We start from the raw sequence: 72,089 nt of genomic DNA on the forward strand, positions 1-72,089 counted from the left end.
ATCTGATGATGACCTTGAAGGCCGCCCAGAATCCTCAAAGACGACTGGTTCCCTCAGAGAAATTCTCACAGAATTCACCAATATGTCCGATCTCATGGTTCAATTTCACAAGTCTGCTCGCAAACTTGCTTATGAGAATGAATTGGCATGGAAGAAATGCCAAGAGAGGGTCAGTCTAATGTTGGAAAGTCTTGAAAAAGAAGCTGGCAGTGATGGCGCCAAGGAGGAACCTGATTTTAATCTCTTTGATGATTAACTCTCTGGCTACTATTTGATATTGGCACAATTTGGCTCAATTAGCTCTTTTGTTTTTTGTTAGGGTTGCAATTGACAATAGCTACCTAGGTGATACTTTGATGACACCGTTTGGTTATGTTTTGGACTGTTATATTGCATATTCTGTTTTCTATAACAATGTTTTGTGCAGGTGCCCCCATGATGACAAAAGGGGGAGGAATTTAAGGTTCCAAAATTGAAATTGGAACGAAAACAGGGGCTGAAAAACAGGGGAACAGGGGTTGAAATTTTCAAATTGAAAATTCATGATCACCCTTGTTCAAAGAATGCATGTTGATATTGCATTCGCTATGGTTGTTGCTTAACCTGCATTTGGTTTATCATGATTAGTTAATTCTCATTTGGCATTTATAATTATGTTTGATGTATTAAGATGCCTAGCTGTTAACATATCAGTGATAAACTTATTTTTGGCCGTTTTTAAATTGTGTAATGTATGAAAACTGCCCTGTTTTGATCATGTGAACTTCAAATTTTTTTTCATCACTTTGTTTAGCTCTGATATACTAACAGGAAAAGTTTGAAAAATAATTGGATAGCTTTTTGTTTGTATGAAAAAGGTTGAGCAGTAAATCAGTTTATGATATCAAATGAGTTTTGATTATCAAATAAAACTGCTCATAAATCAAGCATTTAGCATCATAAAATATGCTAAATAACATTGTTACTTGAAGCTTGATTTAAAAATGTTACAGGTTGGGTGCTTCTCTTGGTAACATAAGCATACATCAAGGGGGAGCAATGTGACATTTTGAAAGGGGGAGAAAATTCAATCTACAAAGGGAGTATTCTTTACTCAATCTTTTTCCCATTTCAATTTTAATAATGTTTGTCATCAAGGGGGAGATTGATGAGTTTGGAAAACTCTTAATTAATATTTGTGATGACTAAATATTATTTAAAATAATTAACTGCAAAAAATTAATAATCTGATTTGATTAAATAATTTTTTGTTGCAGGTTTTAATATTGGGCCGAAAAATGAGTTTCTGGCTTAAGCCCAATAACCAGCCTTGATACATGTTTTATACTAAGTGGCTGAAATTTTAAATTAATGGGCCAAGCTCAATGTTGATTACAACCAAGCCCATGGTTAATTTTTTATGAGAACCTTCTATTCCGAAACAAATCTCATCAAGAAAGCAAATGTTAACTAAATGGGCCAGTTTTAATCTCAATGTTACAAGCCCAAACCCTTGGTGATAAATGGTTCCTATCTTGATCTGAAATAAAAAAAAAAAGGAAAGCAAATTGCTTCCAACGGAACCAAGCCTTTAACCATGTGATGGATTTCAAAATCTATTACATTGTTAATTAATACATGGGGAATATGAGAGAGAAAAATTCAGCTGAGTTGATTGATGGCTATTATGACCAACACGCCACTCTAAGCAAGGGAAGTAAAAGCAAGCTACTCTCAAATTAATTTGTTTAACCACTTTGTATTGCTTTTCTTCAGATTTCTTTCTTTCTCTCATCTCTTTCTTCTTCTTCCTTCGGTCCTTGTCCAGGAAACTATGGACGCTATGCTCATCAACCAAGAAAAGGAAGAAGTTGCATGCATCAAGACCATCAAGCTAATGATGGCAAGAAAACATACTAAAATAAAAATGAGCTGTGGCTGAGATATTCACTATATTTGGTTAGATTTGGTGATGTATCTTGAGCCTCTCATGCTCAAAAATGGACGTTGAAGATTCGGCCAGCATGGAGGAGATTCTTGAAGCATGGCTTGTCTTTGATTCTGTTTAACCACCACAGGGAGTAGCTAGAGTGGCGAAGTGATGGTTGAGGCAGAAATTGAAGCAGATGAAGTCATTATCATCATGAAGCATCAAGGGCCAGAAATCCATCTTGGAGAGCAAGCCAAAAATGGAGAGCTCGGATTGATGAAGGGTGATGATCAAGAAAGGTCCAGAGGTAATTGCATGTTGGGTTTTACATGGTTATCTCTTCTCTCTCTATGTGGCCGAACCGGTTCTGTTTGTTGAAGGAGGAAGTAGTTGGTTCGGTTTTGGCTTCAATAAGTGGAGGCTCTCCTCTTCTATAATAAGGGTGGACAGCCACTGTTTAAAGCAAGGAGAAAATTTGAGAGTGCAAGGCACAGTGTTCTCAGAGCTACCTGAGCTAACAGTTTTCTCTTCTCCTTTAAAGTATTCTGTTTTGTAATTTTCTGTTTAATTTTGTCATGTCTTGAGTCTCATGGAAAAAGGCAAACAAGTGAGGTTTGTAATGAAAAAGCCATAGAGCGGAAAAAGGCAGAGAGTGCAAAATTAAAAGAAAAAGCCATAGATGTCTTAGAGTTCCTTTGTTCATCTATGTTGTGTTTCATGATTCTGTGGGAATCCCCTTGTAAGTTGGGTTAGCACTTTACAAGTTGTAATCAGATTGATTATAGTGAAATTCCATCATTGTTGTGATGGAGACTGGATGTAGGCTGCACTGCACTTAGCAGCTGAACCAGGATATATCTGGGTGTAATTTTTTCTCTTCTCTACTCCATTTCTGTTTTCTACTACACAAGAGCAAAAACCAGAATTATCTCGTGCCAAGTGACGAGACAAAAAGAAAAGTCTCGTGGCTAGGGACGAGACAAAACAAAAAGTCTCGTGTGCAGTGAAGAGATAAAAAGAGTACAATCCTCCAGAATTAGTCTGACAAGTCAGCAAGTGTTATCAAGCAAAAACGAGGACTTAAGATTCAACCCTCCTTCTCTTAAGCCACTGAAACCATCACTGTAGAACAAAGGAAAAGAAAACAGAATTTGATCCATTTTTTTGGCCAATTAAGTGAACTGCATCTTCTTCTATTATCATTGTTCTTATAGTTTGTTATTATCGCAATTGTGGAAACCTGTTGTGTTTATCAACACTTGTGTTTATCGCAATTGTTCTTATAGAGAAGGATTTATCCTATCTTTAATTCTTGAAGATGGAAGTGTTGGTTTTGGTGAGGTTGGTATCACTCTGAAATTATATCATCTTTCATATCCAGTTTTAAATGTTCAAATCTTAAGCACATAGAGAAATAGACATGGTATTAAGGTTACTTGTAAAGGGATTTTGTTTGAGGGTATGCTTAAGTAGTATTGGCATGAATAGTATTAGATTTCTGCATCGACTAGAGATAAGGTGTATAAGTGTTTTGGAAACCCCTTAAGCTAGCTTTTGGGTTTGAGTTAGTCTTTTTACTTATCAGCTATCAAATTTATATTTAAGAAGAACTACTTTATTGGCAATGAGGTTGCTGAGTTAAGAAATGATTATTGGTATAGATAATGACAAATATTTATTGGGTTAAAAGTCTAAATTAGTGCTAATAGATTTATTAGTGGTGCAGGTCCAATACTTCATCTCTCAGTCCAAATCTTGTTGTCTCAGCATAATAGCATACTTTCAATACACCAAATTAAGGCCTCAACCCAATGAAAGAGCCTAGCAGCGGAAACGACACAAATGTCCAACACAAAAACAATATGGAAGCACTCACAACACAATATGGCAGCAACTATAACAAGCAAATATAGCAAGTAAAGCAATAATAAGAACACACCGAGATTTTAACGTGGAAAACCCCCTCAAGGTAAGAGGTAAAAACCACGAGTCGTCCAGACCAATGAAATAGCTCCACTATAATCAAATGAGGTACAAGAGAGTCTCAAACAAAGCACAAAAATGTGCATATAACCAGCCAAAACATCAAAGCACCAAAGCTCACAAATGAAAAGCAAGAAGATGAAATATACCCAAAAAACAGAGCTGCTGTCGAAGCCAATTTCTCCCTCTGTAGACCTCCAATTAAAATCTCCACCGTCCAGAATGAAGAACAAGATGTGAAGAATCTACAGTTCAAATTTCACGTCGATCCAACGGTGAAAGAATGAGAAACTGCCGTTCCAAAATTGCTGCTCTGTGTAAAAACGGGAAACCTAATTTCTCTCTTGCGAAGCCAATTTCTCTCACTGCAAATCTCCAATCAACATCTCCACCGACCAGAATGAAGAACAAGATGATAATAACATGCAGTTTAAATTTCAAGCCGATCCAACGGTGAACAACTGAGAAACTGATATTTGAAATTTACTGCTTTGGGCAAAAACGGGAATTTTGTTTTTCCCCTTCTCTCTCACTTGGTGGCTACTCTCACTCACTCTCAATGACCCCAAAAATCTGAACTAGGGTTGTGGCACAATGGGTGCAAGAGACACCCTCAAAATGTTGGGCTTGGGCCTCACAAAGGAGAGAAAAACCCAACACCCAATACATATGAAGACAAATCATAACCAAAACATAAAGAAAGAAGTTTCTGCATTTGCTAAGAGAATGAAGAAAAAAGAATTGGGACATTTGACATCATTATAAAAGCTTCTTTTGAGTTTGTTTGAATTTTTGTATAAATTTTTATTTTTTATTTTTTATTTGTCTTATGCTTTTTTTTTCTGTTAGGATTTACTAAGTACCAAACTATAACCACCCATATGTTTGAAAAATTAAATAATGAGTTATTTATGATTTATTATAATTGTTGATAATTTTATTTAAAAAAAGTTATTTTCTAAAAATAATTAAATTAAATTTTATGATAGCTTGAGTTTAAACTCCATTAGCATTTATAAAATTTTTTAAATAATTAAGTATTTTTATATTAGAAATTTAAAATTTTAGTAATTAAAAATAATAAAAATTTTATACCATTTAAATTGAATAATTAAAAATTTTGATTAATATTATGAACTAAACAAATTTTATTTATTTATTTCTAATTTTAAATTAAAGTATTTAATTAAATTATAATTTTTAATTTAAAAAATAAATAATATTTTTAAAGTTAATTATATTAAATTTAATTTAATTTTAAAATTAATATTCTATTCAAACTCCAAATCCTCACTTTCAAATCCTAATTTCACTAACCCTCACCTAACACACACGGATACACACCCACACACTCACTTTCACACAGAAAAAAGAAAGAAAGGGAAGATCAGAGAGAGAAGAAAAGAAAAACAATACAAATTGGTATCTTTTAAATATTATTTTTTATTCAATTTTTAAAGAAAAGAGAATAAAAAACAAGTAATTTCTCTAATTTTTTTAAACAACTAATACGTAGAAGTGAATATTTAAATTAATTAAATAGATAATAAATCTTTAAAAATGTTGAATAAAGACTGAAAGTTAAAAGATAACTAACATTTTTTTTAATAATAAACTTTTAAAAAAGTTGAATAAAGACTAAAAGTTAAAGAAACAACTAGCATTTTTCATTAAAAAAAGATGAACAAAATTCAATATTCTCTTGTAGGATATATAGAGTACGATTTTATTTTCTGATCCACAGGTTTCATAAGCCATTTAAAGAACCTTAAACATGTTGCCTATTGGCATTTGGGACAGCCCATAGAAAGGGACCAACAATTATTCTTTTCGTGCTTCATTCCCAACCGAGTGATCAACCTATGTGCTTCCTTTCTTATTGTTTTGCTTTTGCTTCTCATAAGTGCGCTTGCAAGGTTGCAACTTTGGGTTTGGCATCTTACAGTCACAAGGATTGGATCACATCAATTTTAGAGATTATATTCCTCACTTTTACCTAATTATGATAACTAGCACAAATTATAATTGCTTAAATTGCATAAACATCATATTTTAAAGTAATGAATTTAATTTTAATACATTTTCAATGTAAAATAATAGTTATTTTATTTCTTTGGTGTTTATCATTTGTATATTAAATTTATCAAATTTATTAATTTCTATATTTTTAAATTAAATATTAACAATTTTTTGGCAAATTATACACCAAATTTTTATGCACTATAATAAACATATAAAATAATATGTACATTCAATTATTGTCTTCAAAGTATATAAGGTTGCGTTTGTTTACAGAGACAGGACACTGAGACAGGGATACTGAGACACAAAATCATGTTTGGCAGAGAAAACATAGACAGAGACAATGTGTCCAGAGACACTGAATTAGTGTATTTTGTGTCCATCCTAACAGGAAGTACACGGAGACACTAATAAGGAACACAACTTATTTTTTTCATTATTCTTGTTAATTTTTCATAATTATATTTTTTATTGTTATATTTTTCATCTCAAATTTTTTAATGGAAAAAAATGAGAATAAATTGAATTTTCATAATTTGTTCTAGTTTATCACCAAACAGAATACAAGGACACAAAATTTTATGTTTCTCTTCATCAATGTCTTGTCTTATCCTATTCTCAGTATGTTGTCCTGTCCTATTCTTAAAAACAAACGCAGCCTAAGAGTACATAGAAATAAGTTCTATTTTTATTGAAAAAATAATGATTTTTTAAATTTATAATAAAAAAATCCTTATTATGACTTATTTCCGTATATGATATATCTGTGTATTTCTGGAGATGATGATAATAATTGCCATTGCCGTTAACAATGTTGAAAAAGTCATAGTTGTTATCTGTATATTTTTGTGTACTCCTACGTATATTTTTGGAGACTATGACAATGGCTTAAAAATTTTAATTTCGTTAGTTTTAGAGAGAATTGGGGTGAAATTTGCCTAGAAATTTGACGAACTCTATAAAATTAATAAAGTTCTCCGGAGTCAGCAAACTCTATAAAAAATATTTAGCCGAGAGATTTGGCGAACTCACCCTAAATAAAAAAAATTGTATTTAAAAAATTAAACTTGAAAAATATAATTTTAAAAAATAATTATTTTTTTATTTTATTTAAAAAAAATCCGAATGTTGGCATCGACAAAGACAAAAGAGGTTAATTCAATTTATCTATTTATCTATAACAATATATAATGTTAAAAAAAGTTTTGGTGTCCAATTTTTTTTTTCAATTTTATCCTTTCTCATCTACCCCCAATATATATCAGTTATTTCAAGTTAAAAAACTACCACTATTTCATCTTTTTTTCTCATGACATACATACCACTCAAATTCTCTCTTATTTTATACATCTACATAACTATTATAATTATATATTTCTTTCTCTTCTTATTATATCTCACCTCACATTACGATTTTTGCATAATCAAAAAACATCCTTCGTTTTTTAAATATTTTTCATGCATCTTTCTCACTTCACCTAAATAATATTGTCCTAAATAATATTGTTATAATTATTATATTATTTTAATGTACTTTAAATTTATAACAATATGTAATGATAATACTAAAAATTTTGATGTCTAAATTTAAATTTCAATATTATTCTTAATGAGAGAGATTTATTGTTAAAAAGAATTTTTTGGTATAACGGTCAAGTTACTTTAAATAAAAAATTTTCATCTATTTTAAACAGCAATTCATTAAAAATTTTCTATTAAATATAAATCATTATTGAAATTTTTTAAACAATAAAAGTAAAATAGTTTAAATAGAATAATTTTTTTTAAATAAATGTACAAAGAATAATTTTTCTCTTTAAATTATTATTATTATTATATTATTTTAATATACTCTTGATATTTATACAATATTTGATAATAATTGGTGTCTAAATTTAAATTCTAATATTATTCCTAAAGAAATATTTATTATTAAAAAATTATTTCATCAATTATGTTAAATAAAAAATTTTCTATCATTTTTTCACAGCAATCTTATTAAGATTTTTTTATTAGATGTAAATTATTATTACAGATTTTTTTATTTAGATATATTTTTAAAGAATAGAAGTAAAATAGTTTAATAGGGTCAATTTTTTTAAAAATAAATTTATCCAAAATAATTTTTCTCTTCAAATTGTTATCGTACCCTTTTAATATACCTTAGGTACCTACATAATATATAATGTCAATTGAAGTCTAAACTTAAGCTGCAATATTACCTTTAACGAGAGAAGTTTATTATTAAAAAAAAAATTTGTCCATCAGTTACGTTGATTAAAAAGGTTCCACATATTTTTCACAGCAATTTTATTATGGGTTTTCTATTGAATGTAAATTATTCATGCGAATTTCTTTTTATATTTTGGATATACTTTTAAAAGAATAAAAGTAAAATAGTTTAATAGGACAATATTTCTTTTAAAAAAAATAAACAGAATGATTTTTTTACCAATATATCAGGATTCATTATTTTACATATAATATTCATTCATCTAAGTTCATTCATGAAGTACCTTATAAAAATTGTATTTAAGTATTTTTTTTAATCTTATAACCATTTTATATTTTAGGATTCAAAATTTTGTATATTTATTTTTATTCAAGATTTATTTTTATGTTTTATTTTAGTTCTATTAATAAAAAAATATTATCATTAGTTTTAATTTTTAATTTTTAGGATAAATAAAAAGATGAGTTTTTTTTATAAATTAGATGATTGAAAACTATTAATTATAGAAAAACTTAAGTCTATTTTTTACTATAAAAATATATATAATTCACTCTTAAATATAATTTAAATAAATATATATTTATTTAATTTTTAAAATTTTATATTAATTATTAAAATCATGATATAATGAATGTACTCTTATAAAAAATAAAAATGACTTCGTAACTATTTTTTTTTCTTAGAAGGAAACATGACTCAATAATTATAAAGTCTAATTTAAACATGTAGATAAGTAAAATAAGTAATAAAAAATAGACATAAAATTAAACTTTTTTGTTAAATTTAACATTATCCTTTTCTAGAGCCATCTATTCTTTTATCCTTATTTTTATGCTTTATTTTAATTTTATTAAACCAAAAAATATTAATGTCATTTAATTTTAATTTTCAACTTTTATCATAAATGACAATATGTGACTTTGTATGCATTAGATAATAAAAATACTCATAATAGAAAAAAAAATTATTTTTAAAGTAGTATTCACTTCTTGAGTGTAATAATTATGAACTAATACACGGAAATAACTAATTGCGATTGAAGAGAAGATAGAAAGAGAAAAAAAAATCTAGGAAGTGGAAGGAAGAGAGAACAAGCTAACATAAGAGTAGTGGTGAGGCATATGTAGATAGATAATGATAAAAAAATAATGATAAAAAAAAGAATAATGAAAAAAAAATTAAAAATTCTAAAAGAATAATAAAACTAAAGATAATTTAAAATGTTGAATATAAAATTATAAGAAATAAATTTTTTTAGCTATTAAAATTATGCGAAAGAAATAGTGATTTAAATATAAATTTTTACATCTATTTTAAATTAAATATAATTGAAAAATAAATAAATTTATAAATATTTATAAATTTTTATCTTCATTATTACACATAGTAACAATGTAATGATTTAGTATTATACTTAAATTAATTTAAATGTAATTATTCTATATATTAAAAAAATTAAATAAGTTATAAATTTTTTATTTTTATTTAATTATTCTATACAAAATCTTTTAATGCTTGGTATCTTAAATTTTGTCTTAAAATGATAAAATATAACTTAACAAGCAAGTATGAAAAATAAGTATTTATATAATAGTTATACATTTAGATATCTAAATCAAATAAGAAAATAATTCTTTTAATAAATTTTTAACAACTCAAAAGTTAATACAATGTATATGTATGGATCAAAGTGATAAACAAAAATGAGAGTTGCGATAATTGTACAGTGGTAATTGATTGATGTTGGGTTAATAGAAGAAAAAAATAAAGAAGAAGAATAAAAGAAGGCAACATAATTATAAGAAAAAATGATAAAATGTACAATAAAATTAATATGATGGGATGATATAATCAAAATAAAAATTAATCATTTTAAAATAATAATAAAATTTTAAAAATAATTAAAGATGTTCAATATAAATTTTTATCTATTAGAATTATGTATAAAGAAAAAAGCGTTTTGAATATAAATTTTTAAATTTACTTCAAATTAAATAAAAGTGATAAAATAAATAAATTTAATATATAAATAACTAATTTTAAATAATGTTAGTAAATCTTTATCTTAATTTTGTTATACATTCTAATAACATATTTTTTTATTTTTTAATTTAAATTTATTTATTTTATATTTTCTATATATATTAAATAATTTAAAATATTTTATTTTTTCATAATTTATTTTTTTAATTATTAATATTAAATTTATAATTTTAAAAATAAAAATATATAAATATTTTTTTAACTCAATACAAAAGCAACTGAACAGGCACGCCTGTTAAGCCGCTAGTTTATATAACTACAATATAAACCAATTTAAATCAACTTCCTTTTATTTTTAATTTTAAATTTTTAAAAATTAAAATAACAAAAAATTATTTTTTTTATAACAAACTTATTTTTTAATTAATTAACTTCACTTCACTACCTCCTGCTTAATTCTCTAGCAGAACTCATATATGTATATGCATGAACGTACTTTATCATAATTGTCAATTGTCACATATAGGGACCACAAATGAATTGACACTTCTACGCTCGCCACTGGTTTTGGACTAATTGTTAAATATATATGACAAAGATGTATCAATTTCTTGTGCAACGTTCAAGGCCTTTTCTTTCACAAAGATTTTTCTCTCAGTTTTCTTGGGCATCATCGTCATTATCACCACCTCTCACTAACAACATGTCCACCACTTCTGGTCTCGTCATTCCCTGCAAAGGTATCAAAATCATATAAACTATACTCCATGGTTTGATGATAGCACCGAGCAATTACTCAGTTTTCTTTGTTATTTCTTTCGTTCGTTTTAATTTTCCAGTTCCAAACATCAACTGTTGCTGACATTTGAATTTTTTAACAACGGTGATTAGAGTAACTGCTTTTTTTTTTCGGTTTTTAATTAACCTTTAGTATCAGTTCGATTCCCGCGTATGAAGCTACTGGTTGTAGGAGAGTTATCTCTCTTTTAAAATTTCTCTATTCTCGAATAGGATTGTTTCCAATAAAAAAAATACAGCATAAAAATAATAATATTGTTTTATTTATTTATTTATTTTGTTATATTTTTGGGGTGCATTTGTAGCTGCTGTTGCATGGGAAGCAGGGAAACCACTGGTGATAGAAAAAGTGGAGGTGGCTCCGCCACAGGCCATGGAAGTGAGGATCAAGGTTAAATATACCTCACTCTGCCATACTGATCTCTACTTCTGGGAGGCCAAGGTTTGCTTTTCATTTCTTGGCTCTTCAACTATTATCATGCTAGATTATTTGTTTATGTTCTATAATCACTTGCTCCAAACATAGTGATCTTGAATTAGGGTTGTGATTTCATTGTAATTACTACAATTGTGGGATATTGTTGGAAATTTTGGCTGATATAGCATTGAAATTACTGCAATTTGCCGAAAACTGTGAAAATTTGACTGATATAACTGCAATTCCATTGTTGTTAGTATGGAAACTTGTTGGAAAAATTGGTTGAGATGGCTGAAATTTCTGCATTGATGCGATTTCAGTGGTTATAGTAACAACAATTTTTATGTTGCATTCTTGATTGTGTCTACAAAATGTTGATTTTGGTACCATGTCTGTCTTCTATTTTACTAGTCGATGGAGTTCATTAGGGTTTGTGAATAGTTGAGTGAAGTTATACAGTTGTGTTTATCAATAGATGAAACATACAAAGTATTACTGAACAATTTGGAATTCAGTTCTGCATTTTGTCATTTCTTTTTATGCTTTGGTCTTTCAGGGACAAACTCCACTGTTTCCCCGAATTTTCGGCCACGAGGCTGCTGGGTATGTCATTTCGGTATATCTGTCTCTGTGTAGTTAATTTAGAAGTATGTTCTTTTTTGCATTTTTAGTTACATATGGTTGAAGAACAGGGATTTTGGTAACGATGTTGAAACTTGAAACAAAGAAATGGACCCCTGACTCATTAAGATGTCGAAAATTATCAGTTTAGATGTATAGGTTTAACAACCATTTTTTTCCATAGAACTAGAAGACAAATGATAATTATTTTCTTAAGGATTAGGCTAGAGTATAGCATTTGAATAACTGATAAAAAATAAATTGCTTTAGACTTATAAGTAATATATTTGTATCTTAAATATAAAATCCTTGATTTTCTTGCCTATAGTTTAGATGCTTGTATCCATAAAGGTATATGTATTTTGTTAAATCCAAAACCTGCACTTTAGAAGTTTCACTTATTTCACCAGAATTGTGGAGAGTGTTGGAGAAGGAGTCACAGACTTGCATGTTGGGGATCATGTGCTTCCAGTATTCACCGGTGAATGTGGTGAATGCGCTCATTGCAAATCCGAGGAAAGCAACATGTGTGACCTCCTGAGAATAGATACAGAGAGAGGAGTCATGCATAGTGATGGTAAAAGCAGGTTTTCCATTAATGGTACGCCAATAAACCACTTTGTTGGCACGTCCACATTTAGTGAATACACTGTGATACATTCTGGATGCTTGGCAAAGCTCAATCCACTGGCACCAATGGATAAAGTATGTGTCCTCAGTTGTGGTATCTCAACAGGTTTAATCCTATACTCTTATGTCAACTTTTCCATATTGATTTCAGGTTTAAGTCTTAGTAATGAATTTTGTCGAAAATTGATCGCAAAACACAGGATTGGGAGCAACTTTGAATGTAGCAAAACCAAAGAAGGGTTCTACAGTGGCAGTGTTTGGTCTTGGAGCTGTTGGACTTGCTGTATGTTTAAAAATTCACTCCAACTCTCATGTTGATTCTACCGCTTAGTTTCTTGTTACTCCATCGGTTTCAACATATTATCAAGTTTCAAGAAAAAGTGAAGTTTTAGAATAACTGTTCATTTCTAATATCAAAATAACATTATTAGCTTTTTTTTTCTTCTCCCAAAACACCCTTAATTTTATTGTGATTATTAAATAAAGTACATATGCTTACTTATTTAGAAGAAATTTCATCTAAAAAAAATTTATACATACCAAGATCTAGTTGTTACTTTTCTTATTATGTATTTTTTGCTTTGACAGTTGTACTGAAACAGAGGAAGTATTATACTTCAAAATTCTGCTCTATTTATTTGTGTATATTCTCTTATTTTATTAGGCTGCTGAGGGTGCCCGAATTGCTGGTGCATCTAGAATTATTGGAATTGATTTGAACCCAAACAGGTTTGAAGAAGGTAGCATCTAACATTTTCACCTCACTAAAATTCTATAATGATGTTACTAAGCTATAGTTAAGCGGCTCATTGTAAAATACACAACCTTAACTTTTGTGTTTGTTAAACTTTCTTGATGCTAGCAAAAAAATTTGGAATAACCGATTTTGTGAATCCACAGGACTATGATAGGCCAGTTCAACAGGTATATAATTCTTCATCTAATGTTTCAGTATATGCACTGTTCACATTATCTTGGTTTTCTGAAGTTATTGTTCTAAATACCAGGTGATTGCGGAAATGACCAATGGAGGAGTCGACCGAAGTATAGAGTGCACTGGAAACATTAACGCAATGATATCTGCTTTTGAATGTGTTCATGACGTAAGCCATTACTGACTAGCAATCTTACGAAAACTTGGTTAAATAGAAACACAAAAATATGGAACTTTGGATCTTATAGGCAGTGTTTGCCTCTTGTCTTAGGAAAGAAAGGACGCCGATAGTAGGATAAGACAGAGATCTCTTCTACATCCTTTCGTTTTTAAGATAAAGAACCTGAACCTGAACCTAAACAAAGCCTTTCCCTAGCTGGTGGGGATGCGACGAAGTTTTAGATTCACTGTCACAGGCCTAATACAACCTTTCATGGATCCAAAGATGTCACACAGTTTTACGCGGGCTATTGCAGTCCTAACACTTTTTTGTGCCTCTCTAGTTGGAAGTATAGAAATTCTCTTAAAAAATTTTGCAAAAATAGTGATAATATTTTGCCTTTATCCTTTTCTCCAAACATATTTTGGGTCCCAAACATCTCTTTCTCTTTAACCCCAAGACAATAACTAAACGCTATCCTAATAAAATTATGAGATAGGCAAAATTTTAAGTTCTTGTTTTCGTATCTACCTTCAAACATGTTTTGTTGACCTCTCTGTATCCTTTACCTCAGGACAATAACCAAATGTCACCTTAAACAAATTCATATCTTGTTCTGGCTACAAAAAATGTTATATTGAGTTGAGAAATCAACACATTAAAGAATATGTGTTGTAGAACAAGATTTTCCTTTTTTGTTTATTTGCGTCATACATGAAGTTTTTATTAAGAAGTGTAGAACTGCAATCTGAATGAGATTAAGTACCTAACCATATTTTGATGAACTATGTAGGGATGGGGTGTTGCTGTGCTTGTTGGAGTTCCAACTAAGGATGCAGTTTTCATGACCAAGCCCATTAATTTGCTCAACGAAAGAACACTAAAAGGAACTTTCTTTGGAAATTACAAGCCCAGAACTGATCTTCCATCTGTGGTCGATATGTATATGAACAAGGTGATTACATTTTATAACGGTTACAATAGCTGTGTTAGTTAAACACAGTCATCATAATTGTAATTAGAGCGAGCCGTCATATCACTCATTCACTGGTTAATCTGGGTCCATATCCTGTTCAATAGTAAATGGGTGGTATGTCGGCTCAAAATATGATTACGGCTATACTCAAAAACATTTCTTCTGTTAACCTCTTGATATAACATTTGGACTATTGGAAAGGACTCTAACGCCCTTTTGATCATTTTCCTTTGATTACTTTGCAGAAATTGGAATTGGACAAGTTTATAACCCACAGAGTTCCTTTCTCTGAAATCAACAAGGCATTTGATCTAATGTTGAGAGGGGAGGGACTAAGGTGTATCATTAGTATGGAAGACTAAAGAATTTTAAAGAAAAAAAAATGATAGATCCATATGAATAATGTTTCAGCTATGTGTAATTAATAAATGTTTCAATATCATTTTCACATTCAAAATCATTCCTACTATTTTCTAAATTTAACTTCAGAAAAATCTCGGACTAGTTCTTTTAAGGCAATGTAAAATGGATGAAATATACATTGTTTCATGTGGTATGTTGCATATTCCTACCATTGAGGAACATTAGAGAACAAGACAGAATTCATACTGTTAGAGTGGTGTTTCAGTACCTGGAGTCTTCAGTGTTTACTTTTTAGAAAGGTTGGTTAATATTAGTTAATAGTCTATGGTGATGTAATCTTTTGTTTTCCACTGAAGGCAAGTTTCCTTCTATTTCTTGAGCTTTTTCTTTTCTCTAAGTGAATAAGGAGCATTTTATTTATTTTAATTATCTTAAACTGAGATTCATGTGAATATGCACTAAGCACTATCCGAGCATTGAGTATACTGTATAGTATGTTGAATTCTCAGAAAAGGCAAAGAAGTCTTTCCACAAATAATTTTTTCATTTCCATGACTCAAATTTGAGATTACTAGTTGGGAAGACCAAGATATTTATACCTTGATCAATCCTACATTGTTATCTTTGATATTTCGTGCAACTTAGTTTTAGACTCTAGGTTTTTATTTTTCACTAGTAAATTAAATAATTATGTATCTATACATATTTTACATATTAATTGTCAAAATATAGTTCCTAAAAGCTTATGCTAGAATCAATTTAATCCTCAAAAGATTAGATGTTTTAAATTTATCCTGAAAAATACAATCATAAGTCAAATTAAATGTCATGTGACATCTAACATGTCATAAATTTATGTAGAGTCAAATTAGCTTTTAAAAATACACATGTGAATCTTTTTCATTTCTAAAATTTTAAAAAATAAGTCAAATTAGTTCTCAAGTAAATTTCTCTTATTTTTCTTTATAATATTTGTTTTTGAATATTTCTTAATCCTACTAATTTTAATTCTATTTATTACGCCTTACCAAGCAACATTCTCTCTACATAGAATAGTAGAAAATAATATATTATTAGTTTTATATATTTTATAATGTCTCTAACAACTATGAATATAATTAAAATTATTCATCAAAATAATAAAAGATTAAGTTAGTAGAAAAATATGATAAAAAATTTCTGTTAATTAATAAACTAAAATTAACATTAGTTTTATTCTATTATTAACTGAAATAAGTTTAATCTACGAATACTTCTATAATTCTTAAAGTTCCAAATGTCTAAAACTTTAAAACAACTACTATATTTATTATGTGAGATCTAAGAAAATTAATTTTTTAGTATATATCGATAATCATTTCATAAAAATGTTTAAATAAAAAAAATATTACAAAAAAATTAAAATATTAAAATCTAAGAATTTGAATGAGAAAGTAATTTTGTAATAATTTAATCATTGATTTTTTGTGAATAATTATAACTATATTTATAATTGTTGGAGACATAAAAGTATATAAAATTAATAATATATTATTTGGTAAGGTGTAATAAATGAGAATAAAATTAGTAGGATAAAAAATATTAAAAATTTAAGATTATGAAAAAAATAAGAGATATTTATTTGTCTAAGTACTAATTTACTCACTTTTTAAAGTTTTATGAGTGAAAATAACTCATGCGTATATTTTCAGAAATTAATTTGATTTTACATAAATTTATATGTCAAATGATATATTTACAGACATAACACATTATTTAATTATTTTATGACACATAGTATTAATATATCATGTCATCATTTCACATGGGAGTTAACATAATCCGTCATCATCTTATAATTGTATCTTTCACAAACTAATTTGAGATATCTGATTTCTTAAAGACTAATTGATCGTCGTGTGATATTTCAGAAATTATTTTTGACTATTAACTCCGTATTTTACTTTTCCTTTTTAATGTTGAAATATTATATTGTCTAATGTCTATCCCAAATGTATATGCAATTATGCATAGTGAGGTATATATTATGGGAATATTATATGTTTGCGGAAGAAAATTATCATAAAGGGTATCCAACGGCCCATCCTCATTTGGAAACAAATACTTGGGTTCCTAAAATAAAAAACAAAAATGTTTTCTCTAAATTAAAAAGTGTTTATAACCAAAGAGGATTATTCTTTATTGTTAAAAAAAATTGAGAGAATAAAATGTGATTTCTAATCTTTTATTATTCTCTCCTTTTATATTTGTTTTTAGTCCTACTGATAAAATTAATGATAAAAGATTACACTTTACTCTTTCAATTATTAAAAAAAAAAAATTCATTTTTTTGTCTGGCTAATCTCTCTCTCTATATATATAATTATTAAAAAATTCTTTTGATGGACATTATTTTTTATTTATGCCGAGCTATAGCTAGATGCTTACGAATGAATTCAAATGATCATGAAATTAAAACACTGGCTAGGGAATCTGCTTTGAATGGGAAACTTTGAAAACAAGTAGCAAAGTGCCAGAAAGCAAAGCAAAAAATAAAGAAGCTCGGTTATCAACACCATTACCTTACCAATATTGTATATAATTGTCACAGACACTATTAGTAGTTGTAGTAGTGACTAGTGTTGAGGAAAACAATGCAACAACACATGCTATCTGATAATTAGTGTCAAACAAGGTTTACAAATTTCAAAGCAACAGGCAAATAAAAAATAATTGGCCAAAAGAACAGAACCCCGAGGCGAGGTAAGTGGTGGTGATGGTGTTCTGACTCCAAAAATCTTATAAAAATCTTCATGTCTTTGTCTCCCTCCTATTCCTTTTGCTTCAATACAAAGAATGTAACTATCATGGAATTATAGAAATTTAAGTTTTCTGCACCGTCATTGGCTGCACTCTCAACAAGTTCGAGAAGAGTGAAGAGAAAAACGAATAGGAAAACTGATTTCCTCCTAATACTACATTTGTACTATTTAATAAATTAAATGTCTCCAAAAATTAATGAGATAGCACAGATCATCAGAGGAAATATATATTTAAACTATCTATTTCTATTCTTATATTTTGGTGGATAAAATAATCAAGCAAATTTTCTTAAAATAAAAATATTTTCCCTCATTTATATATTAAATAGAATAAGTCTAGAAAAAATATCAAAGAGAATGTAAAAATATTATTTTTAAATAAAAATATATTTTACATAATTTTTTTGTGTATTTTTTCTTATATTTTTGAATTTTTTAAGATTTTTTATTTTGATTTTGAAAAATAGTCCAATCATTTATCTGAATATTTAATTTCTTTTCTAGAATAAGTTTTGGCAGGTTACTGGCATAGTTTAGTTCATTAATTCAGAACTTAATTTAAAACGTTTTTGGGATGCCCTAGTAATAATCAACGAATGAGAAATGCTTTTTCTTGTGTAAATTTTATTTCAATAGGAACTTAATGAATAATAAATTTATCTACACATCTTACTTTTATAGTTAAATCAGAAGTAAGTGTTTTTTAGTAGCCATTAAATCGATAAAAAAAATTTTAATGAAAAAGATATTTTTTTTATTTTTTAGTGTGTTTGATAAATTTTTAATAGTAAAAATAAAAGTACTAAAAAAATTTAAAAAAATATTTTTTTAAAAAACTACAATTTACATCTTTTTTAAAAGATTTTTTTTAAAAAAATATATTTTTCACATAATAAATAAAAAAAAAAAGTATTTTTATCTTATTTTATCCAAACAGAATTGATAAATAAAAAGATCTTTTTATATGAGATATCCAAACATAAAATTACTTTTATTTTTATAAAAAATATTTTTTTAAAAGATATCATTAAATTTTTTTTTTTCGAAAATGACGCCCAAACAAATTCTAACTCTATGTATTATATAATATAAAAAAGAAAATGAGATTTATTTATATCTTTTGTTAAATCTTTTTTATAGCTCCATAAATAATTTGATAACCAATTATTATTTTTTCGTGTTTTAAAATACATTAACAAATATATTAACAAATTGATTACGATAAATTAAATCAAATGTTGCTATGTTTCTTCTCCAGCACCTCACTGTGAATTGAGTCAATTTTAAAATTGTGATAAAAAAAAATGATTAGAACTTTAGAAATACGATTAAAACTTACTAAATATGGATAAAAATAATATTTCACCCAAATAAATAGTCCATAAAATCCTACCATGGGAATGCTGTGTTAGTTCTTAAAATTGTTTCGCCCGAAGAATTAACTTTCATGAAAATAAAAATTGAAATTGAAAGCATGAGTGGCTTCAAGTTCCCTTTGGCATAAACGTCAAATATCACATTTTTGTAATCTATTTATAAGGTGCAGTTTATAACTGCCATGTTTATTAAGATGGTTATGGTCAGAGTAGTAATCGGTAAGGTAGGGTAGGATAGGATTCGGATTCAATCCTAACTCAATCCGATTTTTATATGAATTTAATCCTATTTTATTTATAGATTGAGAATATTTCAACCCTAATCCTATTCGTTCTCAATTCATGAATTACTAAAAAGATACAACATTATTATATAACTTGATGATAATTTTACTACTAATAATATAGATTATTTTTTAGGATTATATGTATCAAAAAAGAATTAAAATTCGTCAAAAAAAAATAAATTTTGACACTATTTTAACTATAAAAATATATTAATAAAATTTTGTCAAAAATAGTATTTTTAACATATAAGTAATTGTAAAAAAAAAGTTTAAATCTTATTTTGATAAATATTGGCCATCAAAAATAATTTGTTAGAAAAATTTGAGAATATATTTTCTGTGAAACTTATTAACTGTCAAAAATACTATTTATTTTGACACTTATTGACCATAAAAAATTCTCAACAAAAATTTTTAACAAAGAATGAGATGAGATCTTGAAACTAAAGAATAAACTGAGATTTTGAAGATGAAGAATGAGTAGTATGATAAAAAACCGAGAGCAGTGTGATGCCAAAATTGATGGAGCTCACCGAAAAAGAGGAATAGTAGAGTAAGCTGAAAGCAAATGAGTGTCAAAATTGAGGAGTAATTTTCTACAATCAAATTATTCATCAAGAAAACATAGAGAATTTGACATTTGTGATATTTGTTAAAAATATATATTAATTTTTACACTTAACTATGGCTGTTAAAAAAAAAGTGTTAAAATAGTTCTCTTTTCTTGTAGTGTTTAAAATATAACTTATTAATGTGTAAAAAAAATATGAAATTATCAATTAATAATCTTTTTTTAGTGACTAAGGATCTTTTGCATTTAATGAGAGTTCTTTGATTTAACATCTATTTAAAACATATTTTTATATAAGTATATAATATATACATATATATGGTGCAAGTTGGTCGGGTAGGGTTGTGACTCAAACCGATCCACATCCGACCCAACCCGCACGAAAATCCTACCCGCAGCAGTCGGGTTGACAACTCTATCCGACCGGGTTGAGTGCTTGCGAGTAGGGTGCATGTTGCCACCCCTAATTATGGTCGGTGGCGAAGTTTGAAAAAAATTTTTAAGGAGACAAAGAAAAAATTTTAACATAAAAATTATATAATGATATTCATATTAAAATAAAATTTATAAATAAAATTATTTTTTATTTTTGTTAGAAATATGACAAAAAAATAAATAATCTTACAAGTAAAAATAATTTAAAATAATACTTTTGGAATATTGAGTGACTTAAAATTTTTAATAATTAAATAAAATAAAAAAATTAGTAATTTACTAATTTTTTAATATAAATAGCCAAATTATCATTAAAAAATCATCTTTTAAATTAACTTCAAAATAATTAATTTATTATTGTTTTCTATGGTGGTCTTTAGTTTTTTAGAGTGTTATTGAGAATGTGTAAAGATTTTGTTAATCTTCAATTTATTAGTTATTATTATTTATTTGAAATAAAAAATATATTGCGTGTACGAAAAAACAATGACGTAATATAGGGAATAATAAAATATGAGATTGGTAGGAGATATAATAAAAATGAAAAAAAAATGAGAATTGAATTAAGAATATTTAAAAGTGCGTTTGGTTTGCGTTTTTATTTTTTATTTTTATTTTTAATATTTTTTATTTTTTGGATTTGGTAAAAAAAAGTAAAAATAGAAGATAAAAACAAAAAATAAAATTTTATTAGTTTTACTATTTTCACATTTTTTTATAAAATTTAAAAAATAAAAAATAAAAAATATTAAAAATAAAAATAAAAAATAAAAACGCAAATCAAATACTCTTAAATTTGTGAAAAAAAATCTCTAACCAATTGAAATATTATATCACAAAAACATCTAGTACTATTAGTTTTATAAAAAGGTTGGGGCATGCATGGCCCTCATTCCCCATTCAAAGATCTGCCCCTAATTACAGTGGCAACAAAAATATTTAGAAAGCAATTTTATGGGCAATTTACATAATTAAATTATTTGGGGTTTTAAAATTATCCATTTATAACTTTTTAAAATAGGATACGTATTTATATTTTTTCACATATCTATAGAAACCGCTACTATCAGTAGCGGTTTACAGTTACACATAATTTGCTACAGACAGCCGCAGATTACGTGAAGAAACGGCTACACAGAAATCGCTAGAGGCTGCAGCGGTTTCTGTTGAGGTGTGGTTGGGCATAAATCGCTATTGGCAGTAGCGGTTTATGTGTATGAAAATGCGTGTGTAAATCGCTGGAGGCAGTAGCGCTTTACGTTGAGTTTGGTTGTCTATATAATCCATGGTAGGCAGCCGCGAATTCCTCATTTGGAGTGGATGTTGGGCAAGTTAGAGAGAGAAAATTCTAGAGAGAGGTCAGAACATCTAGAGAGCGGGTCCGAGTTATCCGAGTGCGACCTCTAGTTGAATATCATGGCAGAAGAACGGAGCTTGTACCGACTGATATCGATGTGGCCATACACGTGTGCGGACCGTTGTACCTCCTAACTTCCCAAGTGCTCTTCCGTTTTCGCAGCGTGATATGAATCAACCACGTGCACCCGTTACCAAACTCCTTGCATCTCCCTTTGTATTTCAGATTGTTCGACTCCATAACTCTGTACTCAACTCCACACCGAATGATGTAATCTCTTACCCTCAACACAGCTTCCTTCTTACTCTGGAACGATTGGCCAATCTGAAATTTCATCAAAGCATTCGCATCATGCATACCCTAGCCTGCGAAGGTAGCCTCTACATTCTGGTGTTGGCCGACGGCTTCCAAGTTCAACGATGACAGGTGCGGAGGATACTGCTGTGTGCCAGAACCGGAACCTCCATGTGGTGTAGGTGTATCGCTCGGAATATCATCATCACTGTCCCCACCAATTGCAACCGGCTCGTCATCTGAATCATCGTCCCGTATCGCATTCTCAACTCGATCCGGTCCGGCCTCAAACTCAAAATCATGATCACCAGGAGGCACACCAGCATGAACAGCCGCAAAATGTTGAGGATCAGGAACCAGAACTGCTACTGCTACCACATGCATCGATGTCGAGGCACCACCCACCGTCGTCGACTGAGGATTCGGCGCCGATGCCCCGGAGCTGTCGACACCATCTTCCAACTTCGCAAGCAGCTCGGGTATTCTAACCTCTGGGAAACTCCGCCTGCAGTGAAACAAGACCTGCAGGTCCTCATCGAACCCTATCACAAAGCTCTCATATCTCACACCAGTTGACACAACGGCAATAAAAATCTTGTAAAATAACTTTTTTACCACTTCGAACCATACACACCGAGCTTCCGTAATATGTTGAGCTTAATCTCTGCCAACGTACTCGACGACCGGATAAAAATACTAAGCGGTTCTCTATCTGTAAATTTCACACCATACCTTTTGCTTTTTTGAATTTTTCCAGAGCAATGCACTAGAGTCACAAAACTTTTCTCACTCTCCATTTGTGAGAAACAACACTCTTCCTCCACCTTTGGCCTTTGAGGGGTTTATATAGGCAACCACACTCGCACACACTCAACGTAAACCACTACTGCCTCCAGCGGTTTACGCACGCATCCCCATACACATAAACTGCTACTGCCAGTAGCGGTTTATACCCAACCATACCTCAACAGAAACCGCGGTAGCCTCTAGTGATTTCTGTGTAGCCGTTTCTTCACGTAAATCCGCGGTTGCCTGTAGCGGATTATGTGTAACTGTAAACCGCTACTGCCTATAGATATGTGAAAAAATGTAAATACGTATCCTATTTTAAAAAGTTGTAAATGGGTAATTTTAAAATCCAAATAATTAATTATGTAAATTGCCCTAATTTTATCATAGTAAATTTTGTCTTATTGTTTTTGTCCTAGAACTGTTATTTTCAAATTTTCAGCCTAATTTTGTAAAACCCAAAAATATTATAAAAAATAGCTTCGAGTGTCAAAAAAATTTAAATTAAATTTATTCTGTTAAAATAATTTTTTAAATATCTTTATCAAAAATAACAAACTTATTTAAATAGGTCAAATAAAAAATATTTTGACCCTCTAAAATAACATTAGTTTGATAAAATACACTAAATATTATAAGACATGTAAGAGATTCTCCAAATAAGATTTAATTTTTAGGATGTTTTTTGTAAATTTAATTAAAAAAATGCTATTTTCTAAATTTAATAATTTTATCTTAAATGAATTGATTTTGGAAACTTCTTTTATGTGGAAAAAGATTCAAAAAAATTGAAATTTTTCAATGTATGTATCCTTTAGGTAATTTTTCAAATATTCCAACAAAAAATTGGATCAAATACGTAAATTGTTTGCAATTTATGAAAAATAGTACATCTTTTCTCAAATTAAAAGAATCTTTATAGGAAATTTTTTTTTTGCAATTTATGAAAAATAGTAATTTTTCTCAAATTAAAATAATCTTTATAGAAAAAAATATTATTTCTTTTTAAAAAAATTATTTTGTCAAAACTTAAATCTTTGTTTTAAAGAAATAATATTTTACTCCATTTTATTTTTTTTCCTTTTATTAATGGTTTTCAGCTTATCATCTAAAAGATATTCTAACAAAATTACTTCTCAAGTGCGAAATAATAATAATAATAATAATTCTCAAAAAGATATAAACCTATGACAACAACAAAATACACATTATTTATTAATTGAAATTGACTATATATAAAAAGAATTATTCTCCACATCCAAATAATTTTAACATCTAAGTTCATTCAAATGATTTAAATCACGCGCTTTTTTTTCGTTTTCATTTTCCCTCGCGCATCTTCTTCTTCTTGTTTCAAATTCACGCATGCTTTCTTCACCCCTGATGCGTACGTCTTCTTCTTCTTCTCCTCCTTTTTTTTATATTATTTTTCACTTTCGCTTCCGTCGTCACCAACACCTCCTCCTCCTCCTCCTCCTCCTCCTCCTCCTCCTCCTCCTCCTCCTCCTCCTCCTCCTCCTCCTCCTCCTCCTCCTTTTCTTATTGGAATTTATGCTCCTCCTTCCTTTTCATCCTTCTCCTCCATCATCATGATGATCATCATCGTTATCGTCATTGACGTCTTCTTCTTATACATATGGTCGTTATCGTTATCGTCATCGTCGTTATTATTATTGTTGAATTTTTGCTATGTTGATGATGTTGTCTGATCCAAAATTGATTTTAGATGTGTTTTTGTTCACGATTCAGTCTTGTTTGTCTGCTTATTTTCGATCTGAGTTTATGTGTCGCAATCATTGTGTAATTTCGGTTCATTTCTGAGTTAATTGTGTCGCAATTGTTATGTGCTTTTATTTCATTTCTGAGTTAATTATATCGCAATCCATTATATAATTTCGATTCATTTATGAGTTAATTGTGTCGCAATCATTAAATAATTTCGGTTCATTTCTGAGTGAATTAAGGTGCATTTGGACTCGTTATCCTACACAATTCAAAACTCTTTCTCCTCTTCCTCCTCATCTTCTACTGCTTCTTCTTCTTCTTCTTTTTCATCTTTTTCTTCTTCATCTTCTTCTTTTTTCATTTTCTTATAGTTTTTTTATTTCACTCTCTTAAGAGGAATAAAACCAAGAAAAAGAGAAGAAAATATCAAACAAAAAAGAAGAAAAAACATATTATTGACGTTGTCTGATCCAAAATTAATTTTAGATGTATTTTTGTTCATAATTCAGTCTTGTTTGTGTACTTGTTTTCGGACTGAGTTTATGTGTCGCAATCATTATATAATTTTGGTTCATTTCTGAGTTAATTGTGTCATAATTGTTATGTAATTTCGGTTCGTTTCTGAGTTAATTGTGTCACATTCCATTATGTAATTTCGGTTCATTTCTGAGTTAATTGTGTTGCAATCATTATATAATTCATTTCTGAGTGAATTAAGGTGCATTTTGATTCATTCTCCTGCACAATTCAAAACTCTTTTTCCTCATCTTCTACTACTACTACTTCTTCTTTTTCATCTTTTTCTTCTTCATCTTCACATTCTTATTTTATTTTCTCAAAATTCTTTTTTATTTACTCTCTTGAGAGTAATAAAACAAAAAAAAAAGAAGAAAATATCAAACAAAAAATAAGAAAAAATATATTAATGACGTTGTCTGGTCCAAAAGTGATTTTGGATGTGTTTTTATCAATGATTCAGTCTTGTTTGTGTGCTTATTTTTGAACTGAGTTTATGTGTCACAATCATTATGGTAAATTTTATTTTATTTTTGAGTTAATCGTGTCGCAATTGTTATGTAATTTCGATTCATTTCTGAGTTAATTGTATCGCAATCAATTATATGTAATTTTGGTTCATTTTTGAGTTAATTGTGTTGCAATCATTATATAATTTTAGTTCATTTCTGAGTGAATTAAGGTGCATTTGGGCTCGTTGTCCTGCCCAATTCAAAACTCTTTCTTCTCACCTTCTACTGTAATAACAGCAATAACAGCAGCAACAAAAGAATGACAATGAAGAAAAAACACACGAAGAAAAAAGAGAAGAAGAAGGAGGAGAAGGAGAAAGAGAAGGAAGAGGAGAAGGAAGATGAAGACGACGACGATGACAACGTAGCGCGTAAACGTAAATGACTTGGTTGGAAGAATTATGTGTCTGTGTAATCACACTCTTTTTAACTAGAGTGATTTTTATTGGTGTTGGATCTATTTAGTTAAATTTAAATGACAATATATTACCTGAATGTGTAACAAATCTGATATAGAAAATCACAAGGGACACAAAAATTAAGATGATACTATGTATCTCTGAGTTAAACCCCAAAATGGTCCCTGAGATTGGCATCGTGCACTAAAATCGTCCCTGAGATTCTAATTGCACTAATGACGTCCCTGAGATTGACAAAAATGCACCACGTTAGTCCTTGATCCATTTTCTGTTAACGGCGTGATGACATGGCTTGATGACGTGGCATGTTAGTGACACGTGTCACTCCATGATTTGGCCACGTGTAATTGTATGATGATGTGTTGACTAGTGACACGTGACATGCTGACGTGGATGGTTGCGCCATGTGTCACAATGCTATTTGGCCACGTGTCTATTTGTGTCACGTGTCGCAACAGTATTGGTCCACGTGTCATCCATTATGTCATGATTGTAGATGCACCAAATTAGTCTCTCACTTTGCCTTAAGTGACTCATTTTAGTCCCTAAAATTGAATGTCGTGCACCAAACTAGTCCCTTCACTAGTTTTTTCTCCTTTTTTTCTATAGATTCAAAATTATCAATATTTTTGAATCCATTAATTTCAATTCTATTTTTTCACATATTATTTAAATACAAGCACTTTTATAAAATATTTTTTCTCTTGTACCTTGAACCGCTGTTTTGGAGTTGATGTGAAGATATTTCAAGCACCCCCACATTTACACACAATGAAAACATGTATTCATAAGAATCGGAAAAAAATGTGTATTTTAGTTCCTGATTTCTTATTAAAAACACATTTTTTTATGAAAAAATGTGTCTAATCAATCGTATAATTCTTTTTTTATAATAACATACTTATATATTATAAAATTTATCAATGTTAAATTATTATAGAAAAAATATATAATTAAAAAAATAAAAATTTTTATAAAAGCACTTGTATTTAAACGATATGTGAAAAAATAGAATTGAAATTAATGCATCTAAAATATTGAAAATTTTAAATTTTTAAAAAAATGAGAAAAAACTGGTGAAGGGACTAATTTGGTGCCAGACATTCAATTTCAAGGACTAAAATGAGTCACTTAACACAGAGTGAGGGACTACTTAACACAAAGTGAGGGACTAATTTGGATGACATAATGGATGACACGTGGACGAATACTGTTGCAACACGTGGCTAAATAGCATTGTGACACGTGTCACAACCATCCATGCTAGCATGCCACGTGTCACTGGTCAATATATCATCATACCATTATACATGACCAAATCATGGAGTGACACGTGTCACTAACACGCCACGTCATCAAGGCATGTCATCACGTCGTTAATAAAAAATGGGTCAATAACTAACGTGATGCATTTTTGTCAATCTGACGTAAATAGTGCAATTAAAATATACACTTTATTTTATACACTTTATTTTATACTATTTTTATATACACCTTATTTTATACACTTTTTATACTAATTTTATATACACTTTATTTTATACTATTTTTATATACACTTTATTTTATAATTTTTTTAATTTTTGTATCAATCACTTTTTAAATTTTTATCAATCACTTTAAAATTAGATCAAGATTTTTTAAAGTAAAAAATTTGATAAAATAATAAAGTAAAAAATTAATCACTTTTAAATTAAGATAATAAAATATATATTTTATAAAAATTATAAAATTACTAATAATTAACTTTTTATTTTACTATTTTACCAAATTTTTTAATTTAAAAGATTCAAATTTTTTAAAATTATAGATTTATTTATCATATGTCCTAAAAATATAAATTAAGATTATAAATTAAAATTTTTTATTAAAAATATAAAAAATTTAAATTTTTAATACATTTATTTTATATATATTAAATAAAAAATTTAAAATCTTCTACTCATGTATCTTTAAAATACATGTTAGTTCATCCCTAAAACTATATATATATATTTCTTCGCTATAAAATATGTTTATAAGATATACACGAAAAAAGAGAGTGGTGTCCCAATAATTTCTCCAAAAAAGAGGTTTGAGGACAGAGCGAGCGATATACGCAGTATGCAAATACTAGAGACTTGCCATGGCTGGAGTTTTGAGGCAAATGTCAATGCCAATGCCAATGCCGAGGCAAGCCTTGAGCCACCACCACCAAATGCCGAGGCAATCTCTCAACCACCTTCTTCTTCTCCATCTCTTCTTACTCTTTCTCACACTAACAAACCTTCCTCTTTCTTCTTCCTCTTCAAACAATAATAATAATGAAGCTCTAGCTTTGCTTTCATGGCTCAAAAACGGTTCCTCCAAAACTCCTTCACCACTCTCAGACTGGAACCTTCTAGACCCTACACCATGCAACTGGTCCTGCGTCAAATGCTCCGTAGACAACCACGTCATAGAGATAAACATTCAAGCTATACAGTTAGCCCTTCCTTTTCCTTCAAACCTCTCTTCTTCCCTTCCCTTCCTTCGAAAACTCGTCATCTCCGGTGCCAATCTCACCGGACCAATCTCCCCGGATATCGGATACTTCGCTTCGCTTTCCGTTCTTGATCTCAGCTCAAATGCTCTTGTTGGTTCCATTCCTTCAACCATTGGAAACCTCAAGAACCTTCAAGACTTAACATTAAACTCAAACCAGCTCACAGGTCCAATCCCAAAGGAGATTGGTGACTGTGTTAGCCTCAAGAATCTCAATGTTTTCGATAATAGCCTCAGCGGCGAGCTTCCAGTTGAGCTTGGAAGCCTTTTGAATCTTGAAAAGATAAGAGCTGGAGGGAACAAGGACATTGTTGGGAAGATTCCTGAAGCTATTGGTAACTGCAATAATCTAACCATTTTAGGCCTTGCAGATACCAAGGTTTCGGGTTCGTTACCTTCTTCGTTGGGAAAACTATCCATGCTTCAAACTATCTCAATTTATAGTACTATGCTTTCCGGTGAGATTCCAGCTGAGATTGGAAACTGTTCTGAGCTTGTGAACTTGTTTCTTTATGAGAACGATCTCTCCGGTTCCATTCCGAAGGAGTTAGGGAAGCTCCAGAAGCTTGAAAAGATGCTGCTATGGCAGAACAGTTTCTTAGGCAGCATACCCGAAGAAATTGGAAGCTGCATAAGCTTGAAGATTCTTGATGTCTCCTTGAACTCTCTGTCAGGAACAATACCGCGAAGTTTGGGGAATCTTTCGAACCTCGAAGAGCTTATGCTGAGTAACAACAACATTTCAGGCTCAATTCCTGAAGTCCTTTCAAACTTGACGAACCTTGTTCAGTTGCAGTTAGATACAAATGAGATTTCCGGTTCAATTCCACCGGAGATCGGAAAACTAGAGATGCTTGAAGTTTTTTTTGCATGGCAGAACAAGCTCGAAGGAGCGATTCCTTTGGCGTTAGGCGGTTGTAGAAGCCTTCAAGCTTTGGATTTATCATACAATTCACTCACTGGTGGATTACCTCCAAGTTTGTTTCAGCTTCAGAACTTAACAAAGCTTCTCCTTATCTCGAACGAAATCTCCGGCCGAATTCCGGCGGAGATTGGTAACTGCAGCTCCCTTGTTCGCCTCCGGCTCGTTAAAAACAGAATCACAGGCCAGATTCCAAGTGAAATTGGATTCCTTAACAACCTCAGCTTCCTTGATCTCTCTGAAAATCATCTTACAGGGTTAGTACCAGAGAATATCGGTAACTGCAAGGAACTTCAAATGCTCAACCTTAGCAATAACTCGCTTTCCGGCGCTTTGCCGAGTTCTTTATCCTCTCTTACAAGGATTGAAGTCATGGATGTGTCGATGAACAATTTCTCCGGCGAGTTTTTGATGAACATTGGCGAACTGGCTTCTCTGCTTAGAATCATTGTTAGGCAAAATTCGTTCTCCGGATCGATTCCCTCTTCGATTGGACGGTGTTCTGGTCTTCAGCTTTTAGACCTTAGCAGCAACAAATTCTCAGGAAGCATACCAGAAGAACTATTCGAAATCGAAGCGCTAGACATTGCTCTTAACTTGAGTCACAATGCATTGTCTGGAATAGTTCCGCCTCAGATTTCGGCTTTGAATAAGTTGTCTATTTTGGACATTTCGCATAATTTGCTTGAAGGAGACTTGTTAGCATTTGCAGGGCTTCAAAATCTTGTTTCTATGAATATCTCATACAATAAATTCTCCGGTTATTTACCGGACAGCAAGCTATTCCGCCAGTTATTGCCGACCGATTTCGAAGGGAATCAAGGCTTGTGTCCCAACGGCCATGATTCTTGCTTCATCACTAATGCTGCAATGACAACAATGCTGCATAGTACTAATTCCAAGAGGTCACAGAGAATCAAACTCGCAATCGGACTTCTAAGCGCTTTGATTGTTGCATTGGCAATGTTTGGAATCGCGACAATCATTCGAGCGAGGAAAGTTGCTCAAGATGGCAATGATTCTGAGATTGGAGGAAACTCGTTGCCGTGGCACTTTACGCCGTTCCAAAAGCTAAATTTCTCGGTTGATCAAGTCTTGAAGTGTTTGGTAGAGTCCAACATAATTGGAAAGGGATGTTCAGGAGTTGTTTACAAAGCCGAAATGGAAAACGGCGATGTCATCGCTGTGAAGAAGCTCTGGCCAACAACAATGGCTTCAAGATATGACTGCCAAAGTGACAAGCCGGCGAGTAACTGTGGAGTTCGCGATTCCTTCTCGGCCGAGGTGAAGACACTCGGCTCGATTCGCCACAAGAACATAGTGAGGTTCTTGGGCTGCAGCTGGAACAGAAACACAAGATTGCTCATGTATGACTATATGCCTAATGGGAGTCTTGGAAATCTACTCCATGAAAGAAGTAACTGCCTGGAATGGGATATCAGATACCGGATTATACTCGGCGCGGCACAGGGCTTGGCTTACTTGCATCATGATTGTGTTCCTCCCATTGTTCATAGGGACATCAAGGCCAATAATATCCTCATAGGCCCTGAATTTGAACCATATATAGCTGATTTTGGACTCGCCAAGCTCGTGGATGATGGCGATTTCGCACGATCTTCTAGTACATTGGCTGGTTCCTATGGCTACATTGCTCCTGGTTAGTACTATAATCCAAATTTTTTGAACTTTTCATGTCATAGTTTGATTACTTTTGTTAGGAGAGTATGTCACAACTGTTGTTGAATGTATTTACACCTTGTAGGCTTAGATACATATATAGTAACAATCTATGGCTTACAAACTTGTGAGCATTACATATTTAGTTTAATAACACTTAAGCCATATAATTAGGAAGAGACTGTTACAATAACCAAGAAGCAAACAAGTAAATAGTTATATAATTGAAGAAATAATGTCACATATCCAATTGTATTTTAGATAGCTTTTCTTATTGCATTTTTTGCCTTAGAAACTAACAATATGTGTGTGTACGCTAGCTTTTCTTGGAGGTGTGAACTCATATTTCATGTCCTATTAGTGGACACAATTTAAGCATCAATGTTCTATTCAAGTAGTCGATGTGTAAATGGGCATAGTGTTCCACACATATGAACGAGTAAAATGCTAAAATTACCCACGAAAGATTATTTTACTAGCAAGAACTCTAAACTTTATGGCCATACAGCTCTAATATCATGTCATAAAACCACTCATCCCTATCCCTAAAATTTAACCTAATAGGAGAACATAACATTAATGATTCTATCTCTAACAACTCAAGGAAGACACTCTGATACAAAATAAAAGGGTATATATATATATATATATATCCTATATTCCCATGTATGGTATGAATCTATATGTGAGTATAGCCCTAAACTCAAATCCTATGAAAAACTACACATGAAAGATAATATCCTTGACAGAATTACTTACAATTTGGATAGATCTTTCAAAACAAATCAAGTGCTTTTGGTATACCAAGTGAATGTTTTGTTCTTTTCATGGATACTTTTGTTACCAACATAATTTTGTTGGTTATGATTTTGTTTCTTTAATCTGTTATGAAGATATAACATTTTCCTAGTAACAAATCATGGCTTACTTACATAAATCCTTGGTGGGACCTGCAGAGTATGGCTACATGATGAAAATAACAGAGAAAAGTGATGTCTACAGCTATGGTGTTGTTGTACTAGAAGTACTAACAGGGAAGCAACCAATTGATCCAACAATACCAGAAGGAGTCCACATTGTTGATTGGGTGAGACAAAAGAGAGGCGGAAAGGAAGTCCTCGACGAGAGCCTTCGTGTCCGGCCGGAATCCGAACTTGAGGAGATTCTGCAGACATTAGGTGTGGCTTTCTTGTGTGTTAATCCAAGCCCTGATGACAGGCCAACCATGAAAGATGTAGCAGCAATGCTTAAAGAAATTAGGCAAGAAAGAGGAGAGTATATGAAAGTTGACATGATTCTGAATGGATCTTCAGCAAATGATCAACAAGGAAGCAGTAATCATTCACACACATACCCAATTAGTAGCAGCAGCAACACAAATTTTTCTGCATCTATGTTTATTTCTCCATCATCATCCAATAGTAAAGTTACTTTCAAATAGTAATAGTTTCAATAATGTGATATTGTGATTATGCAAGTAAGGTTTCCTTAGCAAGAGTTGTTCCTATTTTATTTATTTTTATTATCATTTTTTTCTGCTTCAAATATCCATGGTTTCTTTGTGTATAAGTTTGAAGTCTTTTAATGTGAACCTAACTGTGAATTATGTTCATTATAAGTTTCTGATCCTTTTGTGTATATCTAGAGTTACATTTAAGTCATTTCATTATGCTTAAGCCATTTTGTACGGTAGAAGAAATTGAGTTAATGAGAAAGTTTAAGGAACATCATTTTTATTAAAATTTGGTCAGCACTTAATCAATAAAAAAAAAAGAGTAAACTCATATAATTAAATGTAATCTCACACTATTAAAAATATTAATGATAATTAATTAATGGTTATAAATCACAAAACCTACTAGCTCTCTAGCACTCTTCACTCATATTATTTAAACATATTTATTTAAAAAAAAGCTTAAGAGCTGCTAGAATTTATTATTTTTTACTAGTATTTTTAGTCGTTAATATAATATCTTTAGTCTAATAATCTATTAATATTTTTAGCTCATATTTTTAAATATTACTGACTAACTCACTAAAAATAATAAATTTTATTGGCCTTCTAATGTTTCTCATTTGTTAAATATTATAACTTTAAAATACTCATTTTCACTATTAAATAGGATGTGAGATTTTAAATCAAATAGATTTCAAATTCATATACAAATATATAAGGAACATTTAGAGATGTTCATTGTTTCATTCTTGTAATCATAAATAAGATTGGCCGATTTGTTGGTCTCAATTCTCTTTGGGACTAATGGTAATCTTTTAATTTGAACTGTTGGATATTATTAGATTTAATGATGTAAAATTAAATACGTATTTATAAGTTTAATTTTATCAAATACTCCTCAATATTTAATATTTTTATATATAGGTCTCTTTTTTTTCTTGTTCTTGCTCTTGTTATTTATGTTTTGCAAATGAAGTCTTCTTTTTTTTTTTTTAAACAAAGAAGTTCAACACAAACGTGGAGCGAACAAATAAGAAAACAGCAAAATAACACCTGTTGTACACTCTATATAGAATTTGAAACAATAATTTATCCCAGTGTTATCTCTGGCATTGTCATAAACAACCAAAGGAATCTTCACACCTCCACTCCTTGTAATTAAGAGTCGACAAGTTGATGATATCTTCAGCGCATTTTGTTTTATTCTGAAACAACCTCCTGTTCCTTTCTAACCAAATATTCCACACAATAGCGAAGAAGCTTATCAACCACTTTTTACTCTCGTCTTTCCTATTTGTAGCACCTGTCCAACTTTGAAAGTGTTCCTTCACAGAACTCGGGATGGACCATGGGCTGCCAAAGTTAGATAACCAAGCGCACCACACCTACCAAGAAAATTCACAGCCAAGGAACAAGTGGTGGACATATTCAACATTCTTGTTACATAACACACACACACACACACACACACACATTCTCATCCTGGTTAATAATTTCGACTCGACACAACCTTTCCTTTGTATTCCCCTCACCTATCAAAACAAACTAAACAAACAGCTCTACTCTTGGAGGAACTAACCCTTTCCAAATAGTCTTAGTGAAGCTATAGCTTGTTATGTCATCCGGGGTGTTTCCTCCTGCAACACCTGCACAAATGAGTTAGTAGAAAAAACACCTTGTTTGTCAAACTTCCAGACAACTCTATCCTCTCTTTCCATAGCTAGTTTAACTGGTCTCAAGATATCATGTAATTGATTCACAAGTTCCAACTTCTGTTGGAATAGCTCTCCCATCCACTGGAAGTTCCAAATCCACTCAAACCCGTTCCAGAAACCACAAACCCTATGACAAATCTTCTTTGGGATGAAACCGAGAAGAGCCTTGGAAACCTATCCTTTAAAGGTCCACAACTGAGCCAGACATCTTCCCAGAAGTGAGTTCTTCTGCCATCACCAACCTCCATAGACAAGCCAGTTATAATCTTCTCTCCTATATGCTGCTCCTTAATCTGCAGCTGACATATGTCCTTCCATGGGCCCCTTTTAGTAGGTAAAGTTTGGGAAAATAAAAGCTTATTAGGAGAGAGATTATTGCATGAGCAAACAACCTTCTTCCACAAAGGACATTCCTCTTTAGAGAATTTCCATCACCACTTAAACAGGAGTGCAGTGTTTTGAATCATGGCATTTCCAACTCCCAACCCCCTAGCTTTTTTGGAGCCTGGACCACATCCCAACTGACCAAAGCCATGTCATTCCTTCCATCCTCCTTGCTCCACAAGAACCTTCTCTGCAAGGAAATCAATTTCTCTGCTACCGCTTTCAACATCTTGTATAATCTTAAGTAATACACTAGCAGGCTACTTAGTACTGCTTTTATGAGTACCAACTTTCTCGCTTTGTTGAGTATCTTGGATTTTCACAAGCTTAGCTTCTCCTCCACTTTATCTATGATTGGCTTCTAGGTCTTAACCAGCCTCGGATTGGCTCCTAAGGGGATTCCACGGTATCGGACCAAGAGAGCCGCCTCCTTACACCCCAACAAGCTGCACATACTTTGAACTCACTGTTGGTCACAATTGATTGGGATCAAACTGGATTTATCAAAATTGATACTTAACCCCGACATCAGCTCAAAACATTGTAGAAGCCTCTTATAATTCTTAATACTCTCCTCGTCTGGCGGACAGAACAAAACAGTGTCATAAGCAAACTGTAGGTATGACAATTCTATATTGTCTCTCCCAATAAACAATGGGGATATCCAACCGTTCCTAACTGCCTCACCAATCATTCTATGTAGAACATCAACTACAAGCACAAATAAGAATGGAGATAGAGGGTCACCTTGTCTCAGTCCTCTTTCCATCTTGAACGGCTTCATTGGTGAGCCATTTATCAAAACCGACATAGAGGTTGTGTCGACACACTCCATAACCCACTCCCTCCACCTTCGCCCAAAACCCATCTTCTGCAGCACAATGTCCATAAATCTCCACTTGACCCTATCATATGCCTTTTGAAAATCAAGCTTGATTATTGCCGCTTCTTTCTTCCTCCTTTTAAGCCAATGTACCGTTTCACATGCAATAAGAGCTCAATCATGTATTTTCCGCCCTTTGACAAACGCACTCTGAGTCTCTCCAACCAGACCTGGCATAACTGATCTCATCCTCCTGACCAGAACCTTTGAAACAACCTTATACACACAGCCAACCATACTAATTGGTCGAATGTCCTTAATCTCCTCTGCTCCAATGAACTTTGGTGCCAACGCAACCCATGTGATATTAGAGTCCGTCGGTAATCTGGAAGTCTGAAAGAATCCTAATACAGCTGTCGTGAACTCAGTTCCAATCTCATCCCAGCACTTCTTGATAAAATTCATGTTGTATCTGTCACTACCTGGTGCCCTAGATGAGTCACAATCCCATACCGCCTCTCTAATCTCCTCAACTGATGGCAACACCTCTAGGGCCGCGGCATCATCTCCAGCTATCACCTCCACCAGACCATCCCTAAAGCCCACCGTAGATGACTTTTCCTGATGATATAAATTCTTGTAGAACTCTCGGATAGCGATTTTTATTCTTGCTTGATTTCTCACCAGTCTTCCATTAATTACCAAAGCATCAATCCTGTTATTCCTCCTTTTTGTTGAAGCTATATTGTGGAAGTACCTGGTGTTTCTGTCCATGTCCTTCACAAGTCGGGAACATGACATCTGTTTCCAATGCAATTCTTTTCTCACATACCACTTCTCACAGCAAGTCACTAGCGCTTTCCTTCTGGCCTCCACTGTTCCATCGTATATTCCATTACTTACGACATCATCCATCTTCTTGATCTATTCCTCAAACCTCATAATTTTCTTATCCATGTCACCAAAGTTGTCTCTGTGCCATCTCTCCCAAGGAACCGTTAAAGCCTTCAATTTATCTGTAAAATGCATCTCCCCTAAAGCCCTCCATTCCTCTTTAACCATTCTGATGAAACCTTTATGTATGAACCACGAGTCTAGGCTTCGGAATGGTCTAGGACCACATCTCAACCTTGTATCTTTAGCTATCAGCGGGCAATGATCTGACGAGCCTCTTGGCCTTCCTCTTAGACGAATCTCAGGAAACTCCTCAACCCATTCCAGACTAACCAGCACTCTATTAATCTGACGCCCTCTAAACCAAGTAAACTTGCTGTCATTAAGCGGCAGATCCACCAAGTGCATTTCTTGTATCCAATTTCTGAACTCTTCAGCAGATGCTGGTAAGCTAGTAGTATATTTTCTTTCCTCCACTTGTACAATCTCATTAAAATCTCCCATAAAACAACAAGGGACTTGACATAAACCAGCTGCATAGCTCAACTCCTCCCACACAACAATTTTTTCTTCTCTAGTATGAGCACCATAAACCAGAACAAAAGCACAAATGAAATTATTCTTCAATATCATCCCGTCCGCACACAACCATCTCTCTCCTTTATAACAATTACTCAATTTAAAAGCCATTTCATCCTATATTAATAACAACCCACCCGATGCATCGTTAGACTCAACATATTCCCACCCAACATTATCACAGCCTCACATATTTGTTACATCAAACTTCGTTATTACTTGTCTTTTAGTCTCAATCAGACCTAATATGTGAAGCCTATATTTTTTCTTAAGGTCTTTAATCATTCTCATCTTCCCATCCCCCTTCAACCCCCTAACGTTCCATGTACTAAAGATCATTTTGAAGGAATATTACACACCTTTTTGTTATTCTTAGGTTTGCTCCATCTTGCTTTCGCCTTCTGTTTCGCCAACCTTCTTTTCTGAGCATTTTCTTCATTTTGAGCTTGGAAGATGGCCATGATATCATCTTTTTCGTTGTACAAAATCGCATCAGACTCCACTGCTAGTTCCCATGTTCTCTTATTTTCTAACATTTTCTCCTCCAATGTTGTATTCTGATTGTCGCCAATTTCCTCATCGTTTTCATCAATGTAGTCCCCTGTTTGCATATTCCCAGCTGCATTCCAGCCTACACTAGCATCCTCTGACCTATCCTCGAACCACTACCTCCATTTGCAGCCTCAGTAATTACTGCTTCCTCATTAGCCCAGCTTCTGTTTTCAGGTACACTGATAGCCTTGTTCTCCCCATCTGATCTGTTTTCCCTATCTATATCCCCATCTTTCCCATCATCGCTGGCATCCCCAATTTGAACTTCCTTACCTCCGGCAGCTTCCTCGTAGTCATGAGCTCTACCCACCCGAAACTCAGTGTAATCGCCCCCCTCTACTCCTTCCAACCTCTATCTCAGCCGGTATCATCGCAACTTCATCAATCTCCAATACCTCCGAATCGCGGCTTTCAACATTCACCGTCTTCCCAGCCACAACACCAGCCTTCATCGTACCTGGGCCTAGTTGAATAATTTCAGACTGGTTCACAACACCATGGTTTCCACGGTTCCATTCCCGGCCAGCTCCAACACTGCCGTATCCACCATTCCCAATCTGTTCAGCGACTGCACGGCCCTTTATTGTGCCTTCACATAATTGTAAAGGTTGTGCTCGCTTCACGTTGCCCTGGCGGTCTCGGTTCCCCTCCCGGCATGCTCCAGTTCGCCGTGCGCTCCTTCCCAGGGTCAGAGCAGTGCCTCCGCCTCCAGGAAGCACTCGTGCATTTGTTGTGTCCTGGGCTGGTCGGTTCTCCAACATCTTGCTGCTATGCACCCGATCTAGTTCCAGCTGGCCTGGCCCAACCAGCAAGTATCCCTCGGTAGCCTTCCAGCTTTGGTCCACTGAGTTATTAAGGCCCAAGGGCAATCCATAGCCCAAATTATAATTGATAGTAGTTTTTGCCCACTTTTTTTCTACCGTTTTTTATTGCCTTTTCCTTGCTGATACCCCCTTGCGGCCCATAATGCATGTCATTAAGAATCAAAGATACAGTTTTATCAGAATCTTCATTATTTGTCATAATGGCACCCTCCCCAGAATTAGCTCTCTCTTCATTCTGAGCATTATTTGCGTTAGACGTTACCAAAATTAGACAATTCTAATTTAAATCTCCATTAAGCCACTCATTCAAAATACTTTCTGTAATTATCAATCTGTCATTGACTTCTTCATCCTCCCACGTCATCGACATCACCAGTTCTTCCACCAGATCTATGTGTTCCGGTAAGCATGCTTGCCTCCCCAACTTGGCAGTCGCATCCGCACGGTTGCCTGCAGTACTTTTACTTCGTTGTTCACTGCTGGTGCCTTCGTCTGCATCGCTATCAAACTGACAGTTCATTCCATATGTCTCTCGACCCACCTCTTTAACCAAGACATCAAAGCCACTGATTCCTATTGTAATGTGTATCCATTCGTTAATTAGATCCATAACATAGGTATCAATTTGAACTCGTCCAACACTGAAGCTATTGCACGATTCTGTCATTGTATTGCACCCAACTACTTTGCCCCACTGACCCCCTATGGTTTTAAAAGTTTTCGCTGACCAAGCATGCAACAGAACTCCAAAACATTCTAGCCACACTCTTCTAGTTTCGCTCCACTCTGACTCCTCCCATCTCCAAACACTATGGAAAAACTCTAATAGGCTATTTATTTTGAATGTGTATATCTCTTCAGCACTCAACATACTATCAAAAGTCAGTAACGCTTTATATGCACCCAGTTCTCGTACTTGGGTGACTTGAGGCAAGTTTTTTGCAATTTGAGTCTTCAACGAGTCAAAGTTGATAGCAACTGTTGTCCCTCCCACGATACTTCTCTGTAGCCACTCCAAGTTTTCTTTTGCCACAGCCACTTCTACCTTTTTTGTCCAACCATTCCCATGAGGATCTCTGACTGTTGTCTCCTTTTTTAGATCTATTGTATTCTTCCGAGCCTCTAACTGAACCTCCTCACATCGCAACTGACGAGAAGAAGTATTCCGATCATCTTCTTCCATCTCAGTTCTCTTCATATCATTCAAACTCGACACTCGCCTGTATTTCTCTTACCCCACAAACACAACGTTTCCTCTTAATCTCATACGATTCATTTTTCTTACCGCCTTCAATGCGCCTCCCTTCGTGGGGTATCGTATGAACGCAAAGATATATATGTTACCATTTTTTTATTTCTGTGACAAATATATATCATTTATGTATCCTGTCCAATTGAACAATTGAAACAACTCTCTCTTCGAAATGTCATCAGGAAGGTTATCCACAAAGATAGAGAAAGACTCATTCTCTAATCTTCGATACTCTTCTCGGTTCTAAACTCTTGGATCTTTGTCTTGATTCCTATGTCTACCCCCTTTGTGTTTTCCACCCACGCTTTCGTTCTCTCACCCATCTATTCTCTAATGGGGTCTCTTCTTCTTTTTGCTTTTGCTGCTCATTTTACTTCTTGTTCTTTAAAGTTAGGTGCTACACCGACGCAATGAAGATTAGTCCTAGCAGCAAGTTCTCCTAGCACACCAAAAATGCCATTAGGAACTCCCACGAACACAACTGCCAGGGTCTGGATCGAGACTATCCCTCACTCTTGCCCACCTCGCCTTGGAATTTGTGATCTTTTTCTCATTTTTGTCGTGTGGCATTCTTAGAGGAGGAGGTCTTCTTCGTTGAAGGAGGAGAGGCTTAGCTTGGATAGAGGATCAGATTTTGGGGGAAGGTGGAAAGGCACACTCCTTCGCTGTACAAAGTCACCCTCCTTCGTTTGTGTTCCTCTTGGGGATGCATAACCTAGAGATAATGTCCGGATTAGCTACCGGATGTATCGGGATATGACAGTTTAACCGCACTTGAGCTCACAGCTAGTAGGACAGGCATGCATCATGTTGTATTTGTTTACCTTGTTTAGGTGTGCTTAAGTGTTTTGGTTTGCCTATTTAATGAATTTTGATTAGCTGGTAATTGTGATACTTGCTGTAATTGTTCTTTAAATGTGTTTGCCTTGTATTTTATTTGTGCTTGTGATTAATTTCTATTTTGATGGTGATTAATTTAATTTGGGCCGGAGGCTGAGTTGATTTGAATTGGGCTAGAGACAGAGATGATTTGATTTGGATCGGAGGCCGGGTTGATTTGATTTGGGCCGGAGGCCATGATTTGATAAGTTTGATTAGGTTGTCCTTGGATATGTATTGAAATGATATGGTAAGATCATTTATTTGGAATTCTTATAAATATGGTGTGGATGTTAAGTTTGGATAATAAATATTGTGATATTTGAAAAGATTCATAAGACAAATGAAAATAACTATTTTTGAGCTATATTATTTTCTTTACAACTTATTTTTTACGATTATGTGATATCTAGAAATATTATTTTTTGATAAATACTTATAGTATACAATAATATGATAGATATATACTAATTAAATTATTAAAATTTGAAAATAATGGTTAGTTAATTATAAAAATAACATTAAAAATATATTTATAGTAAAAAAGAAAATAATAAAATTTTATATATATCAAATCAAACAGTTCCATCAGTGATCCAATGATTTAGTATTCTGATCGAGTTAATTATCAATTTAATTTTTTATAACAATGGTATTTGCAATTAAAAAAATTCAAAATCATAAAATTAAAAATAAATCATTTTTGCGATTATAGTTATGATAATTTAAACATTTTCTAAATTTCTAAGAGAAATATTTTATGAGTAATTGCCTTAAATTATGTATTTTTCTATCAGTTTTGTCATTGTCATAATCATCGTTACACAGTCCTACTTTCGTAATAATGTAGTGCTTCTGGTGGTGGTAGCAAGTATGGATCTCTTGTCCACCGATTTTTGGGTTTATGTAGTCTTTCTATCGCGCTATTAATATGTTGAGGGTGATGGTAGCAAGTATGGATCACTTGTCCACCTGGGATCCACGGACTTCCGTGTTCATGTAGCCCTTCTATCGCGCCGTTAATATGTTTGGGAGTAATGGTAGCAAGCATGAATTGCTTGTCCACCTGTGATTGTGATCAAATACAGAAGTACGCAGCCTACGATGCTCTAGCGCTCCTTTAGCGTGTATTATCTTAGAATATGATAGAGAAAAATTTGAACCCCTGTCCTTGGGCATGATTTGCGACCAGACTACTTTAGCATTTAATAACATATGTGCTAATAATAATATATATAACAATCTTTCAAATAGTTTATATTTATTTAATCTATTATAATTTTATTTTTATACTCATCTATTTTTAAATTAACTATATTTTTATTTGATAATGGTATTAAACACTTATAAATTAAAATAAAAATATTTTATTAATCACAACTTTTTTTATTTTTATGATTACATGATATTTAGTAATATTATTTTTTTTATAAAACACTTGTAGTATATAATAATATAATAGGTATAAACTAATTAAATTTTTTTAATGGAGATTTAAAATTGAGACAACAAAAAAGTACCAGAGATTCTAGCCACCTAAACGGTATCAAGTGAGCTAATTTCAATTGTAAAGAAGAGTGTTTATTAAATATGACAAAAATGAAAAGCTTAGTGTTTACTGTCTGATACTCTCATTAACAACTATATGCTAGTTTTCTGTGATTTTTCTACTATTTTTTTAGTCTCCGATTTCATCCCTCCTGTTAGTCTCATTTTCATGCCTCTTATTATCTGTTTTACAAAAAGTTTCTTTCTATTAATTCTCAATTCTTTTATTGAATTAAATTCAAATAATCATAATAGCATATTCAATATATGCAATATTATTCTAAAAAGGTAATTTTAATGTGAAGAGTTAAATTTCGGTAAAGAGTGAAAATTATTTCTCTTCGTAAATAGAAAGTCCACAAAAAAATTATTATCATGTGCAATGCATGTTTTTTACAAGTTGAATAAAAAATTTTACTCTTCAACAAATTTTATTTTTTAGAAAAAAAATTTCTTTTAAAAAAATATTCTGATATTTTCTTTTGGATCAAACAGAAAAAAAGTGGAGAGTTTGATTATATTTTTAAGGATTATGCTATATACCATAATTAACTTCTAATGCTCTAATGAGTAAGAAAAACTAAAAATAATTCGATGTACATTGTATACTTTCTGTTTAAAATATTAAATAGTATCTTTAAACTGTGTTTTGTCTCAAATCTTTAAAAATAAAATAATATTTTATCCTAAAATATTTTGTTGATCACTAACTCTATTAAACATTTTTATTGTCAGAATACTACATACATAGATTAAGAAAAAGCTCTCAAATTAGAGAGATTTTTATTTTTTTTCCTTTTTTTTTATTTTCTTATAATAGAGATTTAAAATTGAGATAACAGAAAAGTATCAGAAATTTTAGCCACCTAAACGGTACCAACTGAACTAATCTCAATTGCAAGAAATTAAAGAACCTTTACTAAATATAATTAAAAATAAGTATATATATAATTTTAATTGAAAATGATAACTAAGACTTAGAACCGACCTTTTATAAGATAATTGAATATATCATGTATTAAAATAATTAAACACAAATATTTAAAACTAACCTTAAATATTGTAAATATAGATTGTTGCATACTTGCATTTAAAATCTTCAAATACTATTCAATTCTTTTTTAGATGTTTCTTGTAAAATTATTAAAAAATATATTATGATTCATGTAAATAATTTAAATCACAACCATAACTTATGCGATGAAAAATTAATAATAATATTATTAGAGTTGAAATGAATTAAAATTTGTAACTTACATAAACATCAATTGAGCTTGACGTTTTTTTCTTGATTCAAAGTCATCTATTATTGAATATATACTGAAAGTAGCTACAATTTCTTTCTCAATATAAATGACTAAATTATCTACAAGAAACTGTAATTTTACTCTGAAGTCTTGTTTTAACAATTTTCATTACCGAGAAACTTTTTCTATTATTGTTGTAGATACTAGAAGAGTCAAAACATTACGAATCAATCTATCAACCAAATGATAAGTTCTTGAATTTTGTCTTTCTTTCAATCTTAGACATAAATAGAAAAGAGAAAGTCTAGGGACCAGCAATTTTTGTGTTTTATGGCCAGCACTTAACCATCAAAAGAAAAGTGAGTGATCTCCCACCATTGGATGTAATCTCACACCATTAAGAACACTATTGATGGCCAATTGATGGTTACAAAACACAAAAGTTGCTGACCCCCTAACACTTCTCAATGGAAAAGTGTCCGAACATCTTTTAAATAATTCAGTATATCAAATGCATAATATTGCAATTAAGCATTTAAAAAATCTTTTCATGATTAAAAAAATCTGAAGGATAAAACTTTTCAGCTAACTTGCATATATTCTGAAAATTAAATAACTTAAAATTGTCTTTAAAATCTAAAGCAGTACTTAAAGTCAAAAGCTCTATAGTTTTCTCATTAAATCTACTATTTAACTCTTATATTTGGTAGTCAATTGTTGCCAAAAACACATCTACCTGATAATGATGCTCAACTGTTATCTTTGGTTGACGAGATCGACCTCTTTCAACTGTGTATTTTGTACTCATATCAAGGATATCAATTTCATTATTCTCACAAAACTTCTTAACAATCTCAAGTAAATTGCACCAACTATTATTCCTCAATTTTTGAAGAAGTAGTTTTGATGTAAAAACAACATGCATTGCAATCAAAATATCTTGAAATTTTTGTTGGTATGCTTGGCACAAAATATTAGTAATCCCATAATTTCCTTCATCAAATGTAACGAAAAAAATAAATTCAAACGAGAATAGCACTTCGTTGACACCATAAGCCTCACCTTTTTAGCAAAAATTGTAACATCATTAATAATGTTATTAAGAATGGTATGAGTAGCTGCAAATATTCTTATCAAGCTACAAATAGAATGAAAGTGAGAGCTTCATCTTGTATCTCTATCTCTTTGTAAAGTGCCCATTTGATTTGCACCTTGACCTGTTTCTAGCTCATCATTGGCAATCAATTTTGGATTTTTAATTTTTTGAACTTCTTGTAGTTGATCATCTCGTTTGTAAGATGCACCAACAATATTGATAATAGTAGTCAATTGTGTAAAAAACTCATCAATTTGAAGTATTTTTCTTGAAGCAGCCACCAGTGCTAACTGCAATTGATGAGTCCATATTTTTCGATATATTTTGGTTTGATTTGAGTGGATTTTATCACATAAACCTACATTTATTCATGTAAATAGCATGCTTTTGTGTTTTCTCTCCAAATTGTGCCTAATTGTGAAAAACATGCTTTTCATGCTTAAATTGCTAATTTTAATTCACTTTTCTCCCATTCGATGCCTTGATATATTTGTTTGAGTAATTTAAGGTTTTAAAAGCAAGAATGACTTGAAGAAGTGGAAGTAAAGCATGCAAAGTGGAAGAATTCAAGAAATGAAGGATTTGTAAAATTGTCAGTCCTGACCTCTCAGTATTAAATTGATCATAACTTGAGCTACAGAGGTCCAATTGAGACGGTTTCAGCGGCATTGGAAAGCTAACGTCTGGGGCTTCAAAATGATATACAATTTGTTATGGTGGACATAAGTTTAAGTGTGCGTACATACATAATTTGTATGTACGTACAAGTCGGGATTCAGCATGTGTGCGTACGCACACACCTGTGCATACACACAAGTCCTGGCACGTGACCTCATTAATTACAACTTGCTGGCAGCGATTTCTGGGTCCCCAAAACCCAATCCAACTCATTTCTGAAGCTATTCCAAACCAAATTGAAGAAGGATGAAAGGGGGAGCAATTACATTTAGGTTTTTACATGTTTTAGTTAGTTTTCTTGAGAGAGAAGCTCCCCCTTCTCTCTAGAATTATGGTTCCTTAGTTTAACAAGATTTCTACTTTTAATGCTTGTTTTTATTTACTTTTCCTTGTCATTTATTGTTATTGCACCTTTGTGCTTTTCTTCTATTTGTTATTTCCTCTCTTTTGTCATTTTTATGTTCATAGATACTTTTGTTAATTTCAATTTTAATTAATGCAACTTATATTTTCATGTTGATTATTGCTTTCCTTAATTGTTGTTATTATTTTCTTGCAATTGGTAGTTGTAGCATTTATTATTTCTTGTTATTTTACCATACTTTCTTTTCATGCCCACCAAGTGTTTGATAAAATGCTTGGTTGGATTTTTACTTAGTTTTTCCTCACTCTTGGCTTGAAATTGATGACTTTGGTGATCCTTGAGTCATTGATGTCCATTCTTGTTTGATACATTAGAGTAGTTAGTTGATTTGGTCTCCATTGACTCTATGTGACCCTTAGTGTTGACATAGGACTTATGGCTTGAAATCAACTATGCCTATTTGACTTATCTTCGATGTAAGGTTGACTATGTAGAATTAACTCTTCATAATCATCATATGTTTATGGTCAATGGCTAGAATAGGTAGCCTTAGCTCTCAATTACTTGCCAAGAGGTTTCTTGCATTCCAATTTTCCTTTCCTTGTATTTTATTACTTTGACTTTTAAGTTCTTGCATGTTTATTTAATTACTTTGATGTTTAATTTCTTGCATATTTAGTTTTCACACTCTTGGTTGAGAAATTGGGTGTTTGGGTGAAATTGAGTTGTGGATGCCCATTCCGCATTGTGTGAGGATTGTTAATTGGTTTGGTTTTCCTTGACTCTAAGTGACCCACTAGTGTTGACTTAGGACTTAGGGATTGGAATCAATTATGCCCTTTTGACTAATTCTCAAGTAGGATTGACTAATTGGGATTAATTTCACACAATTGCCATGTTTGTGGTCCATTACTAGGATAGGAATCCTTAATTCTCCAATACTCACCAAGAGCTCTTTTTAGTACTTAATTTCCATTTTCATTGCCTTTACTTGCTTTCTTTTAATTCCTTGCATGATCATTTACTTTCTTGCCATTTACATTACTTGCTCTCTTGCAATCATCCAACTCCCATTTTCTCCCATAGCCAATAATATGACACTTAATTGCAACTCCTAGGGAAGACGACCCGAGGTTTAATTACTCTCGGTTATTTTGTATTGGATTTAATATTTGATCTTGAGAATTCATTGTTGGTTTGGACTATGCTACCAACAAATTGATTCTTGTTTTGATTGATTCTAAACCGGAAATACATTGTCAGCAATCTATGAGCAAAATTATGAATATAATATGCTTGTCGACAATCATTGAGACATAAAGCTTGTAAACCATTTTATTCTCCTCTCATATTGCTAGCACCATCATACCATTGGCCTCAAATGTTTACAATTTAAAGTTTATAAATAAAAAGCACAAACACCAATTCTTTTTTCAAAGTCAAGGCACTAGTGTCACTAACATGTACAAGATTAAAAAAGCGTTTACGAACAAACCATCCATATCAACAAATCTCAAAACAATAGCCATTTGTTCTTTTTTAGATTCATCACGAGCTTCATCAATGATGATACAAAATTTGGCATCTCCAATATCTTTTCTAATTGAGTTACTCATCATTGTAGCAAGAACATGTAGAATTTTCTTCCGAATATCGCTTGAAGTATATTTAGCAAATTTAGGAGCATTTTCTAAAACAAGCTTTTGAACACTACTATGGTAAGATTCTATAAACTTTAATAATTCAATAAAGTTACCTCAATTATCTGAACTCGAACTTCATCATAGCCTTTATAAGCATAAACTTGAAAAGTCAACCATCTAATACAATCAATAGATGCTCTAAGTCTACGTCGATTATTCTCAATTTTTTCCGATGTTTGTTGTTTCATAAGTGTATATCAATATGTTGTGATTGCTTTATCAAATCATCACATGCTTTCGTTGCCTTGTGATAGAACGAATTGGGGAATTTGCCAATGTGATTCAAAAGAGGATAATTTTTTCACTATTTACCTTCTTCCAATTCTTAAAGTCATTTTTAATGAAGGCATTTAAACCTGTGTTGATTGAAGATTCCTTAGCAGATAAGTAGCATGGTCAATAATATACAGCATCATCTTCAATAGGATACTAATCATGAACCAAGAAGCTTGAAAATGACAACAATAACTTATATTACTCGACAATGGATAATTATCAAGTATTGGTTGATTCGGTCCAACTTTATGATAAGCTCGACGAATTTCATCTCTTTTACTTGGATGAAACTTCCAAATCATTGGTCGAATTTCTAGATCTCTTACCAAATGACATACTTTTATTTGTTTAGGATTAAGTCATGGGCGCTTTAACTTTGAACTATCTTGTTGAGGAGTTAAAGTATTTATGTTTGATGCCTCAAGTATTGAAGAAGTTAGTGTTGATATAACAATATTAGAAACATCTTCACTCTTCTGGCTAATCTTTTTAAAAAAAAGTGTTTATTGTCTTCATCTTGCCCATAATTCAACTAAATTTCTACATTTGAGAAGTTATATAAATAAATATTACGTAACTAAGCTAAACTCAATTAATTTTATTTTTTGCAAATCAATAATATCAATGTCACAAACAATTAAAATGAGAGAAAAATTAAAAACAATATATATTAGATTAACATTATAATTAGATAATTATTATCATTAATTTCTTTCAAAAATTTAAATTATTTTTATAAGATTATAAACTAGATAATAAATAAATACATAAATTGTTCAAAAAATTAATAAAAGAAATAACTTACTAAAGAAAGAAGAATGAGAGATGATAATAGAAGACCAAAGATTACTTGCTATTTTGTAATGATAATAAAAATATAGAATGATGTTTTATTTTCTATTTGAAAAAAGAGAGAAAAACTGAAGAAGTGATTCTTTTAATGCTGCCGTTTAAAATTCTCAAAAAGAGAAGTGATCCTTTTAATATGGATTAGGGCTTTCTTTTTTAACTTATGCTAATATGGTCCATGATCCACGTAACATTTGTTTCAAGTTGTTCTTTGTTGCACCTTGAGTGGGGAATTATAGGAGGCTATACAGTTTTCAAAGGGCGATCACTCTTTTATTATTAATTTTTTGTAAAAAATTTATTTTAAAGGGGGCTACTGCCCCCACTTCTTGTAAGTCGTAATTGAACGAATGTATAGGTTACATCTCTGTAAGCTAATTATTGTTTGATATGACTCTATGGTCATTAGTCTAATTCTCATAAAATATTTTTACTTTAAGTGAAATTTTAAATTTTTATAAAATCCTTTAATACATTATATTCAAATTAGTTTTACGAAAGTTTTTAATCGACTTTTAATGCACTAATGTGTAACAAAAGTTTTGCAAAACTTCTATATATATTGTACATTTTTTGTTTAAAATATTAAACAGTATCGTTAAATCGTGTTTTATCTCCAGTCTTTAAAACTAAATTAATATTTTACCTTAAAATTTTTTATTGATCACTAATTTTATTAAACATTTTCATTGCCAAAATACTACATATAAGAAAAAGCTCTCAAGTAAGAGAGAACCTCTATTTTTTCTCCATTTTTTTTATTTTTTCACAATGAAAATTCAAAATTGAGACAACATAAAAGTACTGGAGATCATATTCTAACCACCTAAATGGTACCAACTGAGTTAATCTCAATTGCAAGAAAGAACATTTATTAAATATGACATAAATGAAAACCTTAGTGTTTACTGTCTGATACTCATTTATTATTCATTTTTTTCTTTTATATTTTCATTTTCGACTGATAACGTGAAGGCGAAGTAAAATTATTGTTTGAACCTTTAACAGTTGTATACTAATTTTTCTGTGATTTTTCATTTGCTTTCTTGGACCCTAAATAGAAACTCACAAAAAAATATTACCATAAACAATGCATATGTTTTTACAAATTTAGTAAAATTTTTCACTCTTCACCAATAAGTTCAAAGGTGATAATAGCAAGCATGGAATCAACAGTACATTCATGCTCAGCTTCGTAGTGTTGGCAATTGAAAAAAAAATTCAAAATCATAACATTAAAAACAAATCATTTTTGCGACTATAGTTATGATAACTTAAAAAATTTTCCTAAATTTCTAAGGGAAATAATTTATGAATGATTTTATTAAGTCACGTATGTTTATATCAATTTCGTCATTGTCAAAATCATCGTCACATGTACCTTTCATCAGATATAAACTTGTATGGGCAATTCTGCTTTCGTGTTTATCTTATCCTTCTATCGCGCATTAATAAGTTCAAAGGTGATGGCAGCAAGCATGGAGTTAACAGTGCGTTCATTCTCAATTTTATAGTATTGACAATTAAAAAAATTCAAAATCATAAAACTAAAAATAAATTATTTTTGCGATTGTATTTATGATAATTTAAACATTTTTCAAAATGATCTCTTTTTTTTGTCTAAATGATATCTCTTTTTTGCTGAACATGGCATTAAAATAAAATTGCATAAACAAGAGAAAATATAGAAACTAGACTATGATCCTAGATTTTGTAGATAAATAAGAATTTACCTATGACCTGTAACTGATACTGATATAGAGAAAACAAAAAGATATTGAAAAAGATCATAGTTGGATACTAGAATAAAAGATAAGTAAATAAAAAGATTGATAAAGGATTTTTTACTAGACCTCTAAGAAATCTGTTCTTAACAACCTGTGTCATCAGATGGATTTTTTCTATTATATCTTCAAATAATCTGTCATTGACAACCTAGATCAAAGGCATAAAATAAAAAGAACTAATATTAAGAGTTACTTTAGACTGAATCTTTCAATTTTTTCATGCAACAAGTAAAGTAAATTACTCACCTCCCTTGCATACACATAAAAAAATATGCATATAAGCATTCATAAACTTTATTCATCAAAACCTCATAAAATGTCTTATAAATTTGCTTAAATAAACCCTAATTGATGATCAGTTTAAACATGGGCCAAATCTTTCTAGAATAAAATTATAAAATCTGAAATTAAATGAAAGATATGACTCCTAAATTATTCATAGCTAATTTAAATTAAATTTGATCTTATTTGATTAGATCATATTTGATTTAAATTTTAAACTCCTAAATATACTACTAAACAAATCAAGCTCAAATTAAATCTTTCGACAAATCCTAACTACAAATTAAATTAAATTCTAATTAAATAAATTTGAATTTTGTGTCTCCCAATAAAATTTGAAATGAACTCTTAGACTTCTTATTGTCCTCATTTAGTCCAATGAGTCTTGTTTTATCTTCCTTGGCTAACAATTAATGCATTTCTTGATGTATGAGTGCCACCAAATCAACACTGATACTCTTGAGATAAATTCTTAATCTCGTTGATCTCCAAGACCGGCATAATGTAATTCTTCTAGTAATCATATTCTTGATAATGACAAAATAACCATTTTGTCCCTTGACTCTAAAATGACAAAAATACTCTTCTGAGCACATATCAATATGGTGTCAAAATTTCCCAGAAGGCAGGGATCCCCGCGGGGACCGCCCTGAATGGGCCCTGATGGCAGGAAATTTTCCCTGCAGGGATGGGAATGGGGGACAAAATTTTCCCGAAGCAGATGCGGGGACCTGAGTGGGGATCCCTGTCCCCGTCTCCGTATTTCCCACAATCCTTGAATATATTAAATTATTTAAATACCCTTAAGAATTTTGTTTTTATTTTAGTTTTTAAGTCATTTCACTTTGCATATATATATATATAGAAAAGTTAAAACCCTAACTCCTCTTCCCAGTTCCCACATAGAGCGCCACATTCTAATCCCTAAACACCCTCAGTCCCTCACCCTGCTCCTTGCGAAACCCTTCGTCTCTGCACCCTTCCTCTGTGTTCTCTCTGTAGTCCCAGCCAGCCACCTCTGACCACCATCGTCACGGCCTTGCCACTGTCCGTTTCAGCCAGCCCACTCACTGCATCATCACCGCACCACCCAGTGCGCCCTCTTCTGTAAGGTCTCACATCGGTTTGGGAGGGGAACGAAGCATGCCTTATAAGGGTGTGGATACCTCTCCCTAACATGACGCATTTTGACAAGTGAGTGTGGGGCTTCGGCTGTCATCCCTATCGTCAAAGACAAAATCGTGAGGCCTTGTGTGCCAAAGCGGACAATATCGTGCTAGCGGGTGGTCTGGGCTGTTACAGATGGTATCAGAGCCGGAACCCGAATCGATGTGCCAGCGAGGGCGCTGGGCTCCCTTAGGGGGTGGATTGTAAGGTCCCACATCTGTTGGGGAGGGGAACGAAGCATGCCTTATTAGGGTGTGGATACCTCTCCCTAGCATGACGCGTTTTGACGAGTGAGTGTGGGGGCTTCGGCTGTCATCCCTATCGTCAAAGGCAAAACTGTGAGGCCTTGTGTGCCAAAGCGGACAATATCGTGCTAGCGGGTGGTCTGGGCTGTTACAGATGGTATCAGAGCTAGAACCCGGATCGATGTACCAGCGAGGGCGCTGGGCTCCCTTAGAGGGGTGGATTGTAAGGTCCCACATCGGTTAGGGAGGGGAACGAAGCATGCCTTATTAGGGTGTGGATACCTCTCCCTAGCATAACGCGTCTTGACGAGTGAGTGTGGGGGGTTTCGGCTGTCATCCCTATCGTTAAAGGCAAAACAGTGAGGCATTGTGTGCCAAAGCGGACAATATCGTGCTAGCGGGTGGTCTGCGCTGTTACATCTTCCGCGTCGTTCGCCGCTCTTCTCTTCACCGGCGTCTTTGACCTCTTCGGCCATTTCTCTCTTATCCCTGGTAAGATTCACTACTCTCTCCTTTTTTTTCTTGTATTTTGGCATTTCACTTTAGGTTTTTGTTTTTTTTTTCATGAATTTGATGGTGATTTTGATTTTTTGAATTTGGTGGCTGTTGTTTTTGTTAATGAATGTTTTATTCTATGAATTTCTGATAATTAGTGGCTATTTTTTTTTTCATACATCAATTTTTTATTTTCCATTAATTCTTAATTCTGATTTTATTGGCTGTTTATGACTTTATGCTATGTTATTCTGTTTATATTATGCTTTTCTGTTTATGAATTGTGATCTTGGCTGTTCTATTTATGACTTTAAGTAAGATTGAAGCAATCTTATTAGGATTCATATCCCCTAACAGCATACAAATATATTACTGCAATAAACATTTCTGTTCAAATTGTAACACCCTAACTACCAAAGCTCACGCTTCCGGCTGCGCGACTCTGATAGCTCGGACATTACGACAACACTTGTACTATTTAATACTAAAATATGAGCCTGTTTAAAACTTTAAACCGTAATACCACTCCCAAAAATACTTTCGTTCGATAATGTACATCCATAAATACCATACAACTTACAACAACTCATAAAGAGTACATCCATATATATACATAAATATATAAATAATATTACAAGCATTACCCAATAGAATTCCTATCCCTCTTACAGAATATATCAAGATAATGGCGAGGGTTCAATAAACCATAACTAAAACAAGACAGAGCATCTCAACAACAACTAAATAAACTCTTCGTGACTTCAGCGCCCATATCCTGAAAGGAAAAAAATGTAGGGGGGGTGAGAACATCATCCTCGAAAGGGTTCTCAGTAGAGGGTTTTTGGGAATTACCGTAATAGGATACGTGAAGATAAACCATACCAGTGATTAATAACCGTCTTATGCCTCTTTTCAAAAACAACGGTTTACAATAAAAAAAAGAAAATCTAAAATCCTTTTCTGAAAGAGGAAACTGTTCATATAAAACAATATTCAAAAGCCTTTCAAAAGATTTATCTATGCTAAACCAATATAGCATTTCATACTTTTCCAAACCAGAAACACAAAACCGAAAACCAACCATCGGTCCATCTCAATTAAACCACGGCCCTAGGCCCAAACAATCCAACCATCAACCAATCACCACAGTCTAACAGAGTCCCAGATGCAAACACAGATAGGAAGCTCAAGCACAAACAAACAGTTACAGCAAGTAGAACAATTAGCAGTTAATCACAAAGGCAAACCTCGTACAATATGCACACCCAAACAATGTCACATAAATGCATACGATGCATGCCTGCGCTAGTGGCTGATGATATCATCTGTCGGTTATATAGCCAACCCGACACGTCCTGATAGCTAACCATGGACAGAAACACCCATCACGGAGCAAGTAGGTTTGAGCTACAACTCCATTGCTACTACCCGCTCAACCCAGAGCCAGTGGAATAACTACTACTGCGGCTACTACCCAGGCGGGTGTTTAAAAGCTCAACCTGGAGTGAGTGGAATCACCACTACTACCGCTACTACCCAGGCGTCACAGTCTCTGACCTGGAGCAAGTGGGATGAACCACCACCCTTGCTACTACCCAGGTATCTCAAGCATTGACCCGGAACAAGCGAAACGAACCACAATCCTTGCTACTGCCCAGGTATCTCAACACATATATTCATTCAATTTAAAATCAATCATCATTGTTATCAAATCTCAAACATTAACCTGGAGCAAGCGGGACGAACCACAACCCTTGCTACTGCCTAGGATCTCAAATCATACATTCGTTCAGTTCAGAATCAATATCATACATAGCCATTCCGGCTCATAACAAAATGGCACCTCCACCATTCAACATCATCAAATTCATAAATTGGCATTCAAGCCATAAAATCACTTTTCTCAATTCATTCACTTTGAAATCAAGTTTCAACTCTTTTCAGCCGTGGCTCTAAAGATTTCATTTCTCAAATTATCTTAGGCTCATAAGCCACTTTTACTCAAGGTAAGTTCCCCTTTTAAAAACAATGCCACTCTCGGCATCCTCTTTCCACAACTCCCATAACCATGGCAAGTTAAAGATTCATTTTGAAACATTCAAAATCATCCATCCAACAAGGAGATTTTTATAATAAAAGTTTCTCGGCAGAGTTTCAAGTCTTTAGGGGAGGATATCATGACTCATTTTGCCAAATTCACTTAAAATCATTAAACACCTTGGCTTCCTTATTTGAGTAATAAAATAGGATCTAAGCCAATCCGAGTCATGTAATCAATTACTCTTTTCAAAGCTATTTTCTTTACTTAAACAAAACCAGCTTTAATTTCATAATTAAATCTGGAGCGTCTCAAACTGCTAAGAGAATAATTTTTGTTGTGTCAAACTAGAGTTCAAAGGATACTCTGAAGCTTATTTAAAACGTCAGAATAATGAGGTTCATCAATCGAAATCCAAATCCTTTTAAAATCACGAAAACTCCTCCAAGGAAAAATCTTTATGTTTAATAGAGAAAACATAAACCCGTTTTACCTTTTTAAAACAGCCTCAAAGCAAGATTCTCTTTTCAATAATTCTTTCAAAGCGTAGCTTCATCGCTTTCATAATTGTTTTAAGTAAAGGTAATAAAAGAAGCCCTGAATTTACAATCCTCGAAGTCAATAGGAAAGGCATTAAACTCAAAATTTCCCAAATAACATTTCAAATAAAGATTCGGATTTTATAGAAATTTTGGCAGCATCTCCCCTAAAACTTGGACTTTGCCACCCGGTTTGGGTCCCAACAAACAGTCCACAATCCTTTTCAACAGCCCAACATCCAAAATCAGTTCAAGGCAAGCTAAATCCAACAGTCATCTCAATTCCATATTCCAAGAAAACCGTTTCAAAAATCAAATCATTATCAACCGAATAAACTCATTTCTAAAGTTTCAAAGAAACGGTTCAATAACAATCATTCATCAAAAACCAGATCATTTAAAGCAAGTCAGGCTGAATTCAAGAGTGTATTCTCTTTTTCACATTCTCAAGAAAATCAACTCAACTCAAATCAATTCTCAACGGATTAAACTCGATCTCAAAGCTTTAAAAGAATTAACTTCAAAAGCATTTCGTTTCATAAAACCATACAACAATTAAGCCAAACAAACATTCATAATCACTCGAGACAATCAAATAATACATAAGGCTGCTACAACCACCGAATACACATTGTCTCACATCAGTATCCATATGTAATAATTCCAATATATAAGAATATAGTTTTTGGAAAGCGCCCCGACCTCAAAACGCAATTCTATAACCCAGACGTCTCACAGAGTCCTTTCCGCCTCAACCCGAACTGACGGCAACCAAAACCTTAGCTCCAAGCCACTTTCGTAGCAACCCCAGCAACTCTAATCGCGACATATAACAATTGAGATTAACTCTCATAATAATGAATGCCACAACACCTCAATGTATACAGGACAGCGACTAAAGGGGTTATCGGAACGTAAACGCTTAGCGCAAATAGGAAGAAGTGACTGAACCATATAGCTGCAGTCCCGGTGGTGGTTCCGGCAACAGCAACACTCTTCCAGTGGCCCCAACTCGCAGCAACTCCAACCACAGAAGGATGAATACTAAAAGTGAAACAGCCACTTTATGGCAAACTCCAAATCGATGGTAACAACCCTGGCGGACAGCAAGGCACCAAGAACAGCCATTAAACAGAGAGCAGAACAAAGCAGAACAGGGCAAGAGCAGCAGCAGTTGCGGGTTCTTACCAGGCAAGACGGTGCCAGCCCTAGCCTCTCTCTTTTCGCGAGCTCTAGCCCGTTCCAGCAGTGATGGCAGCGGCTCTAGAAGCCTCAGCAGGGCACGGCAGAGGTAGCAATACAACGACAAAACCCAGCCTCCACCCCTTCTCTCATCGAGCACGCTCTCTGTTCTTCATGGTGCTCAACGGCGGTGACATGAGCTCCGGCAGCAGCGGACTGCGACGAGATCGACGGTGGCGAGTCAAGGCACGATGGCGGCGCAGCTGGCGGCGGCTCTAACGGCGGCGACAGCAGCGCCGTCCTCCACCCCCGCGCATGCACCCTCTGCTCGTGGATCTCCGAGGACGGCGAAGACGGCGCGGCCACACGGAATGGCGACGGCGACTTCTCCTCGCGACGGTGACTTCTTCTCCTCGCGACGGTGACAGGTCAGACCTACGCCTCCTCTTTCCCGCGGCTGATCTCTCTCACGCCCGTTCTTCCTTCGGTGTGCCATGGCGGCGGCGGCTGGCAACTCGGCGGTGATGGCGATGCCCACCGTTGCTAGCCTGTGCATCTCTTCCTTCCCTGTTTTCTCTCATTCCCATACTTTCTTTTCCTTTTTCCTTTCTTTCAGTGAGCCGAGTGTGTGTGTTCAGGATAAGGAGGTTGCAGCTGCTGATTGGGTTAGGGGAAGAGGGCAACTGGTTAGGGTTTAGCTGAGGGGGTAATTTGGTAATTTAGGCAACAAGAATTAGGGTAATAGGGTTAATTTTGTAATTTCAAATAAAAGTAGGGATAGTATAGTAATTAGAAATAAATTCTAATCCAACAATAATAATGTATAAAATACTACTTGTTCATCAATATCACAATTATTTTCAATAAAATGTCCAAATCAAATAATTAGAAATAATATACTTAATTTCTTCATTTTCCAAAATAGCAGTATTAATATTTGAAATATTAATTACTTAGTCCAAATCATATAAAATCCCTATTATTTCATAACTGGCAACTTTATAATTTAAATATAGAAAATAATCCAATAATTATAAAAGTGGATAATAATCATAACTCGTCTCAAATCCAATAGATCAAAACTTGCCTTAATTATCTTTAATAAAATAATTTCTGAAATTAAGACTATAAATAACTATATGATTTGAGACTTGATCATAATAAAACTTTTCAAAGGTTCTAGGTCTTACATTCTACACACCTTACAAAAATTTTCGTCCTCGAAAATTGATACAAAACGAAAGAAATTTTATAACAGTTCACCCTTGAACACATTTAAGGAAGAAGCAAAAATATCTCAACATACAAACATATATACGGTTTCCAAATACTTGGATGGTCGTATGCATAAAGATACAAAGGTAGGAGTGTGATTGTAAAGATAGGCTCAATGTAAAAGATGACATGGGTCAAACATGTGATAGTAAGGCAAGGCATTGAAGGTTATAAAACAGGATGAGGTTACAACGATGTGCTCAACATCCGCACACTAATCTCATCTCAACCTCAAAGCTTCAACCTTCCAACTCCATCAAGCACTTTACAATTTCCATATCCGATCATAAGCCCAACGATCGCAAACCCGTCCGCAAGGAACAAAACACCACAACTCGTAACGTTGTACACCTACCGCTTCAACTTCCGTATACACGTATCACGCCTTAAAGAACTAACGCATCGCGTTACTACGTCTACAAGTCGCACGTGATATCAAAAAAATTCTCGAGTCTACTCAGAAGGATACAGGATCTTAGAAAGGAGAGTCAAATGTCAAGGGTAGTACTCATAGATTTAAGAGAATGTATCCAATTCTAGATAAACAAGGATACTCAAGTAATGAAGTTTGATAGACACAATTCCATTGACAACTTCAAAAATAACCCTTGGATCAAGAAAATTCAACAGGACAAATAAGAAGAAAGTCAACGCATTAGCTTGATACCAATTCAAGCTGAGCCAGAGAAGTATGATATTTACAGAAAAGAATATCTCAAACCCAAGACAAAACTCACAGAACTTAAGAGTACGATTACAAATACTTTCGAATACATTGTTCATGAAATAGTCGAAAACTTGCGAAAAAACCACTTTGCAGTCTAGAAGAAAAGTTGAGCAACAAACATTCTTCAAGAGGGTAGCAAAAGCATAAATGTGACTTTACTTTAATACAATTTCATGTTGAAGTAGATCATGTAGAGTTTTAAAAACAAGATGCACACAAGTTTGGCTAAGAGCTAAAATATTTCTCTCTATTTTAGAAGAATAGTTAGGTGCACAACCTAACCAAAAGCAGTTCATAAAAACTCGGAAGTAATCAAATGCTTGTTCAAAATTCTCAAAATTTCATATTCAAACAAGCATGTATAACATTTACAGTAAGGATGAAAGAGAAAGTTAAACTCTATTTAGAAAGAAAATCCGAGGTAAAAGTCTGCTTATAAATTGGTAAAGGAAACAAGTGGTGCGTTACAAACGAACTGGTTTCCACTAAACAAGGAAGCTTTTCAAAACTTCATTTAAAATAGCGCATGCCAAATTTAAATCAACTTTGTCAAAATTGAACAATGCTTTAAATTTCAATCAAGCAACAGGAAAATAAATTCCGTTTAGAATTTCTTCAAAGAGAATTCAAAACTTCTTTAAAAAGTTCAAAACAAGACTCCAAAAGTATACTTGAAATCACCATGTCACAATAATATTCAAGAAGATTAGGATGTACTCGAAAAGGAGTCAAGCCATACAAGAAAGGATCTTAAATCAAGATAGTTAAAACAAGATCCACTAGGCTCGAGACATCAAACAGGTTTTAAATTGATCCTAAAGAATACAAAAGTCATAGAAAAAGACAATTTAATCATTAGTGATTTCTCAAGGATAAATCTTTGACTAAAAACTCTTGTAAGACAATGAGAGGATAAACGATGCACTAATTTGAAACGAATCAAACTAACTCACATAAGAATGAGATTCACAAGAGAGGACAAACCAAGATCAATGATAATGTTCACAAGAGGTAAAAGATTAGTTAAAAACAAGGTCAAGCATGACATTCATGGAGATAGAAAGCTTAAAAGAGACTCTAGTCCGCTCATAAGAAGAAAGCCATGAGTCCAACATTTTTAGAAGAACCACAATAGCATCAACAATGTAGTATGCTAAACCGAACTCAAGTTAAAAAATAATTAAGGTAAAGTTTATCAACAAAAATCAACCGGAATAAAAGCGAAGAATCCCTTCTTCCCAGAATTTTGAAAAATGCCCAAATGCATAATCAGATAAAGGCGTGCATTGGAACTATAGTAAAATTACTAGAAAGTAAAATTGTAATTTGAAGTAAATGCAGTTCCATAAATTAGAAAAAGCACAGGCGAGGTATTAGAAATAAATAGTTGTTAAACTGTATGAGAAATCTTCAAAGTTCCACATACAGATAAGTGTATATCTCGTCAACAACAATTTTTTTTTTATAAAAATCTCAAAATTGGCTGTGATCACTGTCAAGTAAGAGAAAATCTGAATCAACAATTTCTCTAATAATGGACTCGGAATCCGGAGTTAAAATGCACAGCGCATTAGGACAAGTTCAAAGTCATATCAAAGGATACATGAATCAAGAAGAACTCAAACAGGAAAAGGTAGATACAACAAGGATTTCAACTAAGCATAGGCACTTAAGATCAAACAAAAATGCATATGAATAGAGGAATAGAGTCGAAAACGCAAACTGCTTTTCAAGAGAATTAGCAAACAAGAACTTCAAGTTAGGACATGAAAGAACAGATCGACTCGAACAGAATTCAAGACACACAATGGAATAGCCTCGAGAAATAGTTTCTAACATTCCCAAAATCCGCGATTCGCTTTTCTCAAAACACGTATATCATCTATGATAACCCATTAGTATTCTCATATACATAATTCACTAGTATTAAGCCGGCCAAACATAATATCAGGAATCATGCAACTTGAGACTAACGGCGTTAATCAATAGACCGTCATGTGCATAAAGCTCTAATTCTCGTCATTCGACAAGACCTAATACATGACAAACACTCAGTATAAAACTGAAGTATAGTCGGTCCATTCCTCAAGCTCTACAGGAAGGACTACTCTGATACCATAATGTAACACCCTAACTACCAAAGCTCACGCTTCCGGCTGCCCGACTCTGATAGCTCGGACATTACGACAACACTTGTACTATTTAATACTAAAATATGAGCCTGTTTAAAACTTTAAACCGTAATACCACTCCTAAAAATACTTTCGTTCGATAATGTACATCCATAAATACCATACAACTTACAACAACTCATAAAGAGTACATCCATATATATACATAAATATATAAATAATATTACAAGCATTACCCAATAGAATTCCTATCCCTCTTACAGAATATATCAAGATAATGGCGAGGGTTCAATAAACCATAACTAAAACAAGACAGAGCATCTCAACAACAACTAAATAAACTCTTCGTGACTTCAGCGCCCATATCCTGAAAGGGGAAAAATGTAGGGGGGGTGAGAAGATCATCCTCGAAAGGGTTCTCAGTAGAGGGTTTTTGGGAATTACCGTAATAGGATACGTGAAGATAAACCGTACCAGTGATTAATAACCCTCTTATGCTGCTTTTCAAAAACAACGGTTTACAATAAAAAAAAGGAAATCTAAAATCCTTTTCTGAAAAAGGAAACTGTTCATATAAAACAAGATTCAAAAGCCTTTCAAAAGATTTATCTATGCTAAACCAATATAGCATTTCATACTTTTCCAAACCATAAACACAAAACCGAAAACCAACTATCGGTCCATCTCAATTAAACCACGGCCCTAGGCCCAAACAATCCAACTATCAACCAATCACCACAGTCCAACAGAGTCCCAGATGCAAACACAGATAGGAAGCTCAAGCACAAACAAACAGTTACAGCAAGTAGAACAATTAGCAGTTAATCACAAAGGCAAACCACGTACAATATGCACACCCAAACAATGTCACATAAATGCATATGATGCATGTCTGCCCTAGTGGCTGATGATATCATCTGTCGGTTATATAGCCAACCCGACACGTCCTGGTAGCTAACCATGGACAGAAACACCCATCGCGGAGCAAGTAGGTTTGAGCTACAACTCCATTACTACTACCCGCTCAACCCAGAGCCAGTGGAATAACTACTACTGCGGCTACTACCCAGGCGGGTGTTTAAAAGCTCAACCTGGAGCGAGTGGAATCACCACTACTACCGCTACTACCCAGGCATCACAGTCTCTGACCTGGAGCAAGTGGGACGAACCACCACCCTTGCTACTACCCAGGTATCTCAAGCATTGACCCGGAACAAGCGGAATGAACCACAATCCTTGCTACTGCCCAGGTATCTCAACACATATATTCATTCAATTTAAAATCAATCATCATTATTATCAAATCTCAAACATTAACCTGGAGCAAGTGGGACGAACCACAACCCTTGCTACTGCCTAGGATCTCAAATCATACATTCGTTCAGTTCAGAATCAATATCATACACAGCCATTCCGGCTCATAACAAAATGGCACCTCCACCATTCAACATCATCAAATTCATAAATTGGAATTCAAGCCATAAAATCACTTTTCTCAATTCATTCACTTTGAAATCAAGTTTCAACTCTTTTCAGCCTTGGCTCTAAAGATTTCATTTCTCAAATTATCTTAGGCTCATAAGCCACTTTTACTCAAGGTAAGTTCCCCTTTTAAAAATAATGCCACTCTCGGCATCCTCTTTCCACAATTCCCGTAACCATGGCAAGTTAAAGATTCATTTTGAAACATTCAAAATCATCCATCCAACAAGGAGATTTTTATAATAAAAGTTTCTCGGCAGAGTCTCAAGTCTTTAGGGGAGGATATCATAACTCATTTTGCCAAATTCACTTAAAATCATTAAACACCTTGGCTTCCTTATTTGAGTAATAAAATAGGATCTAAGCCAATCCGAGTCATGTAATCAATTACTCTTTTCAAAGCCATTTTCTTTACTTAAACAAAACCAGCTTCAATTTCATAATTAAATCTGGAGCGTCTCAAACTGCTAAGAGAATATTTTTTGTTGTGTCAAACTAGAGTTCAAAGGATACTCTGAAGCTTATTTAAAACGTCAGAATAATGAGGTTCATCAATCGAAATCCAAATCCTTTTAAAATCACGAAAACTCCTCCAAGGAAAAATCTTTATATTTAATAGAGAAAACATAAACCCGTTTTACCTTTTTAAAACAGCCTCAAAGCAAGATTCTCTTTTCAATAATTCTTTCAAAGCGTAGCTTCATCGCTTTCATAATTGTTTTAAGTAAAGGTAATAAAAGAAGCCCTGAATTTACAATCCTCGAAGTCAATAGGAAAGGCATTAAACTCAAAATTTCCCAAATAACATTTCAAATAAAGATTCGGATTTTATAGAAATTTCGGCAGCATCTCCCCTAAAACTTGGACTTTGCCACCCGGTTCGGGTCCCAACAAACAGTCCACAATCCTTTTCAACAGCCCAACATCCAAAATCAGTTCAAGGCAAGCTAAATCCAACAGTCATCTCAATTCCATATTCCAAGAAAACCGTTTCAAAAATCAAATCATTATCAACCGAATAAACTCATTTCTAAAGTTTCAAAGAAACGGCTCAGTAACAATCATTCATCAAAAACCAGATCATTTAAAGCAAGTCAGGCTGAATTCAAGAGTGTATTCTCTTTTTCACATTCTCAAGAAAATCAACTCAACTCAAATCAATTCCCAACGGATTAAACTCGATCTCAAAGCTTTAAAAGAATTAACTTCAAAAGCATTTCGTTTCATAAAACCATACGACAATTCAGCCAAACAAACATTCATAATCACTCGAGACAATCAAATAATACATAAGGCTGCTACAACCACCGAATACACATTGTCTCACATCAGTATCCATATGTAATAATTCCAATATATAAGAATATAGTTTTTGGAAAGCGCCCCGACCTCAAAACGCAATTCTATAACCCAGACGTCTCACAGAGTCCTTTCCGCCTCAACCCGAACTGACGGCAACCAAAACCTTAGCTCCAAGCCACTTTCGTAGCAACCCCAGCAACTCTAATCGCGACATATAACAATTGAGATTAACTCTCATAATAATGAATGCCACAACACCTCAATGTATACAGGACAGCGACTAAAGGGGTTATCGGAACGTAAACGCTTAGCGCAAATAGGAAGAAGTGACTGAACCATATAGCTGCAGTCCCGGTGGTGGTTCCGGCAACAGCAACACTCTTCCAGTGGCCCCAACTCGCAGCAACTCCAACCACAGAAGGATGAATACTAAAAGTGAAACAGCCACTTTATGGCAAACTCCAAATCGATGGTAACAACCCTGGCGGACAGCAAGGCACCAAGAACAGCCATTAAACAGAGAGCAGAACAAAGCAGAACAGGGCAAGAGCAGTAGCAGTTGCGGGTTCTTACCAGGCAAGACGGTGCCAGCCCTAGCCTCTCTCTTTTCGCGAGCTCCAGCCCGTTCCAGCAGTGATGGCAGCGGCTCTAGAAGCCTCAGCAGGGCACGGCAGAGGTAGCAATACAACGACAAAACCTAGCCTCCACCCCTTCTCTCATCGAGCACGCTCTCTGTTCTTCATGGTGCTCAACGGCGGTGACATGAGCTCCGGCAGCAGCGGACTGCGACGAGATCGACGGTGGCGAGTCAAGGCACGATGGCGGCGCAGCTGGCGGCAGCTCTAACGGCGGCGACAGCAGCGCCGTCCTCCACCCCCGCGCGTGCACCCTCTGCTCGTGGATCTCCGAGGACGGCGAAGACGGCGCGGCCACACGGAATGGCGACGGCGACTTCTCCTCGCGACGGTGACTTCTTCTCCTCGCGACGGTGACGGGTCAGACCCGCGCCTCCTCTTTCCCGCGGCTGAGCTCTCTCACGCCCGTTCTTCCTTCGGTGTCCCATGGCGACGGCGGCTGGCAACTCGGCGGTGATGGCGATGCCCACCGTTGCTAGCCTGTGCATCTCTTCCTTCCCTGCTTTCTCTCATTCCCATACTTTCTTTTCCTTTTTCCTTTCTTTCAGTGAGCCGAGTGTCTGTGTTCAGGATAAGGAGGTTGCAGCTGCTGATTGGGTTAGGGGAAGAGGGCAACTGGTTAGGGTTTAGCTGAGGGGGGTAATTTGGTAATTTAGGCAACAAGAATTAAGGTAATAGGGTTAATTTTGTAATTTCAAATAAAAGTAGGGATAGTATAGTAATTAGAAATAAATTTTAATCCAACAATAATAATGTATGAAATACTACTTGTTCATCAATATCACAATTATTTTTAATAAAATGTCCAAATCAAATAATTAGAAATAATATACTTAATTTCTTCATTTTCCAAAATAGCAGTATTAATATTTGAAATATTAATTACTTAGTCCAAATCATATAAAATCCCTATTATTTTATAACTGGCAACTTTATAATTTAAATATAGAAAATAATTCAATAATTATAAAATTGGATAATAATCATAACTCGTCTCAAATCCAATAGATCAAAACTTGCCTTAATTATCTTTAATAAAATAATTTCTGAAATTAAGACTATAAATAACTATATGATTTGAGACTTGATCATAATAAAACTTTTCAAAGGTTCTAGGTCTTACATTCTACACACCTTACAAAAATTTTCGTCCTCGAAAATTGATACAAAACGAAAGAAATTTTATAACAGTTCACCCTTGAACACATTTAAGGAAGAAGCAAAAATATCTCAACATACAAACATATATACGGTTTCCAAATACTTGGATGGTCGTATGCATAAAGATACAAAGGTAGGAGTGTGATTGTAAAGATAGGCTCAATGTAAAAGATGACATGGGTCAAACATGTGATAGTAAGGCAAGGCATTGAAGGTTATAAAACAGGATGAGGTTACAACGATGTGCTCAACATCCGCACACTAATCTCATCTCAACCTCAAAGCTTCAACCTTCCAACTCCATCAAGCACTTTACAATTTCCATATCCGATCATAAGCCCAACGATCGCAAACCCGTCCGCAAGGAACAAAACACCACAACTCGTAACGTTGTACACCTACCGCTTCAACTTCCGTATACACGTATCACGCCTTAAAGAACTAACGCATCGCGTTACTACGTCTACAAGTCGCACGTGATATCAAAAAAATTCTCGAGTCTACTCAGAAGGATACATGATCTTAGAAAGGAGAGTCAAATGTCAAGGGTAGTACTCATAGATTTAAGAGAATGTATCCAATTCTAGATAAACAAGGATACTCAAGTAATGAAGTTTGCTAGACACAATTCCATTGACAACTTCAAAAATAACCCTTGGATCAAGAAAATTCAACAGGACAAATAAGAAGAAAGTCAACGCATTAGCTTGATACCAATTCAAGCTGAGCCAGAGAAGTATGATATTTACAGAAAAGAATATCTCAAACCCAAGACAAAACTCACAGAACTTAAGAGTACGATTACAAATACTTTCGAATACATTGTTCATGAAATAGTCGAAAACTTGCGAAAAAACCACTTTGCAGTCTAGAAGAAAAGTTGAGCAACAAACATTCTTTAATATTTTTAAAAACGGAATAAGTAATATGGTGTAAAAATATAAATTTTTCAACTCATGACTATATTTTTAATTTTTATATTTTTTTTATTTATATAAAAAATCCAACTATTTAATATTTTAAGCATTTTTTATATGCATTTTAAAAAAAGAGAAAAATATTAAAAAGATGAATATTCACCTTTATAAATAGTAAATTTCTAAAAATATATATATTATTTTATTTTTGTTAACATTTTAGAATAAATTATACTTACTATTATTCTTTCTCTTCACACAAACACCTCTTCGCGATAAAATTATCCTTTTCATATATTTATGATGTTACTTAGCTTTAAGTATAATGTATCAGGATGTTATTGTCTATGCCGCTTTCATTTTCTATGCAAACAAAACATGTCATAGAGATTACCATTTTCATCCGCTTATAAATGGATACTATTTTTGGGAGCATAGATAAATGCTTACTAATTAATTTTTGATTTATTAGTTTTTTGAAAAAAGAATAATAATTTTTCAAAAATGAGAGAAAATATTAAAAAAGGACAAGACCATACCCACATAGAAGAACCGCTATTTACTTATTTTTTAAGGTCCACCATTTCGCCCCCAACTAAAAAAGGGTACAAATAAAGTCGCTCTGCACCGTTGATAGACTACTTAACATTCAATTCAAAAGGTCCGACTTAGTTTTGTAAGCCTTTGTCGTTATAAGGTCCAGTTTGGATAAACAACTTAATTAAGTTATTTTTGAAAAAATAACTTAAATAATAAATATTTATATTAAAAGTAGTTTATAAATAAATTATTTTGTATTTAGTTTTTTAGTTTTAAAAGTACTTATTTTAAGAAAAAAATAATAAAAAATTTTTATTATGAGAGAAGTCATTTTTTTTACTTTTCCTTAAATACCAAAATAGCTTTTTAAAAAATTGTAATTTTGTTTTAAAAATTGTATCAAACATTAATACTACACCTTTTTATAAATTAAAAATTAAAAAAATCACTTATAAACCTATCCAAACGGATCCTAATCAACTAAGTAGAATCTGAAATCCCTCTAGGGATAGCAAAATTTCCCGAGACGCGGGGATCCCTACGGGGACTGCCCCGAATGGAGATCCGATTGTGGGGAATTTTCCCAGCGGGGATGGGAATGGGGGACAAAATTCCCCCGAAGCAGGCGCGGGGACCCGAGCGGGGATCCCCGCCCCGTCCCCATTATTCCCCGAAATTTATGAATTCCTTGAATTATCTTTAATAGTTTATTTCTCATATATGTTTTTTAGACATTTCTCTCACACACATATATATAGAAACTCAAAACTCCTAATCTTTATTTGCATAACCCTTCTTCAATTCTGAGATTCCTAAGGCAGTCCATACTTCATCCAACTTCTCTGCAGGCACCCCCTCGTCACCCTTCTCACCGCATCGTCACACCTCACCGTGCCATCACCCTTACCACGTCGTAATTTCTTTTTGCGGCGTTCCTTTTCGTAACTCTGCCGTCGTGTCCATTCTCCTCTCTGTTGCCGCGTCTCCCACCTCGTCTACTACTTTGTCCTTTGGCTCGTCGTTGCATCACCATTGCGTTATTTCGAAAGAAGTCACCATCGTGTCATTTAGACTTTTTGTATAAAATCTTGCAGTTTTTGTATAAGATAGATACTTGCAGCTCTATTCATATGGAAATTAATAATTAGTTAGAACTATTATGTACATGGGGAATGGAGTTCTCGCGGGGAATGGGGCCCCGTGGGGAATGGGGATAGGGAGCAATATTCCCCCACGGCGGGGAATGGAGCGGGGATGGGAGCAAATCTAAGGACGGGGATGGGAGTAGGGAGGCATCCCCCGCCCCCGCCCTGCCCCATTGACATCCCTAAATCCCTCTATATCCATAAATCGAAAGTGTAAATCTTTGTCATTGTAAATCAACTAAATAGGACTTGAAATTCCTGCAAATCCGTAAATCGAAAGAGCATGCCGCAACACAACAAAAAGATAGTCACCAACGCATTTCATTATTTTCGGAAGAAAAAAAAGACAAGTATGACACAATCATTAACTAGTAAAGTATAGTTATTTTTGAATAATGTAAAAACAACCATACTATATGTACAACAAAAATTAATTATTAAATTAGTTATCTATATAAAATACATATTTCAATACAAAATATATATTAAAATTAATTTTTGGTATATACATGATATTTTTTATACAAAAAGAGTATTTATCCAAATTATTTCTTAAATAATTCCATAACAGACACTTTGGCTCTTAATTAATAAGTTTTTATTCACTAGATTTTTTTAAAATTTAGTCTCTATTACTTTTAATCAAACTTTTAATATACATGCTGGACAAATAAATTTCTAGCAGTTTTTTTTTTTTTTTACCAAAGATAGGAGACTCGAACTCGCAACCTCTTAATTGAGTATAGGAAGACTATGCCATTTGAACTATTACTCATTGGCCTAGCAGTTTTATTATATCATAATTAATTAAAAAAATTACTATAAGACAAATTAGTTCTCTTTTAAAATAATAAATAGACTGATTTATCTAACAAAAATCCTACGATATCCATTGTCTTTGAATTAATTTTACCAAGGTTTTTTATCAACCTTTAATGCACTAACGTGTAACAAAAACTTTGCGAAAACTGAAGAAAAGTGTACATTGTGCACTCTATTTAAAATATTAAACAGTATCCTTAAACACGTTTATCTACAATCTTTAAAAGTAAAATAATATTTTACCCTAAAACATTTTGTTAATCACTAATTCTATTAAACATTTTTCCATTGCCAGAATACTACATACATAACCGAGAAAAAACTCTCAAGTCAGAGAGAACTTCTATTTTTTTTCTTTTTTTTATTTTTATTTTTTTACAATAGAAACTCAAATTGAAATAGCATCAAAGTATAGGAGATTCTAGCCACCTAAACGATACCAACTGAGCTAATCTCAATTGCAAGAAAAAAAACTTTATTAAATATGACAAAAACAAAAACCTTAGTGTTTATTGTCTAATTCTCATTTATTATTAAATTTTTTCTTTTAAATTTTCATTTTCGGCTGATCACGTGAAGACGAAGTAGCATTGTTGTTTGGACCATTAACAACTGTATGTTGGTTTTTCTGTGATTTTCCTGCTGCTTTCTTGGTCTCCGATTTCGTCCCTCCTGCTTGCCTCACTTTCACGCCTCTTATCATCTGTTTCACAAATATTTTCTCTCCATTAATTCTCAATATTTTATTGAATTAAATTTAAATAATCATAATAGCATATTCAATATATCAATTAAAGAAAATATTATTCTAAAAAGGTAATACTACTGTGAAGAGTTAAGTTTTGGTAGAGTGAAAATTCAAAATTGTTTCTTTTTGTAAATAGAAAGTCCATAAAAAAATTTTCATGTGCAATGCATATGTTTTTTTACAAATTTAGTAAAAATTTTTGCTCTTCACTGAATTCTATTCTTTACCAAATAAATTTTCTTCTAAAAGAATATTTTGATCTTTTCTTCTGGGACAAAGGGAGAGGAAGGGGAGAATTTGATTATATTTTTAAGAATCTTGTTGTATACTAAAATCAACTATTAGTATAGAATACACATTGAAATATAAAATACGCATTAAAATAAATTAAACTATATATATTTTTATATATAAATAAATATATAAATATTGAAATATAAAATACGCATTAAAATAAATTAAACTATATATATTTTTATATATAAATAAATATATAAATATAAGGTGACTGATTTTTTTCTGTGTAGATAGTAATATATAGGTTTATTTAGGCTAAACTACTTTCAAGGAGTTCAAACTATTAAATCAATAGAAAGACAACAGAAAAAAGTAGAAACAAATATAAGAATCTTACAAATTTGCCACATTTCACATCTGAATATATCACTATAAAGTCTCCTTCTTGGAGTCCATTGGCTTTCACGAAATCTCCTACAAAATTGAAATTGAAATCGAAAGTTGAGAAACCATTCTCACATAAGATCCTTAATTTAAAACTATATATGCCAAAGGCAAAGCTAGAAAATTCACCAGTGTTCTCAAGCAGATACATCCTGCTTTTATTGTTTGGCCAGTATCTGATGCTCCAAGAGGAAATAATAATCCAACAAAAGAAAATTTGAGTCCCAATGTCTTATAAAGATCATGACAAAATGCAAAGAAAACTTAAAGAAATTAATTAGATCAAAGTTTACGATTATTTTTTCTTTTAATCAGTGAAATTATAGAATACCTATAGCGCATATTCCAAACTTGAGAAGTTCCAATGTCTTCCATGTCAATAGAAATTCCATCTCTTGCATCCAATTCTGGCAAATGAGTTTCTGCCTCTTTCTGATCAAATTTTTAATATAAAACAAATTACTATTTCAGTCAAATTAAACAGATTAAGTTGCTTTTTATTTTTTCTCAATTACTTGATTAACTAAAGGAGTACTCAAATGTTCTACAAGAGAGAATATTGAGTAAAGGAATTACTTTTGGCAAGACTATCCTTCCCAAGCTACCAACATCACTTTGCTTCAAAACCTTTTGGAGAAGAAATTTCAAGTTCTTCTCTGATGACTTCCACCCCTATTAATCAAACAACCAACCATGAAACCATATAAGTCACTAATAATTCAATTGTCACGAGACCAAAAGAAATTACCCGAAAAGCAAAATTACCACAGATAGAAGGGCGTAAATGATAAAAACAAGGAGAATGGAGAAAAATTATCATGCTTAATTAACCGTTGCATTCACCATGGTTTTAAATTGCGGTCACAATATTGCTTTTGTGGTGTCCATAGCTCAGCATCGCAGAAGCAATTGTGACCATTTAACTCAAGTCGTCCAACAATTTTCATTGCATTCGCAACTACAACTACAACTGCAATTTGAAACCATATCACTCTATGTAATGATAGAAATTCAAACCATCAAATCATAACTAATACTAATTCTAAAATGAAACAAAATAATCGTCATAGTTCATATGCAGATAGTTTCCATGTGAGGTTGATAGATAAGAACCGTTAGTAGACAATTTAGTCAAATATATCAAACTATTTAATGGTTCTTATCTATCAACTTCACATGAAAACAACTCCTGCATGTGAGTTTCCAGCAACCTGTGATCGTTTATCCGACGATCCACGACCTTGATGACCATGATTCTGGCCTAAAGAAGCTGGTTGTGGTTCGGCTGGAAGCGCAGGAGCAGGAGCAGAAGCAGCTGCCCCGGCCACACCCTGCCAACACACCCAATTTTCGGCTCCGATTACCGTATCAGCAATTTGGCTCTGATTCTGTGGCTGGCCCCAGTGATTGTTCTGCCTCTGATTTGATGAACACTTTCTCTGCCTCGCCATCCTCTTCTTCCTAGCTTCTTTGGTAGCCAAAGGACCTAATCTTCGCCATCCATGATCACCACCACCACCACCACCACCATTTCCATTTCCATAAAACAACTGATAAGGGTACTGATTTCCATAAAGAACCGCAGGGAGAAGATGATTGTCCCCAAATGGAAGGTTGTAATGGGTAGTAACACTATTTAACTGAGAATTAGGCCATGAATTCTTATTATTGCTATAATCAGCACCAGCATCAGTAACATAAGCAGGTTGTGGAGGATACTGCACCATTAAAGCAGGATTATGAGAGGCATAAATGCATGGTGGTGGTGGTGGTGGTAATTGAGGTTTATTGAAGAAATTATTAGGGTTTGAGGAAGATTCAATTGGGTTCTTGTTCTTGAGGTGGTTGGTTTGAACCCATTCAAGAATAAGCTTTAGCAAACGCTTCATCCCTTGTTTTCCTCCGCCCAATCGCTTCGCCGCGGATTCGATCGTTGATTTCTTCAGCTTCACACTTCTCAAATCACTCGCTGAGATTTTGTCCTTGTTGGTCTTTAGCCATTCCAAGAACACATTGCTCATTTCATCGTTTCCGTCATCCTCGTGATGAATTACCATTTCACCCTCCTCTCTGTTGTTGTTGGTAACACCTTCTTCCTCTGCCTCTGGTGCTGGTGGTGGTTGTTGTGTGAATTGGTTTTGTTGTAATGATGGGATTTCACTTTCATTTTCAGTTTGGAGAAAGTTGTGATGGAAAATGGAGTCGGGGTCAAAGAAATCAGCGTTGTTTTGCTCTTCTAAGAAGTCTATGAACCCAAAAGGCTCCATTTCCATATCCATCATATCCATGCAACCACCAACAACGTTATTTGGGAACAGTGGATTACTATCCATGGCGGTTTGTGAGATCTCCATGGAAGCAGTGGAACGCAAAGGTACTTTTGTTTCAGTAATGTTTGTGTTGTTGGGTTTCTGCATGTCTTTTTTGAGAG

At 33.2% G+C, this 72,089-nt stretch overlaps 3 protein-coding genes across 7 annotated transcripts in view; 2 read left to right on the forward strand and 1 right to left on the reverse strand.

Annotated features, from left to right (window-relative positions):
• The first annotated feature begins 10,677 nt into the window (after positions 1-10,677).
• Positions 10,678-15,409, forward strand: LOC107625554 (alcohol dehydrogenase 1). Of its 2 annotated transcripts, none has more exons than XM_016328221.3 (10): positions 10,678-10,870; positions 11,234-11,370; positions 11,903-11,949; positions 12,378-12,703; positions 12,798-12,880; positions 13,262-13,337; positions 13,460-13,521; positions 13,605-13,700; positions 14,485-14,646; positions 14,913-15,409. In XM_016328221.3, exons 1-10 carry the CDS (start codon positions 10,720-10,722, stop codon positions 15,027-15,029), a joined length of 1,257 nt encoding a protein of 418 aa, XP_016183707.1. In that variant the 5' UTR covers positions 10,678-10,719; the 3' UTR covers positions 15,030-15,409. The 2 variants fall into 2 exon arrangements, with proteins under 2 accessions (XP_016183707.1, XP_088359727.1); XM_088503601.1 differs by lacking the exon at positions 10,678-10,870 and adding an exon at positions 10,875-11,013.
• Positions 15,410-28,163: 12,754 nt separating this feature from the next.
• Positions 28,164-32,875, forward strand: LOC107625555 (uncharacterized). Its single transcript, XM_016328222.3, has 2 exons — positions 28,164-31,217; positions 32,194-32,875. The coding sequence occupies exons 1-2, from the start codon at positions 28,238-28,240 to the stop codon at positions 32,676-32,678; spliced, it is 3,465 nt and encodes a 1,154-aa protein (XP_016183708.1). The 5' UTR covers positions 28,164-28,237; the 3' UTR covers positions 32,679-32,875.
• Positions 32,876-68,537: 35,662 nt separating this feature from the next.
• LOC107625556 (B3 domain-containing transcription factor ABI3) overlaps positions 68,538-72,089 on the reverse strand; it is a 4,240-nt gene continuing 688 nt past the window's right edge. The window contains exons 1-6 of one of the 4 annotated variants that reach the window (XM_016328224.3): positions 70,870-72,089; positions 70,235-70,330; positions 69,990-70,090; positions 69,788-69,834; positions 69,612-69,688; positions 68,538-68,932 (exon numbers count right to left, since the gene is read on the reverse strand). The exon at positions 70,870-72,089 is cut by the window's right edge and continues 688 nt beyond it. In XM_016328224.3, the coding sequence (XP_016183710.1) occupies positions 68,777-68,932; positions 69,612-69,688; positions 69,788-69,834; positions 69,990-70,090; positions 70,235-70,330; positions 70,870-72,089 (1,697 nt within the window). In that variant the 3' untranslated portion in view covers positions 68,538-68,776. Of the gene's footprint in view, positions 68,933-69,611; positions 69,689-69,787; positions 69,841-69,989; positions 70,091-70,234; positions 70,331-70,869 lie in introns of all 4 variants that reach the window. The other 3 variants (XM_088503603.1, XM_021116061.2, XM_016328223.3) reach the window with 3 other exon arrangements.

The sequence above is a fragment of the Arachis ipaensis genome, chromosome B2 (genome assembly GCF_059453495.1).
Source record: "Arachis ipaensis isolate K30076 ecotype BB chromosome B2, ASM5945349v1, whole genome shotgun sequence".
Classification (NCBI taxonomy): Eukaryota; Viridiplantae; Streptophyta; class Magnoliopsida; order Fabales; family Fabaceae; genus Arachis; species Arachis ipaensis.

Excerpts from the sequence above, each read along its gene's own strand:
- LOC107625555 (XM_016328222.3), top strand. The coding sequence starts at position 28,238 with ATGGCTGGAGTTTTGAGGCAAATGTCAATGCCAATGCCAATGCCGAGG. Across the intron at positions 31,218-32,193 it reads CTATGGCTACATTGCTCCTG|AGTATGGCTACATGATGAAA; the intron begins GTTAGTACTATA and ends TGGGACCTGCAG.
- LOC107625554 (XM_016328221.3), top strand. The coding sequence starts at position 10,720 with ATGACAAAGATGTATCAATTTCTTGTGCAACGTTCAAGGCCTTTTCTT. Across the intron at positions 10,871-11,233 it reads TCTCGTCATTCCCTGCAAAG|CTGCTGTTGCATGGGAAGCA; the intron begins GTATCAAAATCA and ends GTGCATTTGTAG. Across the intron at positions 13,338-13,459 it reads CCCAAACAGGTTTGAAGAAG|CAAAAAAATTTGGAATAACC; the intron begins GTAGCATCTAAC and ends TCTTGATGCTAG.